The sequence below is a fragment of the Nicotiana tabacum genome, chromosome 6 (genome assembly GCF_000715075.1).
Source record: "Nicotiana tabacum cultivar K326 chromosome 6, ASM71507v2, whole genome shotgun sequence".
NCBI lineage: Eukaryota > Viridiplantae > Streptophyta > Magnoliopsida > Solanales > Solanaceae > Nicotiana > Nicotiana tabacum.
Window position 1 is genome coordinate 126,546,752 of NC_134085.1, and position 72,089 is coordinate 126,618,840.

The window sequence follows — 72,089 nt, forward strand, 5'->3', positions numbered from 1 at the left end:
CCTCGAGAATCGGCAAAAACATTGTTGAATTGTGGGGCAACACATGTTTGGGGTATTAAATGCGAGAAGACGTGCATCCTTTCAAGCTCCAGAGACTATTCAGAAGATTTCCCGCCAAGAAAAAGATCTTCACCAACTTCCCGGTGACACAAAGATATGCCACTAAAAAGCGGGGGGGGGGGTATCTATATAGGGTAAAATTGTTCCATAATAAATGATCAAATGATAGCACGCCATGTGGAACCAAAGACACGTAAAAGGTAATCATGTGACAACCAACACCAGAAACAACATCTGTAGTTAAACCCCAAAAGGAGCCTGGTTAACGGGAGCAGTTCAAATGTTTGCCATCGGATAACATTCAATGAAAAATATTCTCTGACACTAAATGGGCAGCCGTTGCAGAGAATATTTGCATTTATGGTATGCCGTTATATATTCATCAACGGCCCTTTATTATTATTTAAGAGGGGCTTGATTCTAGGATTTTGTTTTTCTAAGTATAGCTATAAATAGTAGGCTCAGTAGCCATTTTAAGGCACGGAATTCTTGGCAAAACTTATGTTGTATTACACTTTCGCTCTCAATTAAAACAATTTTATTTGCTTTCTATATTGTTCTTATTTCTGCCCTCAGAGACGCTGTTCTCAGAGCCAGACTTTCCATATTCAGTCTTACTTTTAGTTTTGTTTATTTACTATTTTTTATCAAATCAGTTCGCTTTTCTATAAACAACATAACAAATTCAACTGTACCATTTTACGGATAAATAAATAGCACGGTGATATTCTTGGGACTTTTCATATTTCGTCATATGGTGGTCATCATGGTGGAGTAAGAAAGGCTACTAATGTCACCACCCAAAAATTCAACTAGTCGTGATGGCACCTAACCCAACTCGCTAGGTAAGCCAATTAACAACTATCCAATTCCAATGATATTAATAAAATAATTAAATAGAAGATTATCTGAATCTTATACATTCCCCAAGGACTGGTAGTATAACTCATGAGCTTCTAAGATTAGAATTTACAAAGCTGGTATGAAATAAATACATCATCTGTTCGAAAAGTGCATAAACAGATTTTTATAAATCTAAGGCTACTATGAAAAAGAGGCAGCTATAACTGAAACGCAGGTACATCTTCAATTCTAGCTCCCGTCGATCGCATCAGTAGCCAACATCTGTACGCAAGGTGCAGAAGTGTAGTATGAGTACAACCGAACCCATGTATTCAATAAGTAACAACCTAACCTTAGGTTGAAAGTAGTGACGAGCTGAAATAAAGGTCCAATCCAACACCAATAGCCAACAACATTTCATAACAATGTAATGCAAGTAATGACAGAAGTAACTCATATATAAAATGCTCAGCTTTCTCATAGTTTCCCAAAATATAGTTCTGCTTTTCAAGTATATTAGTAAAAACCCAAAACCTTTACCAAAATTGTCGAAAATACAAGTAAGTTTGAAAACTGTAATTTTTCCCAAAAATCCTTTCAATAATGAATAAGATGTTTCATTTTTCTTTCCAGATAGCAAGTTTAAAATACCTCTCTATGACCATATGTCAATATGTGTGAGAAGTCATGAATGACGTGATACCGTACAACATGAGGAAAATGCATCTCTATGCATGTATGTCATGTGTGCATGTCAATGCAATGTATCTCAGAGATGAACTCATGTACTCACACTCTCAGAGTACTCAATCTTACTATCACACACTTTTCACTTATCATGCTCAATCACTTAGTACTATATGTGGACAATCCGGCCCAGGAAAGATCCATCCTGGAATATATACATCAACTGACCATCAGTCACTCAGTACTGAGTAGGGCCAAATCCATCCCGTGGGGAAGATCCATCCCCAGGTATATAAATGCTTTGGACAAGATCCATATCCAGGGAAGATCCATCCCTCAATATAATCAACCGCACTCACTGGGGGTGTGTGCAAACTTTGGAGGGGCTACTTCATCCCAAGCGCTATATCAAGCCAATCATGGCACAAATCAATATAACTTGTTGTGGCGTGCAACCCAATTCCATAATATAATCAATATAACATGTTGCGGCGTGCAACTTGATCCCATAATATCACTCACTCTCAGGCCCTCGGTCTCACTCAGTCATCAATCTCTCCAGTTTCTCGGACTCAGAATGCCAAGAAACTAGCCCAAAATGATGATATGATATGTCAATAGATAGCAACAGAGACTGAGATATGATATGAAATTAATAAACATGACTGAGTATGAAATTGCAAATTAAACAAGTAATTCAACAACAAATTGACCTTAGTGGGCCCTAACAGAATAAGCATGAAGCCTAGACATGGGTTCTAATATGGATCACAGCTCTAGTACATAAAGATTTCATTGTTACAGATAAGATAAGGTAGCTACATAGTACCACATGAATAACAGAGTCATAACTTACACGATGCACGCCCACACGCCCGTCACCTAGAATGTGCGTCACCTCAACACCAAACACATAGCACGTAATTCGGGGTTTCATACCCTCAACACCAAGTTTAGAAGTGTTACTTACCTCGAACAAGCCAAATCCAATACCCAGCAAGCCAAACAATGCTCCAAAAATGTCATCCTGTGCGTACCGACCTCTGAAAAACTCGAAATTAGCCAAAAGCAACTCAAATATATCAAATAATGCCAAAAGAAACAAACTCAATCGATAAAGATCGAATCTTTAATCAAAATTCCAAAATCGACCAAAAGGTCAAACTGGGGCCCGCACTTCGGTACCTGACAAAACTCATACAATTTAACAACGCATTCAATTACGAGTCCAACCATACTACTTTCACTCAAATCCGACTATGAATCGATGTTCAAAGCTCAAAAATTCACTATATGAAATTTTAGACAAAACCCCCAAATTTCACTTTGAAGTCATCAATCAAATGTAAAAAACGAAGATGGATTTATGAAATATAATAAAAATTGAATATACAACACTTACCCTAGTCCATATAGTGATATCGCCTCCAACAATTGTCCAAATCTGAGCTCCCCAACTCAAAATATGACCAAATGAACAAACTTTCGATATTAAGTATTTTTGCCCAGCTACTTTGGCTCGTTTCTCATGCAAATGATCTCGAAACTCTCTTTTGATGATCCAATGGATTCCTTGTAAAATTTCAGTCAAGTTAAGCTTTTGAATCACTCCATTTGACCTTATAATGAAGGAGATATGTTGGTTTCAATATTGAAAATAGTACAGATTTTTAAATACCAAATCAATTGCAATTTCGTAATTAATCTGAAAAATCTGGCAACCCAATTCATAGTAAACTGACCATAAACTCCTCATACGATGTCCAAATTCGACGATTCTTTTTGCTATACCTCCATACTTACGATACGGATCTAATGCTTCAATCAAAATAGAAATTGGAGCTCATATACTTAATGTGATACCATTTATACTTGAGGAAACGACGAAACACACCTCAAATCAAACTTAATGAATTTTCGAACTTTCGACTTCCAAAAACTCACTCTGAAACATATCAAATCAACTCTGAATGAACTCAAATTTTGCACACAAGTCCTAATACATCATAAGGAGCTATTCGTGCCCTCAAACTACCGAGTGAAGTGCAAATGCTCAAAACGATCGATCGGGTCGTTACATTCTCCCCCCACTTAAACATACGTTCATCCTCGAACGTGCCAAGAGTTGTTCCTAAGCCATCAAACCGCCGTGTAACCTTACCATGCACATACTCGGGGGTTATCCCACATCACCCTATACCATATAGGCCTGACAACACAACACAACTGAAGATCATTACTTCAACCTTAGTCCTTAAACCACAGAATCCAATTTCCAAAATTCAGAATTTACTACAAGACCCAAACTTTGCATCTACACACTATATAAGTCTGAACAAGCTGTATCAAGCATAACCACAACCCAAGATGTAATCACCTGACATACCGCACAACTCGCATGCTCGTAGCAAAATTTCTGATCACAATAGCTGCTCAAAACAACCCAATACTGGTAATAAACCTCATGTCAAACAAAACCTTGTTCTAAAGCCTTTGTGTACTACAGATGATGAAAGAAACATGTAGAAACTCATAACCATTCATCAGATCAAAAAGTCATGGAGCTGCCTCTCCTTCGACAAGAACTATAACCAATTTCTAAGTCGATCAATGACATTATCCTCTTAAATATACCGCAATCAAATCCGATAGCACCCATTCTAGGTCAGACAACCTCATCTTATCAAATACAAGCTACTCTACTGACATGCCTCACCAATACTACCCAGTGCCATAAATCGTGCAATCCGTGCACCAATAAGCAAAAATTCAAACGTACTGAAACATAGAAAATGACTCCAATGAGAGAACCGTCCCGCAAGCTCAACAAGTACCACCACAACACAATGTTGAGAACCCATCACACACCGTAGAACCAAAACACACGAATCTAATACAAAGGATCATATCCCAACATAACTTCGCTGTAATGCGTGAACCCATCCAAACACTGGTCCACATGAAATACCTCAAGTGACAATGCTTAAAATCAACAACCACACGCAATTTGACGTCTAGAACCAAAAGTGCATGATCATAACCACCGAAGCAAATAACTCAATACCATAGTCCGAATGAACATAATCAATACGCAATCAATCATTCAACACCCTAATACCCATCTTGCTCAAATTCCGCCATAAGGCCCAAATAGAACCACACCACATGTGTATATAACCAACGAATCACAACCCCTCGTAGCATAGAAGGGTGACTCATAGAGAATCTCAGAACACGAATAAGCTCTAACTGAATGGCACATCCCTCAACAACAGCAGTACGGAGTCAACCAGGCGAGTACCGCAATACCAATAAAGCATCCGAACTCAAAACACAATGCACCTTCGGAAATGTACACTTTCCTCAAGCAATACAACATAGTTATAGTGTTCATCTAAACATCGAAAACCATCCATGCTGCTAAGAATTCAAGACCTTCCCTTCAAAATAGAACTGTGACTTGCACATGCAAATGTCAATCCTACATAACACACCGCATCTATCGTGCCATCATATGAAAGTACGAGAATCTCATAATCATCTCTGAGCCACAAGAAGAATACCTACCCGGTTAGTCAAAAAACTTCCATTTGATCTCACCTAGGAGAAAATCATAATACACAACATGCTCCTCTCGCCAATAGGAAATATCCATCTCAAACTGTGGTAGAAGCCATCGAGAACTCTCCGAAACCCATTTGCATATAACCAAACCATTAGAACTAAATCTCCCTAACTCAACCAAGCCACACAGGCCGCCAAAACCCAAGAGTATTGCCACAAAATACCGATAGAAACTCACTACATCATAAGTACCCAAAGAACGATCATATCCATTACAGTGTTGATCCAATCTACTACTAAAATGTCCTATTTCTCCAAGTTCCTTCCGAATTTCCTTCAAATTGATACTTCTCCTTGCTAGAACACCACGATCCTTAACCAAAACTTACCCCACAAACTCTAGCATAGAACCACACCACCCTAAGGCCCATAAGATGTTGAATTCCCTCTTAAGTACCCTAAAAGTACCACATCCGAGATACCACTCTGAAGAGACCTTTTGCAAATCTAAAGTCGTTTACATCACCCCCCGATACTGAAATATAGAATCCATAAGTATATAGAAATACCGCGAGTCTCAACACCATCTAATGTAAATCGTAGTGCCTCGCCATATACAAATCCTAAAAATTCCCAATTGCAACATATAAATCTTAAATCCATTATAACCATTCTCGAGAGTCATCCATTCTACTTAAAATCCAAATTGTACCGCCTAAATGAGCCGAACGACTTGTGCCCCATTAGTACGACAACACCCAAAGAAGTAACCCCACCTTAACATAACCAAGCAAATTCATACTCCATGCACACTACACACTTCACGAATAACCACTCAACCATTCCATAATATCTATATACCCATAGAATATAATACAACCCATATCCAAAAATTCCCTTACTCCAGTCATCCTCGATCTCAACCTCTGCAAGTCATATCTAATTCACAAATATACCTTAAACCGAAACCATTACAACACATAATCGTGTAATATAATGATCGATAGCAGACTCCCCCACATGGCTCAAAGCCATGGAATAAAACATCTAATAACTTACAATAACCATACCCCATTACTGCCATAATACCGCAGTTAGATTCAACTAAATCCTTCATAAGCTCATGTAACACAAACCATCTAATACCTCAAATCATCTACAAATCTTGCATTCATCCTTGTGACGGTTAGGTCAATTATTACAACCGATCCAAACTCAAATTGCACAAATATAACCCATTAGTAGAAAATAAAGCTTCTACATAACATCATAAAAATCACATATCTATAGATTACCTCGTAGGTTATAATCCACCTGCTTAGCCTCAAAATGACATCTCTTTGTACCCTTTCACAGCGACAACTACCACGTAATCACTTAAGCTTCCTGAGTCTGAATTCACCAGCAAGGCATGAGAACCAAATTTGTTCCGCCATTAAACAACATGAAAGATCCTCCAATACACTCACACTCAAGACTATACGCCATATCAAGATAGAAATCAAGCACCGAATAGTCCTTTTTACATCACAACCAAACTCTTCTCGTCACATTCAATCCACCAGTACACATCCCGCAATTACATCATACTCATCATGTAGCCACCCAACCACTCATCGAGCCACGAATTCCACTAATAGAAACACTACCGGACTTATAAGTCCAAAAGCACGTTCTCACACAACCGAAATCCCCGTGCTGAAGCTATAGTCAAAACCCGGCCTCAAGTCCTCCAGATTGGACCATCATCAGCACACTTAAATCACATTTCTCACCTCATCCATGGAATCGTAAAACGTCGATGCATAGCTGATACCGAGCGCTCACATGTGCATACGAATGCATGGAAGGAATTTAAAGAGTTACGCTTCAAGCTGAATTATTGCCACACAATAAGGAAAGAAAGATGGAAAGTTTATCCTAAATGCCTTGTAGCCTCTAGAAGATATGTATGGACGTCATCATACCGATCCGCAAGACTCAACTAGAAACTTGCTCATGACTTGTAGAAACTATGAACCTAGAGCTCTGATACCAATTTGTCACGATCCAAAAATCAATTGGTCGTGATAGGACCTAACCCAACCCGCTAGGTAAGCTATTTGTGCCCTCAAACAACCAGAACGTAGGTACATCTTCAATTCCAGCTCCTGTCTATCACAGCAACATCAGTAGCCAACATCTACATACAAGGTGCATAAGTATAGTATGAGTACAACCAATCCCATATACTCAATAAGTAACAAACTTAACCTTAGGTTGAAAGTAGTGGCGATCTGGAACAAAGGTCGGCTCCAACACCAATAGCCAACAACAGTTCAAATAACAACATAAAGTAAGTAATGAAAGAAGTAACCTAGAGATAAAATGCTCATATTTCTCATAGTTTCCCGGAAAATGGTTCCGCTTTTCAAGTATATCAGTAAAACCCAAATCATTTACCGAAATCGTCGAAAATACAAGTAAGTTTGAAAACTCTAATTTTTTCCAAAATCCTTTCAACAATGAATAAGATATTTCATTTTTCTTTTAGCAAGTGTAAAATACCTCTCTATGCCCATATGTTAATACGTGTGAGAAGTTATGAATGATGTGATACTGTACAACATAAGGAAAATGCATCTCTATGCAGGTATGTCATATGTGCATGTCAATGGAATGTATCTCAGAGATGACCTTATTTACTCACACTCTCAGAGTACTCAATCTCAACGTCTCACACTTTTCTCTCATCATGGCCAATCACTTAGTATTGTATATGGCCAATCCGGCCCAGGGAATATCCATTCCGGAATATATACATCAACTGACCATCAGTTACTCAATACTGAGTAGGGCCAAATCCATCCCGTGGGGAAGATCCATCCCCAGGTATATAAATGCTTTGGACAAGATCCATGTCCAGGGAAGATCCATCCCTCAATATAATCAACCGCGCTCACTGGGGGTGTGTGCAGACTCCAGATGGGCTCCTTCAGCCCAAGCGCTATATCAAGTCAATCATGGCACAAATCAATATAACTCGTTGCGGCATGCAGCCTGATCCCTTAATATAATCAATATAACATATTGCGGCGTGCAACCCGATCCCATAATATCACTCACACTCGGGGCCTCGACCTCACTCAGTCATCAATCTCTCCAGTCTCTCGGAGTCACAATGCCAAGAAACTAGCCCAAAATGATGATATGATGTATCAATAGATAGCAACAGAGACTGAGAGATGATATGAAATGAATAAATATGATTGAGTATGAAATTGCAAATTAAACAAGTAATTCAATAGTAGAATGACCTCAGTAGGCCCCAACTGAATAAGCATGAAGCCTAGACATGGTTTCTAACATGGATCATAGCTCAATAGCTCTAGCACGTAAAGATTTCATGGTTACAGATAAGATAAGGTAACTACACAATACCACTAGAACAACGGAGTCACAACTTATATGGTGCACACCCATACGCCCGTCACCTAGCATGTGCGTCACCTCAACACCAAACACGTAACATGTAATTCGGGGTTTCATACCCTCAGTACCAAGTTTAGAAGTGTTACTTTCCACGAAAAAGCAAAATCCAATACTTAGTAAGCCAAACGATGCTCCAAAAATGTCATCCCGCACATACTGACCTTCGAACTGCTCGAAACTATCCAAAACCAACTCAAATACATCAAATAATGCCAAAATAAATAAACCCAATCAATAATGGTCGAAACTTTAATCAAAATCTCAAAATCGACCAAAAGGTCAAATCGGGGCCCGTGGCTCGGTACCCAACAAAACTCATAAAATCTGACAACCCATTCAATTACGAGTCCAACCATACTAGTTTAACTCAAATCCGACTCTGAATCGATGTTCAAAACTCAAAATTTCACTTTATGAAATTTTAAACAAAACCCCCTAAATTTCACTTTGAAATCATCAATCAAATGCCAAAAATGGAGATGGATTCATGAATTATAACCAAAATCAGGTATAAAACACTTATCCCAGTCCATATAGTGAAAAACTCCTCCAAAAAATATCCAAATCCGAGCTCCCAACTCAAAATATAACCAAATGAACAAACCTTCGATATTAAGTAATTTTGCCCAGCTATTTTGCCTTGTTTCTTATGCCAAGTGATCCCGAAACTCAATTTTGATGCCTCCAATGGATTGCTTGTAAACTTTCAGTCAAGTTAGGCTTTTGAATCACTCCATTTGACCTTATAGTGAAGGAGATATGTTGGTTTCAATATTTGGAAATAGTGTAGATTTTTAAAAACGAAGTCAGGGGCAATTTCGTAATTAATCTAAAAAAATGGCAACCCAATTTTTAGTAAAATGACCATAAACACCTTATCGATGTTCAAATTTGACGATTCATTTTACTATGCCTCCGTAATTATGATACAGATCTAAGACTTCAATCAAAACAGAAATTGGAGCTCATTTGCTTAATGTAGTACTATTTATGCTTGAAAAAAAATGACGAAACACACCTCAAATCAAACTTAATGAACTTTCAAACTCTCGATTTCCAAAAACTCGTGCCGAAACATATCAAATCAACTCGGAATTAACTCAAATTTTGCACATAAGTCTAATAAGGAGCTACTCGTGCTCCCAAACTATCGAGCGAAGTGTAAATGCTCAAAACGACCAGTAGGGTATTTAAAAATCATATTTTTGGAGTATTTATACCATGTAGGAACGGGCCCGGACGAAGCTACCTTTTAACATTCAGACTTGGTCATCTCCCCCCGAACGCGATCTTAGTTTAATCTCTTGGGCTTTTACTCAGACCTCAAAGCTCCCAATAATCCAACTTAGCTTGTAACGACCCGACCAGTCGTTTTGAGCATTTGCACTTTTCTCGCCAGTTCTCGAGCATGACTAGCCTCGTATGATGTATTATGACTTATGTAAATCATCGGTTTTGGTTTTCAAGTTAATCAGAATAGATATGGAAGAATGATTCTCAGCTTAAAGCTTTAAATTTGAAAGGTTTAACCAAGTTTTGACTTTTAGTATTCGATCTCGAATTTGGATTTTTATCATTTGGTTAGCTCTGATAGGTGATTTTGCACTTGGGAGCACATTCGGAATGTGATTTGGAGGTACGTGGTGGAATTAGGCTTGAATTGGCAAAATTAGAAATTTGGCAATTTTCGGTCGGCATTGGAAATTTTGATATCAGGATCGGAATGGAATTTCAGAAGTTAGGGTAGGTTCGTGGTATCATTCATGACGTGTGTGTAAAATTTGAGGTCATTCGGACGAGGTTTGATAGGTTTCGACATCGTTGCAGAATTTGGAAATTTAGAAGTTCTTAGGCTTGAATTCGAGGGTGATTTGGTGTTTTGATGTTGTTTTGAGTGTTCCAAAGATTTGACTAAGTTCGTATGTTAGTATGTGACATGTTGGTATTTTTGTTGAGGTCCCGAGGGACTCAGGATGATTTCGGATGGTCATCGGGGAGTTTGGAATTTGGAAAGTGCAGCTGAAGCTGTTGTTGCTGGAGTTTCTGCACCTACAGATTGGGAACCACAGGTGCGAGCTTCGCAAAAGCGATCTTGAGGCCCAGGTGCGCAGAGGAACCGCAAGTGCTGCTTGGTCCCCGCATTTGAGTGACCGCAGGTGCGGTTAGGCGACCGCAGAAGCGGAGTTTGCTTGGTTAATGAAAATCCACAGAAGCGGAGATTTGTCTGCATGTGCGGACCGCATATGCAAAAATTGGTGCTGCATGTGTGATTATACTGGGCAGAAAGTATAAATAGAGGGCTTTGCGAATTTTGGGTTATTCTTCACCATTTTTATCCAGATTTAGAGCTTTTGGGAGCAATTTGAAGAGGGATTCAAGGGGGTTTTCATGGAGGTAAGTAATTTAAGCCCTAATACTCGCGTTTATGGTAATTTTCCGTGGTTTAATCATGTAATTAGTGGTGATTAAGGGTGAAAATGAGGGGTTAGGGCTTGGGATTTTTGGAGAGATGATTGAGGATTTGAGGGGTCAAATGGAGTCGGATTTTTCATAAATCTTGTATGTATAGATTCCTGAGTGAAAGGGCTTTCTAGTTTTGTAATTTTTGTCGGACTCTGAGACGTGGGTACAGGGGCCGGGTTGGAGAGGATTTCGAAATTTTGCCTAATTTGATAGTTTTTCTTATGGAATTCGTTCCATTAGCGTATATTGATGGTAATGTTCTAGCTATGAATAGATTCGGAGCGATTGGAGGCCGAGTCGAGGGGAAAAAGTATCGCAGAGTAGAGATTTGACCGGTTTGAGGTAGGTGATGATTGTAAATCTAGTCTTGAAGGTATGAAACCCCAGATTTCACATCGCTTTACTACTTTACGGTGACGCACGTGCTAGGTGACGAGCGTATGGGTGTGCACCATTGGGGATTGTGACTTAGTCCGTCCCGCAGCAACTATAAAGTTACATATTTGACTGAAACTATATGATACTTATGTGTTTTAAAAAGAGCTTCTATAAAATGGGCTGAATGCCATATTTGGACCTTGTGCTAGAGCTGTTTGGACCCTTAAGGGCCTTTTTCTTATTATCCTCTCACTCTTTTTATTGAAAATATATACTCAGTCATGCTATGTTTACTTATTTCAAAACTCAGTCTTTATTACCCCGTTTCGATGCATATACAATGTTATTTTGGGCTGAGCACCCCGTTTTTACTGATAGCCCGAGTGGCTTAAGAGGTTTATGACTGAGTGAGGTTGAGGGCCTATTTTGTGAGGATATATGGGATCGGACTGTGCACCGCAACATATTGTACTAATTCATGATTATGTGAGGCCGAGGGCCTGTTTGATTTATGCCACGAGGTGGTTCGTTATAGCGCTTAGGCTGTAATATCCCTTCCGGAGTTTGTACACCCCCAGTGAGCGCTGGTATCCTGAGTGAGTGATATGATATTTTGCCCGAGGGGCTGTTCTTGATTCATGTTGTGCCTCAGGGTCTGTTTACGAGTGATTGTAAGGTATGCCCGATGGGCTGTACACGAGTGACAGTGATGTTTGCCCGAGGGGCTGTTTATGATTCATGTTTGCCCGAGGGGCTGTATACGGGTGATGTTTGCCCGAGGAGCTGTTTATGATTTATGTTCCCCGAGGGGACGTATACGAGTGAGTTTTTCCTTAGGGGCTTATTATGCTTTTATCATTTTTACTCACTGTTTCATCACTTTATTTGAAAAGAATTGAAAGATGTTTTAAATGGTTTTACTGAAACTGGATTTAAATGAGCTGAGTTGATTCAAAACCCTGATTTTAAAAGCTCGATGTATTCTACTGAGATTTCATGATATGAACTATATATGTTTTATTGCTCGTCACTACTACTCAGTCTTTATTTACTTTTATTACTTACTGAGTTGGCGTACTCACATTACTCCCTGCACCTTGTATGTAGATCAAAGGGTTGGTGGACGTGTTTGTGGGTGTTGATTTCATCCGTCATGGACCTATTGGAGTTAGCTAGGTAGCTGCACGGCGATTGTAGCCCTGCTCTTCTCCCTCCTATATATCTTCCTATAAATGTCATTAGTTGGTTTCCATACTGTATTGGTCTTTGTATTATCGGGCAATTCTTAGTAGATGCTTATGTATAGTGACACCCTGATGTCGGGCTTTCTTTCCGCACTGTTGTTTTGATTTAAACACTTTATGAAGGTTTATTGTTAAATAGCTTTGATTTTATCTTAAGAATGAAAATATTGATTGGTTTTGATAATGTGTCCCCTTGCCTAGTACCACGATAGGCTCCATCACGATATGGTAGATTTGGGTCGTGACAACTCTAAAATCGCTCCTTATGTGAAATGACCTCCTATAAAGCATAATACATGTAATAAGTACAAAATACTAGTAATTAGGCTCAAATACAATTAAAGTTTAGTAACAAGAGTGCAAAATATAGCTAAATGCGTGAGTTTCTAGCCTATCATCGATGATTGTTGACTTCACGGTAATCGGTACACTGAATCCCCAAAGATTCACTAGTTAGTTAAATTGGTGGTTGTAAGAAAAATATTTAAGTTCTATGCATTATTCACATAAATAAAATGTACAGTATTATTGTAATAATCCAACCGGTCATTTTGAGAATATTATCCCTAATCTCCTATTTATTGTTCTCTCTATTTTATTTTGTGGTTATGTGACTTGTCGGGAGGCCTGGTGTCGAGTTCGGGAGAGTTTCGGAGTGGAATAGGACACATAGTCCCTAAATTGAAAGTTTGAGTCGTAGGAGTTGACTGTAGTTTGACTTGTGTGAAGATGACTCCAGAATGGAGTTTTGACAGTTCCAATAGCTGCATAAGTTGATTTTAGTAATAGGAGCGTGTCCGGATGTTGATTTGGAGGTCTGTAGGTCATTTCAGCGTAAATTGGCAAAAGTTGGAAAGTTGAAAGATTTTGGAAGATTTGACTAGGAGTGGACATTTTGATATCAGGATCGGATTCCAATTTCGAAAGTTGGAATAGGTCTGTAATATCATTTATGACTTGTGTGAAAAATTTGAGATCAATCGGACTTGATTTGATAGGATTCGGCATCGAATATAGAAGTTAAAAGCCTATAAGTTCATTATTCTTAAATTGGGGTGTGATTCGTGTTTTTGATATTTTTTGATTTGATTTGAGGTCTCGACTATATTTCTATCATATATTATAACTTGTTGGTACATCTGGTTCAGGTCCGAGGGCCTTGGGTGTGATTCGGACCATGTTCGACGCATTTTGAAACTTTGAATAATTTCTGAAGTTGCTAGTTTTTCTCAGTTCTGGTGTCCTTCTACGCGTTCGCGATGATTCTCCCGCATTCGCGTAGAGTAGTTTGAGTTTTACTGGAAGATTACCCTTCTCTTTCGCAGAGGAGGCCATGCGTTCGCGAAGGGGCAGGACCTTGTGTACTACGATCGCAGACTGGAATCCATGTTCGTGAAGAGGAAAGGTAGCCTGGGTGGACTCCTGTGTTTGGTCTATGCGTTCGCATAATGGACTTCGCGATCACGAAGCTGGTAGATTATTTGGGCTGCATTCGTGAGTAGACCCTCACGTTCACGTAAGAGGAAATTTGGCCGGTAGCATTTTGTGCTTTGCGAACGCGAGGCAGTTTCCGCGTTCGCGAAGAAGAAATACATAGGCAGTAGATTTAAGTTTCAAAATCGAGGATTTATGTCATTTTTCATCATTTGTACATGAGAGCTCGGTTTAAGGTGATAATTTGAGGGAACTTTGGAGGGATTGTTCGGGTAAGAGTTCCTAACTCATTTTTTATTAAATTCCATTAATCAATCTTTGATTTCTTCATTTAATTCAGGATTTTGGTTGAAAATTTTGGGGAAAATGTGTAAAGTTCTTAGGCCAAATTGTTGAGTTTTGAAAGGCGAAATGAGTTTGAATTTGGATAATTCTTGTATGGTTGGACTCGATATCGAATGGGTGTTCGGATTTTATAATTTTGGTCGAATTTTGAGACGTGAGCCCCAGTCGACGTTTTGGAGCGATTTTCCAATTCCTTGCAAAAATCGTAATTTTATTATTTAGACTAGTTTTCTATAGTTATATTTATAGTATGTAATTATTTTTGGTTAGATTTGAGCCGCTCAGAGTCGGAAAATCGAGGGAAAGGCCTTCTAATTGATTGATTGAGCGTGGTTTGAGGTAAGTGACTTGTCTAACCTTGTGTGGAGGAAATTACCCTTAGGATTTGGTACTGTGGTGATAATTTGTACTATGTAAAGATCATGCATGCAAGGTGACGAGTGCGTAGGCGGGCTAAATGCTAAAATCCCTATTTTAGCTGCGTAGTTTCCTTTTTATGCCTTTATTGATTTACTTTAGCATGTTATAGTAGTCACCATGTTTAGCCTAATTTCACATGTCTACTTGTCTTATCTCTTATTTGCAACATGTATCACAAGTTTAGTTGAATTACTTGCTTTTCTTGATTTCCGTATTCATTACTTAACTGTGGAATTCTTTACTTGAAATTACTATCCGTGACTTAGTTGTCTCCTGGAAACAACCTCTCTACCTCTCGGGGTAGAGGTAAGGTCTGCGTACATATTACCCTCCCCAGACCCCACTTGTGGGATTACACTGGGTTGTTGTTGTTGTTGTGTCTTGGCTTTCGTGTTATTGTTGAGGTAATTGTTTGGTTGTTTGCATGAGGTTTCTGCCGTATTGTTGTTATTGTTGTACGAGATTTCTGCCGTATGGTTGTTATTGTTGCACCAAGTTTCTCCCGTGCCGTTGTGAGTATTGATGCGCATACGGTAGTATAAGGTGTGGGTGTTGATACGCATGCGGTGAGATAAGGTAGGCTTGATACGCGTGGCTAGTAGGGAAACTGCTAGAAGCCATGCGGTGTGAGAAGGTGGGCTAAAATGCAGGATGATATTTCGGAAAAATAATTTTTAAAATCAAATATAAAGTCTCCCGCGGTGATATAAGGAAAGACTATGAGTTATTTTATGATTTGGGACTATGAGGCGGTACCTCGAGAGTGCCCCTGTTGACTTTCTCTATTTGCTGTATTGTTGTTTGTTGTTTCCTTAACATGTAGGATTCTTGTTTCCTTTCGTGTCGTATTGTTCTCTTGATTTTGTATTGTTATTTTCCGTAATTTCTTTATTGTTTTACTTATCTATTATTCTTATTATATCATTATATCTTCTGCCTTGTTTCTTACTATCTCCAGTACGGCCTTGACCAGACCAGTCACTGCTTTACCGAAATTAGGTTTGGCACTTAATGGGTACCATTGTGGTGCACTCATACTACGCTTCTGCACATGTTTTGTGCAGATCCTGGTACATCCTATTTAGTGGCAATAGGGCAATTGCCGCTAATGAAATATTTAAGCTGAAATATTAGCGGCACATGACCATTAGCCAGTAAAAGATATTCTTTTACCGACAATAAAAAAATATTGCCACTAATTGATTAATTGTTTTTCTTTTTACTATTTTACCTTTCCTCCGTATAAAAAAAATTATTTCTCTCCAATTTTTTTGGACAAGAAATTACATTCCCTCCAATTAGAAAAACATATTTCCTTTAATCAAAAGGAAACCTAAGGACGGTCTCTTGAAAACATATTCCCATTGACTGAAAGGGAAACTGAAACAAAACCAAACAATATCGCTACCACAGTCTCGCTCTGCCACGGTCTTCGGCCATCCCCAAGTAATTTTTCTTCTTAACCTGTAGGTTTCTTCCAATCAATTTACAGTTGATTTTGGGTTGATGCTGTTCAATAATGCTCAATCTTTGCTGTCAATCTTCTCCCTCTTATCCATATCCAATTTCTCTTTTCGTGTAGGTTTCAAGATTGTTGCAGAAATCATTCTTCTCCTTCACTTTCTTGTCTTTAGCGTCAAAAAATTCTGTTTACCAGGTACCAATTTATGATTTTTTTATGTCTAATTATGGCATTTTAGGATTTGTGAAAGTATAGGTTTTTTGGTGTTTGCTAAGTCGTTTGTGATATTTGGCTGCTATTAGATTAATGGTCGATTAATTGAATTGATTCCTCCTCCGTTCCTCTATTGTTGTCAAGGTTTTTAACATGGACACTCCACCATATTTCACTTCTGTCCGCGGAATATGAATATTTTTGTCGTAATCTACGTTAAAAAGGAGAAGGAAGGAATATGAGTATGTATCATGTTATATATATATATATATTTAACTGAAGTCAGAAGAGTAGTATTTATATTTGAATCTGCTAAAAGTTTGATTTCTAATCTTATTCATTATCTTTTCCTCAAGCTGGTGGTTGTTAATTCATTTTGCCAAGTGTAACATTCTATCAGCATCATCACCTATCTCTATTCTTGAGATTTATACATATTTTCTAGCTAGCACTTAATGTTTGACATACTAAATATATATCTTTTTCCTTTGGAGACAAAACCTTAAGTCATTTAACTCGAGGTCTTTATCCTTTGACCCCTTTTTGACTTGAGGTCTCAGCATTTCTTTAACAGAAGCATATTTCTTTGTTGTAGCTAATATTATTGTTTGTCTGTTATTACTGAAATCCACACACTCAAAACTGCTGCTGGCGTATTATGTCTTTGCTCATTTTATGTTTTCTAAGGCTACTGTAATTTTTCTGATTTTCAAAAAAAATTTAAGTGTCGTTAATGCATATTGATGTTTTAATTGAATATATATACAATTTTTTCCATAATTCATGTTGTCCACTAAGAACAAAACTTCGCTGCTCAATATTTTGCCATATCTCTCTTGGTGAGTACCATCTGGTTATTCACTTATTTTTAGGTGTGATTTAAAGTTGCTAAAGATTGTTGTAAGCTCTTTTATACAATTTTGCACACATTGGCTATCTTTGAGGACTTAATATTCTGAACATATGGTGTGTTCTTCTGATTCTAATTTCAGTTTGCTCTCACTATAGCTCCTCTCCATTGGGCCGTCCTTTGCATTTCTGAAAATCTGGCCATTTTATTAGAAATTGCATATTGCTTATGTGGAAACCATGAAATTCAATTGTTCCAAAACGCTAGCCATTTTTGTTTGAAATTGTATATCGTTCCCTTAGATGGGAAAACCATGAAATAGGAAAAGTTACTCACTAATGCAGCTTAAACGTGCAAAATCTTTATAATATATAGCTATTTGCCTTTTGTTTAGTTTTTATCTCCTTTAAGCCTATAGTTCCATGGGCTTATCTTAGCTGCCACATTACGGTGATTTGGAAGTTCCTTCGTGGGCTTGATTTTATCATTTACATCTTTTAGTTGGTCTACTTATTATGAACATTATGCCAGAAAGCTGAGTAGCTGCTTTCAGGCTTGAAATTTGATAACTAGTCCAAATTATAGTGTCTTTAAAGGTCATATATACATTCACTATTTAATCGAAGATAACCACTTACCTGTTGGCATATATTTAGTGTTGAAACATATATTGTTTTTGCTTTCTGTTGTTTTATCATGATACTATTATTTAATAGATTTGTATGCTTAACCATATAAGTTTTTGCTTTCTCTGGTGTTTAACCATATAAGTCTTTGCTATTTGATGACTTTCGATTCTTCCATTCTAGGTAATTCGGAGCCAAGAAAGGTTCATGGGCTTACTTTACTGAAAGATATTTGGAAGCCTCCTCCGGAAAATATAGTTAATGTGCCGTTTAATAATCGTAACCACGCTATTGGGGAAAAAGGTCTGAAACCTATCTAGCTTTCTAGGAAGTATTGCGAGAACTCGAGAACTAACACCTCTACATGTAAATGATTGGAGAAATTTTGACAAGGAGGAAAATAAAAAATTGGTGGATTTTGTGAGGGTATGTAGTAGTTCTTCTTCTTATTATTATTATTGTTATTGTTATTATTATTATATGAACCAGCTCAATCTTTTATACATGATATTTTCTTCTAAATGTTGACTTTATTTTTTCAGATGAAGTTTCCTATCCCAAAACGGAGAGAAGCTTATGTCTCAAAGTCACTAGAAAATAAATGAAAATATTACAAGTGCGATTTAAAAGTAGAGTATATGCGAAAATATAAGACTAGAATAATAGACCAAGTCGCATACCAAGAGATCAATGGAGTGATCTTGTCTCTTATTAGCTTTCGGATAAAGCTAAGGTATCAACAAATCTTTAAAACAACCCTAATTGATTATTTTCACTGTTTTGATTTTAGTTATGCTTAATTTTTATTTATAATTTGTAAGATATTGTAACGACCCGGCCTATCGTTTTGAGAGTTATAGCCTCATTTCCTCCATCTATGTTTCTTTATGTATTGTTCAGTTGTGTTGAGTTGTATCAAGTTGGTAGGTTTGGGTTCGGAGTAGTTTTGGAGTGAAATGAACAATTAGTCTCTTAGTTAGAAAGTTAAGTTAGAAAAGTCCGATCGAAAATTGACTTATGAGTAAACGAATTCGGATTTGGAATTTTATGATTCTATTAGCTTCGTTGGGTGATTTTAGACTTAGGAGTGTGTCCGAAATATAATTTGGAGGTTCGTGGTAGAATTATGCTTGAATTGGCGAAAGTTGAAAGTTTAGAAATTCATAGGCTTGAATTCGAGGTTGATTTGGTGTTTTGGTGTTGTTTTGGGTGTTCTGGAGGTTCAACTAAGTTTGAGTAGTGATATATAACTTGTTAAAATTATTGGTTGAGGTCCCGAGGACCTCGGGTGAGTTTTAGATAGGTTTGGGTTGTGTTGCGCTCATTTTTCTTATGTTTCGACGCCGTTTTTTCAAGCATAAATGATATCATATTGAATAAATGAGCTCCGATTTCTTTTTTGATTGAAGCATTAGATCCGTATCGTAATTACGGATCCGTAACAAAAATAATCGTCCAATTTGGATAGCGTATGGGAATTTTATGGCTATTTTACTAAAAATTAGGTTGCCACATTTTTCAAAGTAATTACGAAATTGCCATTATAAGCGTATATAAAAATCTGCACTATTTGCAAATATTAAAACCTACATATCTCATTCATTATAAGGTCAAATTGAGTGATTCAAAAGCCTAACTTGACCAGAAATTTACAAGGAGTCCATTGGAGGCATAAAATGCGAGTTTCGGGATCATTTGGCATGAGAAACAAGGAAGAATAACTGGCAAAAAAATATATAAAATAAGGGTTTGTTCATTCGATCATATTTTGAGTTGGGGAGCTCGGATTTGGGTGATTTTGGAGGCGATTTTCACTATATGGATTGGGGTAAGTTTTCTCTACTCAGCTTTGGTTATATTTCATGAATCCATCATCGCTTTTGAGATTTGATTGATGATTTCAAAGTGAAATTGAGGGAGTTAGGGTTTGGGTTTTGGAGAGTTTTAAGTGAGGATGTGAGGGACCAAACTGTCACGACCCAATTTGCCCTCCGTGAACCATCGTGACGGCCCCTAATCTCTACGACTAGGTAAGCCTAAATTGCGGAAGAAAACAAAAAAATTGCGGAAGTAAAACAATTTAAAACAGGAATAAAGTAATAATAGTGTTTAAATGTGCCACTCGGCATACACCATGTTTAAATCTCAATACCAATACGTAAATCCAAGACCCGGAAACCCACAAATCACAAGCTAAGATCAATACTACATAGCTCTAACTCCGGAATGTCTAATAAGAACAGAAAAATACAAAAGGGCTAAATACTAAAAGCAGGAATAGAAAGGGACTTCTCGGTCTATGGACACGGTAGATGTACCTCGAAGTCTCTAGAGCAGTCTCCTCCTCAAGGATGATAGGCTTGAGTAGCGGTACTTGGATCTGCACATGAAAAACATGGGCAGAAGGGGCATGAGTACACCACAACGGTACTCAGTAAATGCCAAGCCTAACCTCGGTTGGGTAGTGATGAGGAAAGGTTAGGGCCCTACTGAGGTTAAATAAATATAAAGATGATATGATAAGGTAAGCAGTACAATTAAAAATCTACAGTAAGGATCTATACAGGTTAATAAGAGTACAATAACGGAAACAAAAATAAAGGCAAACACCAGGAAATACCACTCATAACCCGGATGATAGCTAGGGATCTCTTGGTATCCCGAGGATCTCTTGGTATTCTCAGTTATATGCTAGGGATCTCTTAGTGTCCCGAGGATCTCTTGGTATCCTCAATATAAGTTAGGGATCTCTTGGTATCCCGAAGATCTCTTGGTATCCTCAATATACGTGTCGAAGATCTCTTGGTACCCCGAGGATCTCTTGGTATCCTCAATTATATGCTAGGGATCTCTTAGTATCCCGAGGATCTCTTGGTATCCTCAATAAACGTGTCACTGATCTCTTGGTATCCCACACCTCAGTTCAGATCATAAATACGTACAGGAGATATCCCGGGATGTCGTCCCGTAATTCCAAGTAAAAACACACATTAGCAACACAAGAATACCCAATTAAGCTAAATTTCGTACCAAGTAAACAATTAATTCTAGCCTAACATGCTTCACATAATGCAATTAAGGCAGTTTAGGGAAATAAGCAATTAAGTCAACTAAACATGTTTTCCTAAACTAGCAACAGGCTAAATACGCAAGTAGAATAAAACAGGAAAAAGAACTCAATTGAAATACTTAAGGAAAAAACGGATTTTCAACAATTAGCTCAAGTACTCACTCGTCACCTCACGTACAAGGCGTTTCAATTATCAAATATATCATATCCTAAGGGGAAGGTCCCCTACACAAGGTTAGACAAGTCACTTACCTCGAACCAACTCAAAATCAACCCGACACCACGTCTTTGCCATGAGTACTCGACTCCGAATGACCCAAATCTATTCAATTCAATTGCATAATGTAAATAACGCTTCAAGTAACTGATTCTATAATTAAAGTCTAAGATAATACTCGAAATTATGTAAAATGACCAAAATGCCCCTTGGGCCCACATCTCGGAATCAGGTAAAATTTATAGTTTCGGAATTCTCACACTCTCACGAGTATAACCATTACAAAATTATTCAAATCCGATGTCAAATCCCCAATTAAAACTCAATTTCTTGGTCTAAGAACTTATCCCCAATTTTCATACAAATTCCGAAATTAAAGGTTGAATTCATGTTTAGATTAATGGGTTACAAACAAAAAGAAGTCTAGAATTGTTACCCAATCGATATCTCTGAAAATCCCTCAAAATCTCGCTCAAATCCGAGCTCCCAAGCTTAAGTTTTGATAAAAATGACTAAACCCTCGATTTTGAAATCTTATATCTGCCCAGGCGCGTTCTCCTTCGCGAACGCAAGGCTACTATCGCGAACGCGATGCACAAAAGTCCTGCTGGCCAAATTTCTCTTTCGCAAACGCGAGGTCCATTCGCGGACGCGTAGCTTACACAGGCAGAACCCATCCGAACGCGAGGACCATGTCACGAACGCGAAGACCAACGGGTCTTTACTTTCACAAACACAAAGCACATTTCAGCTGCTTCACCTAGATGCTCTACGCGAACGCGATGAATGTTTTCTCTGCAACACAACAACAGAAAATCTGTTGTCTTTCCAAGTCCAAAAGTGGTACGTTGAGCATCCGAAACACCCCCGAGGCCCCCAGGACCTCAACCAAACCTGCCAACCTATCCTAAAACATCATTCAAACTTGTTCCAACCTTCGAAATGCTCAAAACAACATCAAAACACCTATTTTCATCGGATTCAAGCCTAAAAATTCCAAATACTCTAAAAATACGCTTTCGATCAAAAATTCTATCAAACCTTGTCCAAATGACCTAAAATTTTGCACGCACGTCACATTAAACACTACGGAACTACTCCAACTTCCGGAATTCCATTCCGACCCTCGGATCAAAATCTCACTAGCGAACCGGAAACTTCAAAAATTCAACTTTCGGCATTTCAAGCCTATATTAGCTACGGACCTCCAAAACACAATCCGAACATACTCCTAACCCCGAAATCACCCAACAGAGCTAACAGAACCATCAAATTTCCATTCCGAGGCCGTCTTCACACTATTCCGACTATGGCCAACTTTCCAACACTTAAGCTCTCAGTTAGGGACTAAATGTCCCATAACTCTCCGAAACTCAAAACCGAACATCCCGACAAATCAAAATAGCAAAAATAAACTTGGGGAAAGCAGTTAATAGGGGATCGAGGCGTTAATTATTAAGACTACCGGCCGGGTCGCCATATCCTCCTACACTTAAACATTCATTCGTCCTTGAACGAGCATAGAGACATACCTGAAGTAGTGAAACGATGAGGGTAATGGATGCACATTTCCTGCTCGATCTCCCAGGTCGCCTACTCGACCAGATGGCCCCGCCACTGAACCTTTACTGAATCAATGTTCTTTGACCTCAACTTTCTAACCTACCTGTCCAATATTGCCACTGGCTCCTCAACATAAGATAGATCCTTGTTCAACTGGACTGAACTGAAATCCAACACGTGCGATGGATCACCGTGATACCTCCGGACCATCGAAACATAGAATACTCGATGAACTCCGGCCAAGCTGGGAGGTAAGGCAAGCTCATAAGCAACCTCCACAACATGCCTCAATATCTCAAAAGGGCCAATAAATCTCGGACTTAACTTTTCTTTTTTCCCGAATCTCATAACGCCTTTCATAGGCGAAACCCGAAGCAGAACCCGCTCTCCAACCATATAGGAAACATCACGAACCTTCCGGTCCGCGTAACTCTTCTGTCTGGACAGGGCTGTACGGAGTCTATCCTGAATCACCTTAACCTTCTCCAAAGCATCCTAAACCAGGTCTGTGCCAAACAATCTAGCCTCATTCAGCTCAATCCAACCCACCGGGGATCTACACCGTCTCCCATACAAAGCCTCATACGATTCCAGCTGAATGTTGGACTGATAGCTGTTGTTGTAAGCAAACTCCGCCAATTGCAGGAACTGATCCCAAGACCCTCCAAACTCAATCACACACGCACGGAGCATATCCTCAAGAATCTGAATAGTGCGCTCGGACTATCCGTCCGTCTGAGGGTGAAATGTTGTACTCAACTCCACCCGAGTACCCAACTCATGCTAAACGACCCTCCAGAACCGTGACGTGAACTGAGTACCTCTATCTGAAATGATGGACACTGGAATACCATGTAGACGAATAATCTCCCGGATATAAATCTCCGCCAACCGCTCCAAGGAATAAGTAGTACACACAAGAATGAAATGAGCAGACTTGATCAGCCGATCCATAATCACCCAAATAGCATCAAACTTCCTCAAAGTCTGTGGGAGCCCAACTACAAAGTCCATGGTGATCTGCTCCCACTTCCATTCCAGGATCTCCATCTGCTGAAGCAACCCACCTGGTATCTAGTGCTCATACTTTACTTGCTGATAGTTGAGACACCGATCTACGAATCTAACTATATCTTTCTTCATCCACCTCCATCAGTAGTACTGTCTCAAATCCTGATACATCTTCGCGGCACCCCGATGGATGGAATACCGCGGACTATGGGCCTCCTATAGAATCAACTCTCGAAACCCATCAACATTGGGTACAAAAATCCGACCCTTCATCCTTAATACCCTATTATCACCAATAGTCACATCTCTAGCATCACAGTGCTGAACTTTGTCCTTGAGGACAAGAAAATGAGAGTCATCATACTGCCTCTCCCTAATACGATCAAATAAGGAAGACCGAGAAATCATGCAAGCTAGAACCCGACTGGGTTCTGAAAGATCCAATCTCACAAACTGGCTGGTTAAGGCTTGAACATCCATCGCCATAGGCCTCTCCGATGCTGGTAAATATGCCAAACTCCCCAAACTCTCTGCCCGGCAACTCAAGGCATCAGCCACTACATTGGCCTTGCCCAGGTGATACAAAATGGTGATATCATAGTCCTTCAACAACTCTAACCACCTCCTCTGGCGCAAATTTAGATCCTTTTTCTTAAAAAGGTGCTGCAAGCTCCGATTGTCAATATAATCTCACAAGGCACACAATATAAATAATGGTGCAAAATCTTCAGGGCCTGAACAATGGAAGCTAACTCAAGGTCATGAACAGGGTAGTTCTTCTCATGTACCTTCAATTGTCTGGATGCGTAGGCAATCACCCTATCGTCCTACATCAACACCGCTCCAAGGCCAACCCTCGAGGCATCACAATAGACTATATAAGACCCCGAACCTATAGGCAGTTTCAAAATTTGGGTTGTGATCAAAGCTGTCTTGAGCTTCTGAAAGCTCGCCTCACACTCCTCTGTCCATTGGAACGGAGCACCCTTCTGGGTCAACCTGGTCATAAGGGCTGCAATCGATGAAAACCCCCTACAAAACGATAGTAGTATCCCGCCAAACCAAAGAAACTATGGATATCGGTAGCTGAGGATGGTCTGGGCCAACTCTGCATGGCCTCTATCTTCTTCGGATCCACCTGAATACCCTCACTCGATACCACGTGGCCTAGAAATGCCACTGAATCTAACCAAAACTCACATTTCGAGAACTTAGCATATAACTTCTTCTTTCTCAAAGTCTGAAGCACAGCCCTCAGGTGTTGCTCATGAACTTCCCGACTCCGAGAATACACTAGAATATCATCAATACAGACAATGACGAGCGAGTCAAAATACGGCCAGAACACACTGTGCATCAAATGCATAAAGGTTGTTGGGGCATTAGTCAACCCAAATGACATAACAAGGAACTCGTAATGACCATACCGAGTCCTGAAAGCAGTCTTGGGATATTTGGCTCTCGAATCTTCAACTGATGATAACCTGAGCGCAAATCAATCTTAGAAAACACCCGTGCACCCTAAAGCTGGTCAAACAGATCATCAATACGAGGCAAAGGATAATGGTTCTCCACTGTAACCTTGTTCAACTTGCGATAATCAATGCACATACGCATGGAACCATCATTCTTCTTCATAAACAAGACAGGAGCATCCCAAGGTGATACGCTGGGCCGAATAAAACCCTTATCAAGAAATTCCTATAACTGATCCTTCAACTCCTTCAACTCAAGAGGAGCCACACGATACGGGGGAATAGAAATGGGCTGAGTGCCCCGCAGCAGATCAATGCCAAAATCAATATCTCTATTAGGCGGCATGCCTGGAAGATCAGCTGGAAACACATCGAAAAAATCTCGTACTACTAGGACTGAATCAACTGAAGGGGTATCAACACTGACATCTCTCACATAATCTAAGTACGCATCACACCCCTTCTCAACCATATGCTGAGCTTTAAGAAAAGAAATAACTCTACTGGGAGTGTGATATAAAGTACCCCTCCACTCAACATGCGGTACACCTGGCATAGCCAGCATCACGGTTTTGGCATGACAATCAAGAATAGCATAATGGGGAGACAACCAGTCCATGCCCAAGATAATGTCAAAATCTACCATGTTGAGTAACAATAAATTGGCTCTGGTCTCAAAACCACTAAGAGCAACCAAACACGACCAATAAACGTGGTCCACAACAAGAGAATCTCCCACATGAGTAGAAACATAAACAGGTGAACTCAAAGAATCCCGAGATACACCCAAATGCGTAGCAAAATAAGAAGATACATAAGAGTAAGTAGAGCCTGGATCGAATAGAACCGATGCATCTCTGTGGCAAACCAATATAATACCTATGATGACAGAATCGGAGGCTACAGCCTCGGTACGGGCAGGAAGGGCATAGTATCTGGCCTGGCCTCCCCCTCTAGGGCGACCTCTACCTCCCCAACCTCCACCTCTGGCTGGCTGAGCAGGTGGGGTAGCAACTGGAGCTATAATCATAGCCTGAGAACTCTATGGAGCACATTGTGACTAAGAAGTCTCTGGAGGTGCACTCTTCCCAGGTCTAGGGCAATCCCTCACCATGTGGCATGTGTCTCCACACTCAAAACAAGCTCTAGGAGGACGTGGCAGCTGTGACTGGCTTAGACCAGGTCTGCTGGACTGACCTCTGAAAGCACCCCGCGCAGGAGGCTCGCTAGAAACCGGAGGTGCATAATAAGGCTCCTGATGCCTAAGAGGAGCTGGAGCACTACTGGCTGCTGGAAGAGCTGAATGAATAGGACGACTCATATAACCCCTACCATGACGACCTGCATCTGGGGTACGGGCACCAGAATAATGGCCCGACTCTCGAGACCTCTTGGCCTCCCTCTCCTCTCTTTCCCTAGCATGCATACCCTCAATCCTCCTAGAAATGCTCACCACCTGCTGATAAGAAATATCCATCTCCAACTCACGAGCCATGCTAGACTTGATGCTGAGAATAAGGCCCTCAATAAACCGGCGAACTCTCTCGCGAATAGTAGAAACCAAGGCTGGTGCATGCCTAGCCAAACTGGTGTAATGGACAGCATACTCTGAGATAGTCATAGTACCTTGGCGCAAATGCTCAAACTCTATGTGTCATGCGTCCTTAAGGCTCTAAGGAACATACTCTCTCAGGAACAGATTTGAAAACCGAGTCCAAGTCAATGAAGCAGCCTCATCCGGACTGTCTAACTCATAGGTGCGCCACCACTCATAGGCGGCTCCTCGAAGCTGGAAATTAGTGAAAGAAACCCCGCTCGATCCTGATATACCCATGGTACGGAGAATGTGGTAGCTCTCATCTAGAAATTCCAGAGCATCCTCCGATGCTAGACCGCTGAATATAGGAGGCTTGTACTTTTTGAACCTCTCAAGCCTCAGCTGGTCCTCCTCGGAAACTGCTGCCCTGTCCTCGGGCTGAATTGGCACTGCAGGCGGTCCAGGAATAATCTCAAGGACCTGCTCAACATGCACTCGCTACTCAGGAGTGCGGGTGGCGAGAGTCTATGCTCCTCCCCAGGCCTGAGATGTGGCTGCAGCAAGGGGAAGCAACCCTACCTGAGCCAAGGTGGTGAACATGCTCATGAACTCCGCCAAATCTCCTGAAGGGCTAGAGTAGTAGTAGCAGTAGGCGTATCAGGTGCCTAGACTCCAACTGGAACTGCGAATGGTACCTCTGCGGCAGCTCGCGCAGGTGCTCTGGCTGCACCACGTGCGCGTCCTCAGCCTCTATCCAGCTCCGGCCTCTGACAGTTGCAGTAGGGGGCACGGGTGCCTGATCATCTTGGGTAGCACGTGTCCTCACCATCTGCAAGAGAATAGAAGACAGAAGTTTAGAATTGTGATGTCAAAATATCGCAAGACAAGGAATCAAATAAAGTGGAAATTTTCCTAACAGTTACATAGCCTCTCATATGGATTGGGGTAAGTGTTCTCTACTCAGCTTTGGTTATATTTCATGAATCCATCATTGTTTTTGGGATTTGATTGATGATTTCAAAGTGAAATTGAGGGAGTTAGGGTTTGTGTTTTGGAGAGTTTTAAGTGAGTATTTGAGGGACCAAACTATCACGACCCCGGTTCACCCTCCATGAACCATCATGACGGCACCTAGTCTCTATGACTAGTTAAGCCTAAATTGTAGAAGAAAAACCAAAATTAGCGGAAGTAAAACAATTTAAAACAGGAATAAAGTAATAATAGTGTTTAAATGTGCTCCTCGGCATACATCGTGTTTAACTCTCAATACCAATACGTAAATCCAAGACCCGGAAACCTATGAATCACAAGCTAAGATCAATACTACATAGCTCTAACTCCGGAATGTCTAATAAGAACAGAAAAATAAAGAAGAGCAAAATACTAAAAGCAGGAATAGAAAGGGACTTCTCGGTCTGCGGACGCGGCAGATGTACCTCGAAGTTTCTAGAGCAGTCGCCTCCTCAAGGATGATAGGCTTGAGTAGCGGTACCTAGATCTGCACATGAAAAACATGCGCAGAAGGGGCATGAGTACACCACAACGGTACTCAGTAAGTGCCAAGCGTAACCTTGGTTGGGTAGTGACGAGGAAAGGTCAGGGCCCTACTGAGATTAAATAAATATAAAGATGACAGGATAAGGTAAGCAGTACAATTGAAAATCTACAGTAAGGATCTATAAAGGTTAATAAGAGTACAATAACAGAAACAAAAATAAAGGCAAACACTAGGAAATACAACTCATAACCAGGATGATAGCCGGAGATCTCTTGGTATCCCGAGGATCTCTTGGTATCCTCAATATATGTTAGGGATCTCTTGGTATCCCAAGGATCTCTTGGTATCCTCAATATACGTGTCAGGGATCTCTTGGTATCCCGAGGATCTCTTGGTATCCTCAATTATATGCTAGGGATCTCTTAGTATCCCAAGGATCTCTTGGTATCTTCAATATATGTGCCAGGGATCTCTTGGTATCCCGCACCTCAATTCAGATCATAAATACGTACAGGGGATCTCCCGGGATGCCGACCCATAGTTCCAAAGTAAAAACACACAGTAGCCTAACATTCTTCAAGCTAAATAGGTAATTAAGCTAAATTCCGTACTAAATTAAGCTAAATTTCGTACCACGTAAACAATTAATTCGAGCCTAACATTCTTCAAGTAATGCAATTAAGGCATTTTAGGCAAATAGGTAATTAAGTCAACTAAACATGCTTTCCTAAACTAGCAACATGCTAAATACGCAAGTAGAATAAAACAGAAAAAAGAACTCAATTGAAATACTTAAGGAAAAACGGATTTTCAACAATTAGCTCAAGTACAAGGCGTTTCAATTATCAAATATATCATATCCTAAGGAGAAGGTCCTCTACACAAAGTTAGACAAACCACTTACCTCAAACCAGCTCAAAATCAACCCGACACCACGTCTTTGCCACGAGTACTCGATTCTGAATGACCCAAATCTATTCAATTCAATTACATAATGTAAATAACGCTTCAAGTAACTGATTCTACAATTAAAGTCTAAGCTAATACGCGAAATTATGTAAAACGGCCAAAATGCCCCTCACGCCCACATCTCGGAATCGGGTAAAATTTATAGTTTCAGAATTCTAACACTCTCACGAGTCTAAGCATACCAAAATTATCAAATTCCGATGTCAAATCCCCAATCAAAACTCAATTTCTTGGTCTAAGAACTTTTCCAAATTTTCATACAAATTCCGAAATTAAAGGATGAATTTATATTTAGATTAATGGGTTCCAAGCAAAAAGGAGTCTAGAATCGTTACCCAATCATATCTCTGAAAATCCCTCAAAATATCACTAAATCCGAGCTCTCAAGCTTAAGTTTTGATAAAAATGGCTAAACCTTCGATTTTGAAATCTTATATCTGCCCAGGCGCGTTTTCCTTCGCGAATGCGAGGCTGTTATCGCGAACGCAATGCACAAAAGTCCTGCTGGCCAACTTCCTCTTTCGCGAATGCGAGGTCCACTCGCAAACGCGCAGCTTACACCGGTAGACCCTATGCAAACGCGAGGACCATGTCGCGAACGTGAAGACCAACGGGTCCTTACCTCCGCGAACGCGGGAAAGCATCGCGAACGCGAAGCACATTTCAGTTGCTTCACCCAAATTCTCTACGCGAATGCGAGACCCTCTCGCGAACGCGATGAATGTTTTCTCTACAACACAATAGCAGAAAATTTGTTGTCTTTCCAAGTCCAAAAGTGGTCCGTTGAGCATCCGAAACACCCCCGAGGCCCCCGGGACCTCAACCAAACCTATCAGCCAATCCTAAAACATCATTCAAACTTATTCCAACCTTCGGAATACTCAAAACAACATCAAAACACCTATTTTTCATCGGATTCAAGCCTTTGAATTCCAAAAACTCTAAAAATATGCTTTCGATCAAAAAGTCTATCAAACCTCGTCCGAATGACCTGAAATTTTGCACGCACATCACATTAAACACTACGGAGCTACTCCAACTTCCGGAATTCCATTCCGACCCTCGGATCAAAATCTCACTATCGAACCGGAAACTTTAAAAATTCAACTTTCGGCATTTCAGGCCTAAATTAGCTACGGACCTCCAAAATACAATCCGAACACGCTCCTAACCCCGAAATCACCCAACAAAGCTAACAGAACCATCGGATTTCTATTCCGAGGCCGTCTTCACACTGTTCTGACTATGGCCAACTTTCCAACACTTAAGCTCTTATTTAGGGACTAAGTGTCTCATAACTCTCCAAAACTCAAAACCGAACATCCCAGCAAATCAAAATAGCAGAAACAAACTTGGGAAAAATAGTTAATAGGGGATCGGGGCGTTAATTCTTAAGACGATCGGCCGGGTCGTCACACAAACGGAGTCCGATTTTGATAAATTTTATATGGTTAGACTCGGGAGAGAACAAGGTTTATGATTTTGCCATTTTTTACTAATTCCGAGACGTGGGCCCGGGGCAGAATTTTGGCCGATTTTGAATTTTTGGCATATTTTGTAGTTTTTATTGTGGAATTCAATTCTTTAGCACATGGTGATGCTATTAATCTGGTCATGGTTAGATTCGGAGCTTTGGAAGACCAAGTCCAGAGATGAGGGCATCCCGGAGTAGGATTTTATGCGATTGAGGTAAGTAACAGTTTTAACTCTGGCTTTGAGGGTATAAACTCGGAGAAATTGATATCATGTGATTGTTTGTGGGTGATACCCACGCTAGGTGACATGTGTGTGGGTGTGCACCGCGAGGGATTGAGACTTAGTCCATCCCGTGAGGCTATAAAGCCTAATGGTTGTTATCTGTGGTTATGTGTTTACTTGTTGTTGAACTTGTTTGCCTTCATATTAGGGATCATGCTTAGGCTTTATTCATGCTCACATTATTTGTACTTTGTCATAGAAATTATTGTACATGTTTACCTCAGTCTCTATATTTGTTAATATGGTATGATACTTGATGTGGGTTGTATCCCCTTATTTGTTGATGATTGAGTGAGGTCGAGGGCCTGATTGTGAGGATATTGATACCATAGAGCGTGAGTTGTCCGCGTAGCACGTGAGTTGACCGTGCGGGTCCAGGTATTGATACCATAGCGCGTGAGTTATCCGCATAGCACGTGAGTTGATCGTGCGGATCCAGATATTGATATGGTAGTACATGAGTTTTCCGTGCTTAGCACTTGTGCTTTGGGAGCCCCTCCAGAGTCTGTACACACCCCCAATGAGCGCAGAGTGTTGAGTGTATTGAGTGTTGAGTGTTGAGTGCTGAGTATGAGTGCTGAGTGATGGAGTGACATTGATGTGAAGTTGCATTTACTTTTGTTGTTGTTGCATTTATCTGCTAAATTTCTTTGTGGTATTTACTGAGTTATGGAATTTACCTATTTATTCATGTTTATTTTTTTAAAATTGTAAAAATAAATAATTGGACAGTTTTACTTAGCTCGTCACTACTGCACAGTTCCTTAGTTATTTCTGTTACTACTGAGGTGGTTGTACTCATACTACACCCTGCACTTTATGTGCAGATCCAGGTAAGTTAGAGTGCGACAATCATTCAGTTAAGGTCGGCTATATTTGGAGACTGCAAGGTAGCTGCTAGCGTTCACAGGACCTTGTTACTCATTTTGCCATTTCTTCTTTTGAACAGTTAAACAGTTTACATATCTTAGTTTATAGTTTTGGAAGCTCATGACTTAGTGACACCCTGATATTTGGGACTTGTTTCCGTATTTTTCTATATTATATTTAGAGTTGATTTAGTTTATGAAAAATTTAAATGTTGAAATATTTTATTAATATCATATAATTGAATTAGTAGTAGTGTTTTGGGAAATAGGCTTGCTTTGTAACACGATAGGCGCCATCACGACATGGTTAGATTTTGGGTCGTGACAAGTTGGTATCAGAGCCTAGGTTACATAGGTCTCACGAGTCATGAGCGGGTTTAGTATAGTCTTGCATATCGATACGGAGACGTCTGTACTTATCTTCGAGAGGCTGTAGAACCCTTAGGAAAAATTCACCTTCTTGAATTCTTATCGTGCTATATTGATTCAGCTTGAAGTGTAACTCTTTGAATTCCTTCCACGCATTCATATGTGCACATGAGTGCTCGGTATCAGTTTTGCATTGACGAATTGTGATTCCCTAGATGAGGTGCGAGATGTGATTTTTGTGTATTGATGTTGGGCCAATCTGGAGGATTTGAGGCCAGGTTTTGACTGTAGATTGAGCACTAAGGTGTTGATTGTGTGAGCGCGTGCTTGTGGACATATATGTTCGGTAGTGTCCCTATTAGTGAAAATAGTGGCTGGATGGATACGTGATGAGTATGATGTGACCGTGAGATGAGTTTATATGATTTGAATGTGATGATAAGGTATTGCTAAAGGTTTCATCTATTTGAGACTCCAGGTATGTTTTTAGACTAGTTCGAGGACAAACATTTGTTTAAGAGAGGGAGGATGTAACGACCCAGCCAATCGTTTTGAGAGTTATAGCCCCATTTCCCCCATCTATGCTTCTTTATGTATTGTTAAACTGTGTTGAGTTGTATTGAGTTGGTAGGTTTGGGTTCGAAGTAGTTTTGTAGTGAAATGAACAATTAGTCTCTTAGTTAGAAAGTAAAGTTAGAAAAGTCAATCGGAAGTTGACTTATGAGTAAACGAATTCGGATTTGGATTTTTATGATTCGATTAGCTTAGTTGGGTGATTTTACACTTAAGAGTGTGTCCGGAATATAATTTGGAGGTCCTTGGTAGAATTAGGCTTGAATTGGCGAAAATTGGAAGTTTAGAAATTCTTAGGCTTGAATTCGAGGTTGATTTAGTGTTTTGGTGTTGTTTTGGGTGTTCTGGAGGTTCGACTAAGTTCGGTATAACTTGCTAAAATTATTGGTTGAGGTCCCGAGGACCTCGGGTGAGTTTTTAATAAGTTTGGGTTTTGTTGCGCTCGTTTTTCTTATGTTTCGACGCTGTTTCTTCAAGCATAAATGATATCATATTGAATAAATGAGTTTCGATTTCTTTTTTTATTGATGAATTAGATCCGTGTCATAATTACGAACCCGTAGCAAAAAGAATCATCGAATTTGGACATTGTATGAAGATTTTATGGTCATTTTACTAAGAATTAGGTTGTCAGATTTTTCAGAGTAATTACGAAATTACCTCTATTAGCGTATTTAAAAATCTACACTATTTGTAAATATTAAAACCTACATATCTCATTCATTATAAGGTCAAATATAGTGATTCAAAAGCCTAACTTGACTAGAATTTCACAAGGAATCCATTGAAGCCATAAAAAGCGAGTTTCAGGATCATTTGGCATAAGAAACGAGGCGGAATAGCTGACAGAAAAATATATATATAATAAGGGTTTGTTCATTCGATCATATTTTGAGTTGGGGAGTTCAGATTTGGGCAATTTTGGAGGCGATTTTCACCATATGGATTAGGATAAGTGTTCTCTACTCGGTTTTGGTTATATTTTATGAATCCATCATCATTTTTGGGATTTGATTGATGATTTCAAAGTGAAATTGAGGGAGTTAGGGTTTGAGTTTTGGAGAGTTTTAAGTGAGGATTTGAGGGACCAAACAAAGTCCGATTTTGATAAATTTTATATGGTTAGATTCGGGAGAGAACGAGGTTTTCTACCATTTTTTACTGATTACAAGACATGGGTCCGGGGCCAGATTTTGGCCAATTTCGAATTTTTTGCATATTTTGTAGTTTTTATTGTGGAATTCAATTCTTTAGTACATGGTGATGGTATTAATCTGATCATGGTTAGATTCGAAGCTTTTGAAGACCGAGTCCAGAGACGAGGGTATCCCGGAGTAGGATTTTATGCGGTTGAGGTAAGTAACAGTTTTAACTCTGTCTTTGAGGGTATAAACCCGGAGAAATTGATATCATGTGATTGTTTGGTGGTGATACCCACGCTAGGTGACAGGCGTGTGGGTGTGCACCGCGAGGGATTGAGACTTAGTCAGTTCCGTGAGGCTGTGAGGCCTAATGGCTGTTATATGTGTTTATGTGTTTACTTGTTGTTGAACTTGTTTGCCTTCATGTTAGGGATCATGCTTAGGCTTTATTCATGCTCACATTATTTGTACTCAATCATAGAAATTATTGTACATGTTTACCTCAGTCTCTATTATTTGCTAATATGTTGTGATACTTGATGTGGGTTGTGTCCCCTTATTTGTTGATGATGGTGAGGATAGTAAGGTACATGATTGAGTGAGGTCAGGGGCCTAGTTGTGAGGATATTGATACCATAGCGCGTGAGTTGTCCGTGTAGCACGCGAGTTGACCGTGCGGGTCTAGGTAATGATACCATAGCGCGTGAGTTGATCGTGCGGATCCAGGTATTGATATGGTAGTACGTGAATTTTCCGTGCTTAGCGCTTGGGCTTTAGGAGCCCCTCCAGAGTCTGTACACACCCCCAGTGAGCGCAGAGTGTTGAGTGTATTGAGTGTTGAGTGTTGAATGTTGAGTGCGAGTGCTAAGTGATGGAGTGACATTGCTGCGAAGTTGCATTTACTTTTGTTGCTGCATTTATCTGTTAAATTTCTTTGTTGTATTTACTGAGTTATGGAATTTACCTGTTTATTCATGTTTATTTTTTTAAAATTGTGAAAATAAATAATTGGACTGTTTTACTTAGCTCGTCACTACTTCTCAGTTCCTTAGTTATTTCTGTTACTACTTAGGTGGTTGTACTCATACTACACCCTGCACCTTATGTGCAGATCCAGGTGAGTTAGAGCGCGATGATCGTTGAGTTTAAGCTGGCTATATCTGGAGACTGCAAGGTAGCTGCTAGCGTTCGCAGGACCTTGTTACTCCTTTTGTCATTTCTTCTTTTGGATAGTTAGACAGTTTATATATATATCTTAGTTTATAGTTTTAGACGCTCATGACTTAGTGACACCCTGATGTTTGGGATTTGTTTCCGTATTTTTTCTATATTATAGTTAGTGTTGATTTAGTTTATGAAAAATTTAAATGTTGAAATATTTTATTAATATCTTATAATTGATTTAGTAGTAGTATTTTGGGAAATAGGCTTGCCTTGTAATACGATAGGCACCATCACGACATGGTTAGATTTTGGGTCGTGACAGATATCATTGTAATATTTTAATGACAGAGGCGTACCCAAGCAAATAGAAATAATAGGGACAATCAAAACATGCCTCGCATAGGAGGATCAAAAAGTATTGGTACCTTGATGGATGAGCAGGTAAACCTATTAAAATTACTAACTATAATAATTTAAAATTCTTTTTTCACACATATCTAACGTCAATTTGATTGTGTTAGGCTGTAAATGAGATAGAGTCTACACGAGCACAAATTATCATATTAACTCATAAAGAACATGAAGATGGTAGAACATTGGACGATGATTCTTTCAAGGTAATCGTAAGATTTATTTATTCTTTTAATTTCTTAATTGTGAAATAGTTAGGGAAAAAAAAGTTAAAAGCGAATAAATGAATTTTAAATTGGATTTATTGTGTGTTCTATGGCCAGAAAAAAATAAATGAAAGGATGAGCAATAGTGAGAGCTCTACTGACCAACCTCATCGCAATGTTGCTTGAGAAGGCTATGTGTATTCCTAGGTATTCGGAAATGACAAAAGTGGGTATGTTCGTGGTTTAGGACTTGGTCCAACTCCTTTTGTTCTATGCGTTGTAGATCTTTCTTGAAAAATATTATTGCGGAGGATTCGTCTAATGAGGATGTACAAAGGTTAGAATAAGAGATTACCGAATTAAAGGATAAACACAATGAAGAAATGAATCTGATGAAATAAAATCAAAAGAAGATGCAATCAGAATTACTCCAAATGAGATAATTCATGTGCAAATATGCTTCTAATTAATCAATGCCTCAAAATATCAATGGCACCTCAAGTGAACAAGTAACTCGATTTTTCATAAGTTTTAGACATTCTTTATAAAAATTTAATTCTTTAAAAGTATTGTTATCTAAGGTGCTAATATTAATCAGGACCCTGACGCCAACAACGGGCATGAACGAGTATCACAAACATCAAAGATATCTAGTATTGCAAAACATACTTCACTTTATCACGGTAGTACTCATCTTTATCTTTCAAAGCGTTACTGTTTGAGTTGTTTATTGTTTGAATTTTCCTCTAATTTATTTTATCATTAGAGTCTTTTTTATTTTTTTATTTATTCAACAACCACCTTTATAGAAATTCCAAAACACAAAGTACATTTGCGACAGGGTCATTGTGTAGATCTCTTCATTCTACTTGAGAGTTAGGAAACCTCAACTTTATATTTTTTGTATATCTAAAACTAGAAAACAAATAAAAGAAACATGGTATTCCATCAATACTATAGATCCTTTTTTGAAAGAGTGTGTAGCTATTATTAATGGAGGCTAAACTATTATCATTATAGCTTGCAACTTTTAGCGCCAATTTAATAGGATATATCGGTTATAAAAATAGATGATAAAAGGCAAATTATGATGTGTCCATAAGAGATATTGTAGCTATTATAATTATCGTTAAAGATGAGTTTTAGTGGCAATTTAATTGAATTTACCAGCCATTAAAATCGATGCTAAAAGGTCATACTAATATATTTTTAGAAAGAATATTATAGCCATTCTAGATTGGATTTAGAGCATCAGTAGCCGGTTTAGATTGGATTTAGCAGCCAAAATAATTGCCGCAAACAATTATCGTTAAAGCAAATGATATTTAGCGGCAATCAGCCATGCCTTATACCAGCTTTTGTCAGAAATGCCGCTACAGGCTTTGCCGACCCTGTCTTCAGCGGCTAAACATCAATGGCCGGTAAATTATATAGCGGCTATTGTTATTGCCGCTAATGCCCCTTTTGTTGTTGGCTTCGGAGACTTCAAGGTACATCTGCCCGTGTTCGCAGGCCTCGAAGTCCCCTTCTATCCCGTCTTTTCCTTGTTTTCTTATGTTTCTTGATAGAGAGTGATTTGTAGGATTGTGCAACATTGTATCTAGAGCTTGTGACTTATATCTTGCCGGGTTTTGGGAGTTGTATACATGTTGAATTGCTGCTTTTACTTTATACAGTTGTTGACGTTTTGAGCTTTTAAATTATTATTTCAGTTATTCCGCATGTATGTTAGGTTTATCTAGTCTTAGAGACTAGGTGCTGTCACGACATCCTACAGAGGGATATTGGGGTCGTGACAATTATATCACTTATTGAATAATTACATGTAATATATTTAAAATGGTAACTTATAACATCCTAAAACATACCAAAATTCACTAATAATACTAAAAATTTATATTATAAGTACATATGACTTAAATCCAATCATTTTAAATAAACAATTACTCCCCTGTCTCAATTTATATTATACTTTTTTATTTTTAGTTAATCCTGAAAAGAATATCACTTTGTTATTAAGAAATAATTTAGTTTTAAATTCCTTGCTAACTCTTAATAAATAAATTTACAATCACATAAATATTTATGGTTTATTTTTATCAAAAGTTTTAAAAATCTATTTCTTTCTTAAACTTTGTGTCGAGTCAAATATCATCCAAAAATTAAAATGGAGGGAATAGTTCCTTATTTTGATCATTTTCAAAAGTTAAAGATTGGTCAGTTCAGCCCAAGTAATCCCAGTACTCTAGATAAGGTATTTTCCAAAAAAGAAAAAAAAAAAGAAGGAAGGAAGGAAGAGAGGCAGAAAGTAGAAAGATTTACAAGTTGTCACATCAGCAAAACCCACACGAGTTGTACACACGTAAGACTTGGAATCTACTTTTCTGAAACCATCCACTTGTCCCATAAAACAGCTGGGCTCAGAATATTTCTAAAAATATTCCAGCATGTCTCCTTACAGCCCTTCAATTAACTCGCGACTCGCGTGTTCTTTCGCCCGCGTCATCAAACTTTTTAGCTTAATTGCTTCCCTTATGATAGCTTACTTCCCCTATATATAGACGCCTACCTTTCATATTGACCAAAAAGAAAAAAAACCTCTAACTGAAACAACACAACACTACTACTAGGCTACTACTTACTCTCAAAATATATAATTATATATATCAGTGATCAAGAATGGATATCTTTCGAAGTTATTATTCGGACCCTCTTACTGAATCTTCATCACTTTCTGATAACAGCAGCTCCCCATGTAATCGAGCTAATCACTCTGATGAGGAAGTGTTGTTAGCTTTGAATAACCCCAAGAAGCGAGCAGGGAGGAAGAAGTTTTGCGAAACTCGACACCCAGTATACAGGGGAGTGAGGAAGAGGAATTCAGACAAATGGGTTTCTGAAGTCAGAGAACCAAATAAGAAATCAAGAATATGGCTTGGAACTTACCCCACTGCAGAAATGGGGGCTAGAGCTCATGACGTGGCGGCTATTGCATTAAGGGGTCGTTCTGCTTGCTTGAACTTTGCTAACTCTCACTACTAGAAATCCGGGAAAAAATGACCGCAAAAAGCGACCAGAGTTGGTCGCTATTGGGCTAAAAAGCGACCAAAAAGGCCTGGTAGCTATATTGATGGTCCCTTTTATTTAGGGACCAAAGTTGGTCTCTAAGCTAAATGGACCAATTTTTCCGGATATTGACTATAGAGACCAACTTTGGTCGTTTTATTAATTTAATAATATAAATTTGGCAACCAAAGTTGGTCTCTAAATATAAAATACATTATTTATTTATTTATTATTAATCATTAAAAAGCGACCAACTTTGGTCTCTAATCCAAATATTATATTTTAAAATCTGGAAATTAGAGACCAATGTTGGTCGCTTTTTTATTCAATTATTTATTTATTTTATTAAACTAGCGACCAACTTTGGTCCCTAAATACATGAATTTAATTTATTTTTTAAATATTAGCGACCAACTTTGGTCGCTATATCACCAGAAATTTTATTTTTTTAATGAAATAGCGACCAAGTTTGGTCGCTTTTTGTAGAAATCTGGGTAAATAGCGACCAACGTTGGTCGCTATTCTCCAGAAAATTATTTTTTTTAACATGAAAAGCAACCAAATAGAGACCAACTTTGGTCGCTTTTCTGTGTATTATTTTAGCAGAAACTGCCTGTTTTGACAGCTACACCACCTGCCAGTCATACCAAAACCCTAACAAGCAACAACAACAACAATTCAAACAATAATTCCAATAAAAATACCAAAAAACAACCCAACAACAACAACAACAACAACAACACAAAAACAACATTAAAAGCTACATTAAAACCAAGAAAGTGTTAATTTCAATAGAACTACCAAACTAAGTTAACTCTTATTACAACCCAATGGAAAACAAATTGTATTTGTCTAGTTCAAATTGTCTAAAATTCATTCATTGTTTGGAACATCATTATCATCACTGTCTGATGAAGTTTCATCATCATCACGGTATTGAGAAGGGTCTACTTGTCGATGACGGGAAGAATGATCTCGGGGAGGACAGGAGGAACGTCCACTTGGAGGACGGGACGAACGAGCACGGGGACGGGCAGCCTCTGGCGATGATGGCCGAGACCGGGGAATCGAAAAAGATCCAGCTAGGAGATTTTTGATCTGCTCTTGCATGCTTTGGCACTGAGCGACCACACCAATATACTGAGCATCTCTAAGCTTTTCTTTTTCCTTGGACGCTTCTAGCTCGGATGTGAGCTTTGTCACAGTCTCCCGCATAGCGGAGAGGCTCTCCCCATCAAGTTGCTCGGCTTGCGATGAAGTCCATATTCCTTGCATTCCACACCTATAGCGATGGAATGTCTTAGTAGGAAGGCCGTATACCTTCCCCCGTTTTGGACCGCCTGCAGCCCGCGTCCATAGTCTTTCAACATCCTCGGCCGAAAGTTGGAATGGCGCGCCCGACTCATTAGGTGGCTGGCTGCGTATGAATTCCTCAGCTTCAACTCTGAAGCGATCCTATAAGAAAAAGTAAATTGAATTAGTATTTCAAAATTTATATAAAAGTAAATGAAAATACTTAATGAAAAGTGAAAACTTACATGTACAGTCGAGGCACGTCCCTCGATCCACCTTTCTTAATCCGTCTCTTTCTTCTTCTTCACAATATGAGTCTCCCTGAATAGCTCATCTCGGTTCATCGGACGACCCAACTTCTTTTCCTGAAAACTCATAAATTTTAATTAATAAATAGAATAGATATACTTTGAAAATTAAAATAAATTAAGCAATTACGTACCATTCTTCTTTTTACTGTCCCCTGGATGACCACACCTCCAGCGTGTAATGATCCTCCCTTCTGAGATGCGCGAGCTTTCTTTCCCTTTTCGCTCTTCTGTAAGAACTCTACAGTAAGTCATTGCCTTTGCAAATCATACCAAAACTCCTGAAACAACCAGTCAGGCTTCTGGTTCAGCTGTCTAGCTATGGAGAAAGAATGCGACAACCGCTTGCGAGCTTTGAGATTAAAATTTGCAGCCACGTCCGCGCTATACTGGTGTTCCCATACACACTTGCTCTGTATTTCAAAAGTTAAATATTATATGGAAATATCATAAATATAAATAATTATACTGCTTAAAAGAACATTTATACCTTAAATTCATTGAAATTGCCTCCTTCAGTGAGAATGGGAATTCACGCCAAGATGCATAAGGGGCATCATAAAGCTTTCTGGTTGCTTTGGTGATTATCCTCGTAGTAATATTACTCGGGAGGAACCTGCAATTTAATAAATAAAACAAATTAATATCTTAGTAAAAACTGTACAAAAAAAATAAACATAAAAATAACAAATAACTCTTACCCATCACCCTCAGGGACTATGATGATCCTACCATACTGATCATAATGCACCTCCTCGTTAGAAGCAGTAGCAGTAGCAGCATCATCGTCCGAAACATGTGTATCAGAGGCATGTGTGGAATGAGTAGGGGGTCAGAGCTACTATCCCGCAAGCGAAGGCCTCCAATAGGTGGAGTCGCTGATGACGATAGATGTGATCCCTGTGACTGCGACATAGCTGCACGGATCGCAAGTGGCTGTGATACTGACTGCTGTGACCCGAGTGGCTGTGACCTGACTGGCTGTGATCCATGTGGCTGTGACATGGATCGATGCGATCCATGTGATGCTGCTGGGTGGGATCCACGTGGTAGTGAGGCAGGTGGACTGTATGTCGGACGCACAGTCCGATGGCCCTGTAAAGAAACACCCAGGGTCTGCACGAAGGTGTAGGGCTGGTGATGTTGTGGCAACTCAGTATAGCCATGGGGTAGAGGCTGTGGCATAGTGATAGGCAAATCAGAAGATGGTGGAAAAGATTGATGAGTAGTATCTTCTACCCTCCTCTTTTGCTTCCTAGCCTTTTCTCGACCCCGAGAACCACTACCTTCATTGTTACCTCGACCCTTGCCTGTCATCTGCATAATATAATACATATTTAGATTGAAACATATAAGGAAACTATCTATAAACAAGAGTTATCAAAGAAACCAACTTTTTAAAGCTCATCGACGTATTCTTCCTCGTCAGAGAATTCTTCTTCCTCACTAGTTTGAGCTTCATCAGTTGATTCTTCTTCCTCATTTTCTATAATTCTTACTTCATTTATATCAACTTCTTCCAATATGTGTTCAGGATGTTCCAAATCATTTTCTAAAAGTCCGTCCACTATTTGGTGAACACTGGAGATATCGTTTTGATATGCAACATCCAACACATTCTCGACTTCGACCCTACCTACAAGCTTAGTTTTGATTACAACCCACCAATCGGACTTATTCTGCCGAAATGGATAAGGAGCATAATACACTTGCCTAACATTATGTGCAATTATGAAAGGATCATAGCGATCATACTCCCTCGTATGATTAACCTCAATTATGTTGTATTGATTGTGTACTCTCGTACCTCTTGTTGGATTTGAGTCAAACCACTTGCATCTAAAGAGAATAATTTTCTTAAATGGCCTACCTGAATATTCTAGTTCTATTATTTCTTTGAGCATACCATAATAATCAATATCTCCAACTTGGTTGCCATCACCACCTTGAACCCACACCCCACTGTTGTTGCTTTTTTTATTTTTAGAGCAACCCTCTGTATGAAACTTATAACCATTCACAACGTACTTGGAATATGTTGTGACCTCAACCCCAGGTCCCCAAGATATATCTTTCAAAAATTGATTTACACCATTATTTGGATCATTTACCTACATATTGTTAACAAAATTCATAAGTTAGCATAACTTCCAAACATTGTTTACCTACATAGTGTTAGAATATTTTAAGGATATACTTACAAATTGTTTGAACCACCTATGAAATGCCGTATATACAGCATCTTGGCCAAATTGACCCACGAAGTGACTGTGACACATCAAATATTTTTAGTAGTTGCATTGAGATGTAATCACAGTAAATTTTATATTTTGATAACTATTAAATCAATACTTACTTGAGAAATGGTACTACTTCGAGACAATTTCGCAACACATGAAATGTAGCTGACTTGAACTCCATAAAATGAAATTTAACCCCATATATAAATTAGTCTACCTAAATAATTAATTTATTTGAACCCTAAAAGTATTAATAAGAACCCTAAAAATTGCAAATAATATATAACATGGAGAAATTGAACCCTAACATGGAGAAATTAAACCCTAACATGGAATTAACTTTGAACTAAACATAGTTGAACAAATAATATATAACTTTGAACCCTAATATATTGGAATTGAACCCCTAAAATCACTGTTTTTCGGAAAAATAAAAGAAAGGAGAGAGAAACTAACCTTGGGAGTGGAGGTCGCCGGAATTTGCTGCTGCCGTCAGGGGTCGCCGGTGGCGGGGGCGTCGCTGCTGCTGAAAGTCGGAGGGGGGAAGGGGTTTTGAGTGTTAGAGGAGAAAGATTTTAATTTGGGGAATAATTTTGAAAGAATGGACCTGAAACTCGTTTTGGCTCCTGTGAAAAAAAATAGCGACCAAACTTGGTCTCTATTTTGGTAGCCAAATTATTTTTGACTGTTTGACCAAAATAGCGACCAACGTTGGTCGCCATTTTTGACCGTTTGACCAAAATGGCGACCAACTTTGGTCGCTATATTTGAAAATAAATAAATAAAATAATTATTTTCCTCTTTTATATATATATATATATTTATATCCTACAAAAGCGACCAACTTTGGTCGCCTTTTGGTCAAACGGTCAAAAATGGCGACCAACGTTGGTCGCTATTTTGGTCAAACAGTCTATACTTAGTGCATAGTATAGCGTAAGTATATATATATATATATATATATATATATATATATATATATATATCATAAGTATATATATTATATATATATATAAGCTATATTCGATACGGTATTACCTAATACACTTATACTTAGTGCATAGTATAGCGTAAGTACATATATTATATATATATAAGCTGTATTCGATACAGTATTACCTAATACACTTATACTTAGTGCATAGTATAGCGTAAATACATATATTATATATATAAGCTGTATTCGATATAGTATTACCTAATACACTTATACTTAGTGCATAGTATAGCGTAAGTACATATATTATATATATAAGCTGTATTCGATACAGTATTACCTAATACACTTATACTTAGTGCATAGTATAGCGTAAGTACATATATTATATATATAAGCTGTATTCGATACAGTATTACCTAATACACTTATACTTAGTGCATAGTATAGCGTAAGTACATATATTATATATATAAGCTGTATTCGATACAGTATTACCTAATACACTTATACTTAGTGCATAGTATAGCGTAAGTACATATATTATATATATAAGCTGTATTCGATACAGTATTACCTAATACACTTATACTTAGTGCATAGTATAGCGTAAGTACATATATTATATATATAAGCTGTATTCGATACAATATTACCTAATACACTTATACTTAGTGCATAGTATATAGCGTAAGTATATATATATATTATATATATAGACACACACGCCCGCTTCGTAGTACTATTCATCCCTTGTATTACAAAAGTGTTAACGACTTACATTTATATTATTTACATAGTAAATACAAAAGTGATTTTTAATTTTGACCATATAGAGACCAACTTTGGTCGCTAACTGTAAATGAATTTAATTTAGCGACCAAAGTTGGTCACTAACAGTACATGAATTTAATTTAGCGACCAAATTTGGTCACTAAATTTTAATCAGATTTATTTATATTTTATATAATATTTAAATTAATAATAAAAATTGTTAAACGTTAGAACTGGGTCCCACATTGGCGACCAACGTTGGTCTCTATTTCATTAAGCGACCAACTTTGGTCGCTAGCTTTTGAATTATATTTATTTATATTTTAATTTTTTTAAATAAATATATATTTATTAAAATATTATAACTGGGTCCCATGTTAGCGACCAATGTTGGTCGCTATCAACTTATCCTTCAATTAGCGACCAACGTTGGTCGCAAGTTTAAATTATATATATTTATATTTTATAAGTTTTATAAAATAATAATAAAATTATTAACAAATTTAATGTGGGTCCCACCTTAGCGACCAATATTGGGGGCTAATCTCAGTATATATTTGACCAAGTAAGTCTGACCAGTCCAGTCAACAATTTGACTAAATTTGCGGCCAAATAGCGACCAACTTTGGTCGCTAAAGTATTTCAAATATTTTTTTAATTATTTTCGGCAGTTTGGCGACCAACTTTGGTCGCTTTTCTTGACAGACCAAATTTGGTCGCTAATTTTTGGTCGCTTTTTACGGGAATTCTAGTAGTGTGATCTGTTTGGAAGTTGTCTATCCCTGCTTCTACCGACGCTAAGGATATTCAGAGAGCGGCAGCGGAGGCCGCCGAGGCTTTCCGACCATCTGAGTCAGAAGCAGTTTCAGGAGAATCTGCTGGCACAACTCCTCATGAAACACCAGAAAGTAATAATTTTTTTATGGATGGGAAGCTCTGTTTTGCATGCCGGGACTGCTAGCAAATATGGCGGAAGGACTAATGATACCACCACCTCACTACGTAGAAGTTGGAGATTATGGGGAAGCTGCTGCTCACATCTCTCTATGGAGTTATACTATTTAAATACTTCTGGTTATTGCCTCTTTCGTACAATCTATATATATCTATATCATCTTCCCTATAAGTGTATATATATATATATATATATATACAGTCAATATGCAATCAGAATGCTCGAGGTTCCTTAAATTAGGATTTAGGAGATATATACTGGTAGTTTCGTACTCAAATATTTGGAAGTTATGAATTTACAATAGCGTTGTAAATATTTGGTTAGGCAAGTGAGAAACAAAAAGCTTTGTTATTTTCATGCCATTGTATTTGATGAAGGAAATAAGTGGCCAATAATTAATCTGGGACCTATTTCATCTGTTTTGGAGTATTCAATATTTTTTGCCTACCAATATTATTGTTAATAAACTTTCACTAATATTTTAAAAATTGATTTTTCCACTTTTGATATTTATAAAAAGTTACTTCTAAGTACTTTTCTTTGTAGCTTTTAGTATCTAAATTTCATTTTTTTTACCCGATCTTAAGCGAAAATTATGCGAGCTGCTGAGTTTAAACTAACTTACAGCGCAGAGTGAATTATACTGGAAACCATTCTCCTCCTTGTAATTAACTACAAGAAGTTCACTAAAGTACAAAGAGTCTCTTAATGTCATCTGTTAGGAGACCTTCATGGGACCTTCATAGTACATACGAGACTAAAATATACATGGACGACAACCAAAGAGCCCTACTAAATCCAAATAGCATGGCATGGAATGACACCTCACATACGAGGATTTGAAATCGTTTGATAATGTTGTACAGCAACTAATAGCATATGCACATTAATATATTTGGAAATTTACTATCAAATGATAAAATTTCACGAAAAAAAAGCAGCCTATTACGGCAGTTTTGATATTTTATTACGGCGGTTCCCGAGGAACCGCCGTAATATACTTGTGGCGGACCGGATTGGGGCACTTTTTCAAACGGCCGTAACTGTGTATTCTGGCGGTTTCAAACTGCCGTTTTACTCAAAAATAACCGCCACAAATCCATGTTTTTTTGTTTTGTATTTTGGCGCAACTTTTATGTAAATTACTCACACTGTTATGCGACTGTCTGCATTTACAAGCTTAACTTATTTTCCGGTTAATTTACGTTCATGCATGTGCTTGTCTTTAGAAATTCTTACATTTGTATAGGATTGCATGATAATAGTTGCACAGATTTCATAAACGTATCCTAACATACTCGATTGTTTTCAGGTTCAAAAGACAGAGAATTGTGTATGAGTCGAATTTGATTGACCACGGCCTATAGCGAGTATTATAAGTGGCCGAAAACCCACGAGTCGACACAAGGGTACGACCCAGAGGCAAAAAGAAAGACGCGGTCGCATTAGCATTAGGTCCGGTAGGACAAATATATCTTAATTTGTCGTCCACATAATGAAGGGAAACCTCTTAGTATATAAGAGGGGTTTCAGCCTTGTAATAAGAGAGGTTCGGAAGATACAAGATTAATATCATCTCTCTCTCTACTTCTATTATCTCTCTATCAATCTCTCCCTCTCTCCATTATTGTTATCTCTCTACTACAATCATCCTAGAGTTTATTATCTTCGACTACGATTTACCTCTTCATCTTTGATTGATTTGCTTAAAAAGAGTTAAAAGTCTTTTGAGTCAAACAATTTGGTGCCGTCTGTAGGGATTTTGTTAGCCGAAATCGTAGTTCTCATCTAGGATATCGAAAGTAACGATTACTGTTCTTCATACCCAATAAAAACCAACAATGGCGGAGAAAGAAGCAAGGCTGAAGATGCTAGCAGAGGTCTCAAACAACCTCTTAAGCTCCTTCAACGAAGCCAGTAGAGAAGGCACTGAGAATACAACACCAGAAGATACACCGGAGGAGGAGATCTCACCCTCTCAACATGAGGACCTGACGGTCTTGCGCGAAAGGGAAGTTTCCACGTCCACGACGAGAGAAACACCACCAGCAATCAAAAAGCTGCTGAAGGAGTGGTTGACAAGTGTTTTAAGCAACATGCTCGAAAAACCCCAAGGAAATGTCGAAGACTTACCAACGACATAAATCGCAGCTACCATCGGCGAGCCAAGCACCACGAGAACGAGCAACACCCACACTGTCATCGACGCAAACGACGATGCACTCATGAACACCCGAAAGAAAATGGAAGAAATGAAAAACGAGAACAAAGCACTTCGTGACCAAATGAGAGAGCACCAGGAAAGGGTTGACAAAATAACTGGCGCCCCTAAACTACTACCAAAACGCGATGTGGGCCGATTCGTCAAACAGCCATACAGAAGGAGCTGCTCCTCACCTCATCCCGAAAACCTTCAAAATGCCGCCATACTTGAGAATATACGACGGGACCACGGATCCAGAGGATCATCTAATCCATTACGTCATTGCGGTAATGGGCAATGACCTGTCTAAAGAACAAGTGCCATCTGTGCTACTAAAAAAGTTCAACGAGACTTTGACAGGAGGAGCATTAACATGGTACTCCCAGCTACCGGCATGATCGATATCAACATTTGAGGAGATGGAGGATAAATTCGCCACCGCTCATGCAGGAGCAAAGAAGGCTGAAGATAGGGTCAACGACATCTTCGCCATCAGGCAAATGGCAAGCGAGGGACTTCGAGACTTCCTGGCCCGATTCAATAGAGTAAATATGGGACTGCCAAATATGTCAGAAGGAATGGCGGTCACAACCTTCCAAAATAGGTTAAACAGGAACGGATCAAAGGCAACCAAAAAAGTGCTCAACAGACTCATGAAGTAGCCCCCCACCACATAAGAAAAGATTCACAACGCCTACTGCACCGAGGTGAGGGCAGATGAAGACGATCTAAACGTCCCAACCCAGCGAAAGGAATCAGCCTTATGTTAGAACAACTAACCCCGCCTCCTCCAAGGGATGCAGATGTCGTGCTACGACACACCGCACACCTTCGAAATGATAGAGGTATGACTCCACTATTATCTGCTCATAACTTTTGTATCTCCCCTTCAGAGATAGTATACGCACTAGAGAAACTAGGCACGAAGGTACAATGGCCACAAAAAATGAGATCGGACCCAAGCGCGAGAAGATCAAATGTCCTCTACGAGTTCCATCAGGAAAGAGGACACAAGACCGAATATTGCATAGGTCTATGGCAAGAGGTGGTCAGGATGTTGAACCAGCGCTACCTGAAAGAACTACTCAGCGATAAAGGAAGGGCGAACTTCGCTAGAGGACGTGACCCATCTCAAGGACCCTCAAAGCCACCATCACCGGCATGTACCATACAGATGATCATTGGCGGTGGCGTCGATTCAGTAATCAACCATGTGAAGCTCACCACCACGCATAAACTCAAACGGACGGTCTCCCACGAACGCTATGACGACTTCAAAGACAGTATCATCTTCGAAAAGTCAGATGCCGACGATTTGTCTTTCCCTCATTATGATGCTTTGGTTATAACATTACACATCGCTGATACAGACGTGAAAAGAATCATGGTAGAAGACGGAAGCGGCCTATGTATTATCCACCGGAGAGTTCTCATGCAAATGAGGCTCGAGGATAGAATAATACCGTGTTGCATAACACTAACGGGTTTTAACAATGTAGTAGAGCGGACATCCGGGGAAATAGCACTGCCAGTCTTAGCAGGGAGAGCCACGCTGGAAATAACATTCCATGTCATGAACCAGGAAACAACCTATAATGCCATCATAGGGCGACCATGGATACACACCATGCGAGCCATCCCCCCAAGCTTCTATCAAGTGATCAAATTTCCCACACCGTGGGGAATATTCAGCATCCAAGGCGAATCGCGCACTGCCCAGGAATGCTATCGAATCGCCCAAGATTGCACATACACCAAACAGCTGAAAGGAGCAAGTGCGGAGGCATAAAAATTAGCCATGTCAGGAACTAAACCCGACCCACCAACAGAGGCCATTAGAGACCCAGACATCATAGAATCCTGCAAGTCAACTATAGAGAACCTCAACCCAGTCCAGTTGGACGACACCGACAACACAAAAAAGGCTTACATCGGGCACAACCTCTCAAAGCCAGGAAAGTATCGTGAATTTTTAACTAACAACGCCGATTTATTTACCTTTTCCCACTCAGATATGCCAGGGATCCCAAAGGACATCGCCATTCATAGATTGAATGTCAGCCCACTCTATCCGCCGGTACGGTAGATGAGGAGAAAATTCAATGTCGTGATCAACGAAGCGGTCAACAAAGAAGTGGACAAATTGCTCGCCAATGGTTCCATCAGAGAATCGAAATACCCCCAGTGGGTCACCAATGTGGTCATGGTCAAAGAGAAGAACGGGAAATGGAGAATGTGTGTAGACTTCACCGATCTAAACAAGGTGTCACGCCCCAACTTCGGGAGGCGCGACCGACGCTCAATCGAGTGAACCCAACTGAGCAAGCCTTATCAACCGCTATCTACCCAACTCTATAGGAATAAGGAAGCCATGCTTACCTTTATTTAAACTAGGAAAGATAGAACATTCAACATCTTAGTTCATTTTATATCACAATATTTAAAACGTGGTTAAACTTCCAAGGTTCCATACAAGTTATAGTGTAGAAGAAAGCAAGAGTACAAGGTTACAACATGGTCCATTTACCTATTCAATACCCATACATAACCCACACAAACGTCTACGGAGCCTCTAAGGATACAAAAGACGTGATAACAATGCTGGCAACAAAGCCCCGACTATACCTCAAAAGTGAAAGTCCAAAATAAGAAGATGTACAATATAACCCCTTGAAGGAGAAAGTGGCTCACCAAGACTTTGAGAAGAAGGTACTCCGCTAGGCGCGATCGGTACTATCCGCAATGGAGCCACCTACATTCATAAAAAAAATGTAGAGCCCCGACAAAGGGGACGTTAGTGCCATCGAATAGCACTAGTATGTATAACTAAACACCATCTTACTAGAAAGAATTATCAAGCAAGTACAAGTAAATCACATGAGTAAATCAAATATGCAATTCATTCAGTCCTTCATATAATTTCCAAAACTTAGTTTGGGGAATTTCTTTCATATCTTCATCATTGTTCTCAATACCACCGCTATCTTGAGAGGAGTCCGATTACGACCCGACCGGCTAGGTTGCCTCATTGGAGGCATATTTCTCAATCACTATTTCATTTCCGTTATCCGGAATTCAATATCAACACATTACCACCATGTGTGCGGCATGGTGTCCGATCACGACCCGATCGGCTAGGCCGCCTTATCTAGGCGTTGTTCCTTTCTCATTAGTCATCACATCTGAATCTTTATTTCATATATATCATATCAATTCCTTGGCACTCAGGGCCACCATTATCACATCGTTTTCCATTTTCAGTATTCATCTTGCAGGTTGTGATCATAGGCATATACAAAAGTAATTCAAGTTGCAGTACAGGTAAGTGGGCATATAGCTAGCATGAATAATTCTCAGTTTCTATCTTGGCTTATAGCCTAAGCATTTCAACACATAATTGTATTCTTCATACTTCTCTAATTATCAAGAATGGTACATTACTCACATTGAAGCACATTCTTCATGTATATGTGTAGTTAATTGCAAATCAATTAATGCGCAATAACAATCAATACATTAACCAATTCAAATCTTACCACACTTTCGTAAACGCCAACGGAGCTCAATTTCTAATAAAAGGGGGTTTTAGCCATACATACCTGAAATTTTCCCCTTAATGATACTACAATGATCCAATACACTTAAGTAACTTCAATCTACAATACAACATTCAATAGGGCCAATATTAATAATAAATTCTATAACGTAAGCCATTTAGGCATATTATCAAATACCTTGTAGGTATAGATATTTACACCTCATAACTATAGTATTGGTTCATCCAACTATCACCATTAACCAACAATTCATCCCACCATTATTCTTTAACAATTTATACTCCTAACACCACATGTGTGATCAACCATTCACACCCAACCAACAAAATTCCATCAAGTAATCACCTTTAAATCCCTACCATGGTCATGTATTTAAATTGGGAATTTATGGCTTCCAATCACCATACCATAAGTTGTAATACTTGATTCATACTCATAATTCCATAATAACTCCATATATGTAAGTCTAAGGGTAAAAGTTTACCTCTTGTAGACCAAATCTTGAAAGACAACTTTGGGGTGTTCTTGAGATTTTGAAGAAATCCTATGAAATCCAATCAAAGTCATGTTGTAACTAGTGATTGAGAAGTGAAATCACCATGAAAACACACTTAAAAACTCACCTTAGGTGTGCAATTGGAAGCCTTGGTCGGATTGGGGATGGAGAGGATGCCCTAGTCTTGAAAAATGACTTAAATCCTCTAATTTTCCGTCCTTAGGTGTATTTAGAGGTCTTCCACTAGCGCGCCCGTGCTAACGAGGCAGAATACTTCGCAATATGTGCGGCCGCGCTAATGACACATGCCCAGTAAAATGGTCGTAACTTTCTGTGTACACCTCCCAATGACAAACGGTTTGATGAGTTGGAAACTAGACTCAAAGGGCTTTAATTTGATAGGTTTTGCATTACACAACTACTTATATAACTGTAGATATGATTGTCCAAAGTGAGGTCTTGTGCGCACTCATTTACAACTTTAGTCTATTATGAAATTTTCCAACTTGGCTTAGACTTAGGCCTCTCCTTAGACCCCAATTCACTTATAATATGACTTATACATTTATTAACATATCCAATTGATATCCATTATATCATGAATCCTCATTTTCATACAAAATAAAATAATTAGCCTGCCTTGGCACCACAAAATCTTAAATTACTTGGCAAAATTTTCCAAGGCTTTACATTCTCCCCCGCTTAGGATCATTCATCCTCGAATGATAATTGGAGTCAATCTGCAAATACTTAGTATAACTTATCTCCTTTCTCACACATCTTTAACTCCCAAATTTTTCAGAAATTTCGGCAGAGTTTCCATTGTAACTAGGACTATCCACCTGTCAGAGGGTCCCAGATACATATCCTAACAACATATACATGTTCCATAGGCATAACATAACTTATACAACACCAACCATGGCCGCATAGGCAACATATATTTACCAAAATGGAATAGTTTAACATAAATCAAATCAAAAGATAAGAGTTCATAGGAACCAAATGCATAAAAGCTATTACATAACTATTCAAACAAATTTGGGTACTTCTTTCTCATTTGTTCCTCGGCTTCCCAAGTGGCTTCCTCAACCTGCTGGTTCCGCCATAACACTTTTACAGAGGCAATTTTCTTATTTCTCAATTTTCGGACTTGCCTATCAAGAATGGCAACTGGAATTTCTTCATAATATAGTTCTTCATTAACCTCAATAGCTGCAATTGGCACAATAACGGACGGATCTCTTGCTACCCTTTTCAACATAGACACATGGAAAACCGGATGTACCAACGACATCTCGGGTGGCAGCTCGAGCTTGTATGCCACCTGACCGATCCTCTGAATGATTCTGTACGGTCTAACATACCTCGGACTTAATTTCCCTTTCTTCCCGAATCGCATGATGCCCTTCATGGGGGAAACCTTCAAAAATAGCCAATCATCTTCTTTGAACTCTAAATCTCTGCGACGAATGTCCGAATAAAACTTTTGGCGACTCTGAGCAATTTTCAACCTCTCCTTAATAATCTTGACTTTCTCCATGGCCTGATACACGAGGTCCGGCCCTATCAATTCTGCTTCTCCAACCTCGAACCACCCAATGGGAGACCTGTATCTCCTACCATACAATGCCTTGAATGGTGCCATCTGGATACTAGCATGGAAGCTGCTGTTGTAAGCAAATTCTATGAGTGACAAATAGTCATCCCAACTACCCTTGAAATCAATAGTACAAGCACGCAACATGTCTTCAAGCGTCTGAATAGTCCGCTTTGCTTGCCCATCGGTTTGTGGATGAAAAGTTATGCTAAGGTTTACCTGCGTACCCAAACCTTGCTGAAATTTCTTCAAAAGGTTGGCCGTGAACTGAGCCCCTCAATCTGAAATGATTGAGACTGGATTGCCATGCAACTTAACTATTTCTTTGATATACAACTGAGCATACTGTTCCGCTATGTTGGTAGATTTAACTGGCAAGAAGTGCGTTGATTTTGTGAGTCAATCAACGATCACCCAAATTGAGTTGAACCTGCAGGGAGTGCGCAGAAGCCCTACTATAAAATCCATATTGATCATCTCCATTTACACATTAGAATTTCTATGCTTTGAGTCAATCCACCGGGCCTTTGATGTTCGGCCTTCACTTGTTGACAATTTGGACATTTTGCTACAAAATCCGCCACATCCCTCTTTATGTTGTTCCACCAATAAATTTCCTTGAGATCATGATACATTTTTGTAGAACTGGGGTGCACGGAATACCTGAATGTGTGAGCTTCTGCCATGATCCTTTCCCGAAGACCGTCGATATCAGGAACACATAGGCGGTCTTGGTACCATAGAGTACCATCATTCATGCCAAAGGAAAAAGTTGTGGTATTGTGTTTGTGAATCCCCTCTTTCAATTGTGCTTACAATGGATCATTGTATTGCTTTTCCATCACCTCCTCTACAAGCGATGATTCAGCCCTATTCTGTATAATTACCCCTCCTTCACTAGAGTCCGTAACGCGAACTCCCAAACTGGACAACTGGTAAACCTCCCTGGCTAACGGCCTTTGATATGCCCCCAAATGAGCCAAACTCCCCATAGATTTTCGACTAAGTGCATCTGCCACGATATTAGCCTTTCTCGGGTGATAGAGAATGTCGATGTCATAGTCCTTGAGTAACTCTAGCCATCTTCTTTGCCTCAGATTCAACTCTTTCTGCTTGAAAATATATTAAAGGCTCTTATGATCTATAAATGCATCCACATGGACCCCATACAAATAATTTTGCCAAATTTTTAGCGCAAACACCACTGCTGCCAGCTCTAGGTCATGGGTTGGATAGTTCTTTTCATAATTCTTGGTTTGCCTAGAGGCATAAGCGATCACCTGGCCATGTTGCATCAATAGCGAACCATCTATATCACATTTCTATTACATATGACTTCCTAGAAATTGAGTTCTTCAATAATTTCCTTGATATGGTTACCATCTTCTGTGAAAACGTGCAACTTGCTCTTCCAAACTCTCAACAAAAGACATTACTGAATGAGTTTTCTTATAGGACCTTTTTATTTCAAAGGAATAACATCTTCTAGCCTGCGCACATACCTTAATATCCTCAACCTGCATGACATTGCATCAAATGTAAGGTAATATTATGCTCCGCCTTTTCTTAGCCAATCTCTTCTCCCCATATGTGCCTTATAGAATTTAAGAAACCACACTACTTCCCCTGTGATATTATCACGATAGCTCTTTATGGTTAAACACCGCCCAAAACACATATCAACACCCTTTATATGTGTACAATTTAGGAAGAGTCACTGGCCCGAGAAGGGCATTCTATGAAACTTGAGATCCTCCTCAATTCTTCAACAACGACCTTTGATTTTACTCTTAAGTGTAAAACTTAGTCCACCTGATTCTATCCTCGATGAGTAACTCACCTCATTCCCCGTATTGTAGCTACCAATAGAGTTCCCTGATATTGTGGTTTAAGAGTTACCATGTTAAACATGTCTGGTCCGTAACAAGTGTTCATCCTCTTTCAATCTATTTTGAAGCTTTCATTTGCCCCTTGGGTAGATTGTGTTGTCTTTCCCCTTTTTTTTATCGCCCTTTGGCCTGGACAATATGCTGGTACCATCATTTCTTTCTAACTGGAACATTTATTCCCATTCTATTTTGCTCATAGTGCATAATTGATAGCCTTATTGTGCCACACACTTGTCTACCTCCCGTGAACTTGTAACATCATTGTGCCTGGTTGAGTGGGTTTATCATACCACAACTTCACCTCCAGTAGTCTCTCTTTCCATTGTATGTAGACATGAACTATCTCTAGATCCTTTAATTGATATTTGGTATCACCCAAGTTGGTTGCATTACAGTTAGTCCTTTATAACTTTTATTAACACTTATGCTCTAAGCGAGTCCACCATTCTGATACAAGATATTTTATGATAACCATGACCATCTCAATTTATAAGTTTTTTCCCCATTTCTTCTCACCTCATTCTTCATAGCTAGTGAATAGCCATGCACTTTTCAATATGTTAGGTGGTCTTTTCCCTTAGTTATTTCATCATGCTCACCTCTTAACTCTTGTGAGGATATCCGTGGGAAAGTATGTTCATCCGCATATCACTTAACACTTATTTGCTTGTAAGATTTCCATCAAGCCCAAATACCCTCTTGGGTTATTATAGCATCACGTTTATTTTTCCCACTCGTTATGCCTTTCTTAATGTCTTGGAACTTTAGTTGAATAGCAATTCCATGATTAACCCATTGTAAAAACTCGCAAAATTTTCACCTTTGATCTATAGTACTTCTTTAGGTTGCATTGTCCCTGGCCCTCTAACAAGTATAGAACCCATTTACAAACCTACTCTGAGTTTCTAGGATCGTTGACCCTATCATTCACATTGCCTTGAATGAAGAATTTACATTCCTTAACCTTCCACCCTTTTTGGGGGACTAGCAGCCTATAATTAGCATATCCATTAGATAATCACGTCATCCATTATCACTTTTCTAGACTACGCATGTCTTCAACAAAATATACAAACATCATATCTACATGGTCTTACTCTTGTTTCATTGTCTTTAAGTTGCCTCACTATGGCCCTTCCTCCCCCACTTGGGGCGAATGCCCCGTATTTCGACACAAGTCCTGAATTTAGCAACTTCATGGACATATGTATCTTTTCTCTATCCCTCTCATATATGTTCAACTATTAGGGAGATTGAAGTCACAATGGTATTAACCTCATAAGTTCTCTGCTCTTCTTTAGCCACACGGGCTTGGGATTCCATTTCCTCATATCAATATCCTTTAGGAGTATAATATCAGTTCGTACACTTCGGGATTTTTATAAAGTTCGTTGTACAGGGGTCTTCTCATCGTGGGTTCAATTGACTCTCCTTTCATAACTTCTTGTCTCCTGGGAGAGACTTGCAATCTCATCATTAATCTCCTGGTCATGTCTCCTATATATCACGTGCTTATATAACCAGTTTTCTTTCACACCTTAGGATCATTTACATACTTCTCACACTACCCACATGTGCTATTCAAGCTTATATAACATTTATCAATTCAATGTTTCTTTGGAGGTCACAATCATTTTTAACACTTTCTTGAATAAAGTATGCTTCTGATACTATGTACGTACCTCATATATTCGTACCATTCGTTCAACATGATACATATGCCATCTCCTTAATATTCAGGCCTTTGCCCATTGGTCATTCCATATGACAACATTACTTGAATTAGACGAAAGAGCGTTTAAACTTATCTTGAATCTCAACACACGAGTTAGAAGACAATCTTATAGTCAAGCTTTATCGCACGATCTAGAGTGTTGAAGAAGGGTAACATTCCTAAATGTCCATGTAGCCTCCAACTTATAGATGTGGTCGACAACACACCGATAAAAAGGACTCAACTAGACACGGCTCCGAGACATCCTAGGACACTTTAAAACCTTAGGCTCTGATACCACGTTTGTCACGCCCCAACTTCGGGAGGCGCGACCGGCGCTCAATCGAGTGAACCCAACTGAGCAAGCCTTATCAGCCGCTATCTACCCAACTCGATAGGAATAAGGAAGCCATGCTTACCTTTATTTAAACTAGGAAAGATAGTACATTCAACATCTTAGTTCATATTATATCACAACATTTAAAACGTGGTTAAACTTCCAAGGTTCCATACAAGTTATAGTGTAGAAGAAAGCAAGAGTACAAGGTTACAACATGGTCCATTGACCTATCTAATACCCATACATAACTCACACAAACGTCTACAGAGCCTCTAAGGATACAAAAGACGTGATAACAATGCTGGCAACAAGGCCCCGACTATACCTCAAAAGTGAGAGGATGTACAATATAACCCCTTGAAGGAGAAAAGGGCTCACCAAGACTTTGAGAAGAAGGTACTCCGCTATGCGCGATCGGCACTATCTGCAATGGAGCCACCTACATTCATAAAAAAAATGTAGCGCCCCCGGCAAAAAGGACGTTAGTGCCTTCGAATAGCACTAGTATGTATAACTAAACACCATCTTACTTGAAAGAACTATCAAGCAAGTACAAGTAAATCACATGAGTAAATCAAATATGCAATTCATTCAATCCTTCATATAATTTCCAAAACTTAATTTGGGGCATTTCTTTCATATCTTCATCACTGTTCTCAATACCACCGCTATCTTGATCGGAGTCCGATCATGACCCTACCAGCGAGGTTGCCTCATTGGAGGCATATATCTTAATCACTATTACATTTCCCTTATCCGAAATTCAATATCAGCACATTACCACCATGTGTGCGGCATGGTATCCGATCACGACCCGATCGGCTAGGCCGCCTTATCTAGGCATTGTTCCATTCTCATTAGTCATCACATCTGAATCTTTATTTCATATATATCATATCAATTCCTTAGCACTCAGGGCCACCATTATCACATCGTTTTCCATTTTCAGTATTCATCTTGCAGGTTGTGATCATAGGCATATACAAAAGTAATTCAAGTTGCAGTACAGGTAAGTGGGCACATAGCTAGCATGAATAATTCTCAGTTTCTATCTTGGCTTATAGCCTAAGCATTTCAACACATAATTGTATTCTTCATACTTCTCTAATTATCAAGAATGGTACATTACTCACATTGAGGCACATCCTTCACGTATATGTGTAGTTAATTGCAAATCAATTAATGCGCAATAACAATCAATACATTAACCAATTCAAATCTTACCACACTTTCGTAAATGCCAACGGAGCTCAATTTCTAATAAAAGGGGGTTTTAACCATACGTACCTCAAAGAACTTTTCCTTAAGTTACTACAACATTCCGAAATTCTAGCAATTCCCATCTACTTCGAGACATAACAAAATTGAACACAAATTAGTAATAAATTCTATAACTTAAGCCATTTAGGCATATTATCAAACACCTTGTAGGTATAAATATTTGCACCTCATAACTATAGTATTGGTTCATCCAACTATCACCATTAACCAACAATTCATCCCACCATTATTCTTTAACAATTTATACTCCTAACACCACATGTGTAATCAACCATTCACACCCAACCAACAAAATTCCATCAAGTAATCACCTTTAAATCCCTACCATGGTCATGTATTTAAATTTGGAATTTATGGCTTCCAATCACCATACCATAAGTTGTAATAGTTGATTCATACTCATAATTCCATAATAACTCCATATATGTAAGTCTAAGGGTAAAAGTTTACCTCTTGTAGACCAAATCTTGAAAGACAACTTTGGGGTGTTCTTGAGATTTTGAGTAAATCCTATGAAATCCAATCAAAATGATGTTGTAACTAGTGATTGGGAAGTGAAATCACCATGAAAACACACTTAAAAACTCACCTTAGGTGTGCAATTAGATGCCTTGGTCGGATTGGGGATGGAGAGGGTGCCCTAGTCTTGAAAAATGACTTAAATCCTCTAATTTCCCGTCCTTAGGTGTTTTTAGAGGTTTGCCACTAGCGCACCCGCGCTAAGGCCGCGCTAACGAGGCAGAATACTTCGCAATATGTGCGGCCGTGCTAATGACACATGCCCAGTAAAATGATCGTAACTTTTTGTATACACCTCCAAATGACAAACGGTAAGATGCGTTGGAAACTAGACCCAAAGGGCTTTAATTCGATAGGTTTTGCATCACACAATTCTTTATATAACTGGAGATATGATTGTCCAAAGTGAGGTCTTGTGCGCACTCATTTACAACTTTAGTCTATTATGAAATTTTCCAACTTGGCTTAGACTTAGGCCTCTCCTTAGACCCCAATTCACTTATAATATGACTTATACGCTTATTAACATATCCAATTGATATCCATTATATCATGAATCCTCATTTGCACACAAAATAAAATAATTAGCCTACCTTGGCACCACAAAATCTTAAATTACTTGGCAAAATATTTCGGGGCTTTACACAAGGCATGCCCAAAAGACTCCTTCCCGTTACCCCATATCGACCAACTGATCGATGCGACAAAGGGGCACGAATTGTTGAGTTTTTTGAATGCCTACTTCGGTTACAACCAAATTCTAATGGCCGAAGAGGATCAGGAAAAGGCGACTTTCATCACTCACCTAGGGACTTACTGCTATAAAGTGATGCCGTTCGGACTCAAGAACGTAGGGGCCACTTACCAGAGATTGGTCACCAAAATGTTCAAGGAACAGCTCGGCAAGATAGATGAGCTCTATATTGATGATATGCTGGTAAAGTCGGCAAAGAAGGAGGACCACATCAATCATATGAAAGAAGCATTCAAAATATTGAGGCAGTACGGGATGAAGTTGAATCCAGAAAAGTGCGCCTTCGGCGTGACATCAGGAAAATTCTTAGGTTTCCTCGTATCACAACGAGGGATCGAAGTCAACCCGGATCATATCAAAGCTATTGACACAATACCTGAGGTACTGACCAGCAAAAAGCAAGTACAGAAGCTAACATGGCGAATAGCCTCCTTGTCGAGGTTCATTTCACAGTCCTTGGACTGATGTCACAAATTCTTCAATGTACTAAGAAAAGATCACGGGCTGCAATGGAATGAGGAATGCATCGACACCCTGAGGAAACTAAAAGCGTACCTATCCTCACCACCACTACTTGTCAAAGCGGACCCAGGTGAATGTCTGCTCGTATATTTGGCAGTATCCGAAGTCGCTGCCAGTGCAGTCTTGGTTCGCGAAAACAAAGGTACGCAATCTCCTATTTACTATATCAGCAAAACCTTAAAGATGCCGAGGCAAGGTACCCTCACCTTGAAAAACTTGCTCTGGCGCTAGTCGTATCTATACGAAAGCTTAGACCATATTTTTAATGTCACCCCATAAAAGTAATAACAACCTTCCCCTTAAGAGGTATCCTGCATAAACCCGAGCTTTCAGGCAGACTCGCCAAATGGGCAATAGAACTCAGCGAGCATGACATAACTTACCAACCGTGAACTGCCATTAAGTCGTAGGTGCTCGCCGATTTCATCACCGACTTCAGCGCAGAATATTTCCAGAGGTGGAATAAGAAGCACTTCGCGCTTCCGCATGTACTGACCTGTGGACCCTCTACATCGATGGTGCTTCGAATGCCTCAGGATTGGGATTGGGACTCGTCCTCGAAGCCCTTACGGGCGAAGTAATTCGCTAGTCCATACGATGCCCCAAGATGACTAACAACAAGGCCGAGTATGAGGCTGTGATTGCAGGTCTGAAGTTAGCCCTCAAATACGGCGCCCGACGACTCATCCTCCAATGCGACTCTCAACTCGTTGTAAATCAAGTCACCGGGACATTCCAACTCAAAGAGCGGAGACTACAGAGGTATCAGTCGGAAATCCATAAACTACTGCCGGAGTTCGACAAATGCCGCCTCGACCAGATTCCTAGGGCACAGAACATCAAAGCGGATGGCCTCGCCAAATTAGCTGTGGCCATCAAGAATATTAACAAAGAAAACGTGGTCACCCTCCTTCACTCAGCCATAGACCACGCCGAGGTACTTTCTCTAAACCTAACTTGGGACTGGTGTAACTGCCTTGTGTCCTATTTATAGGAGGGAACACTCCCGCAAGACAAAAAAGAAGCCAAGAAACTCTGGGTACAAGCAACTGGATGCAGCCTGGTAAATCACGACCTCTACAAGAGAACATTTGGCAGCCCCATAGCCAAATGCCTCGGACCGCACCAAACAAGACAGGTACTAGAGGAAGTACACGAGGGTCATTGCGGCGCCCATATAGGGAATCGTTCCCTCGTTCGATACCTCATCCGTGCCGGCTATTTTTGGCCTACTATGAAAAAGGAAGCCGCAGACTATGTCCGAAGATGCGAGCAATGCCAAAACTACGCCCCTATGATACATCAAGCAGGAGAATTCCTATATTCTGTCCCCTCGCCATGGACCTTCATAAAGTGGGGAATGGACATAGTTGGCCCTCTTCCTGCAGGACGAGGAATGGTACGTTTTTTTTTTGGTTTTAACTGACTATTTCTCTAAAGAGTGGAAGCAGGTGCATACGCTCAGGTACGCGAACAAGAGGTCATCGCCTTTATATGGAAAAATATTATATGCCATCTCGGCATCCCCAAAGAAATAAGCTGTGATAATGGACCCCAGTTCATCGGAAAGAGAACGACCAACTTCTTCGAAAAATGGCACATCAAGCGAATACTCTCCACGCCATATCATCCTGCCGCCAACGGCCAAGCCGACTCCTCCGACAAAGTGATACTAAACATATTGTAAAAGAAGCTCGAGAAAGCTAAAGGGCTATGGCCCGAACTACTACCTGAAGTGTTATGGGCATACCGAACTATGCCAAAGTCCAGCACAGGTGAAACGCCCTACTCACTAGTCTGCAGGACTGACGCAGTCATACCTGTCAAGGTCGGGGAACCCAGCCTGAGATACTCCCATATTAGCGGGGAAAATAACGATGAAAGTAGGTTACAAAACCTAGATGAAGTTGAAGAACGGAGAGACATGGCCCACGTAAGAATGGTAGCCCAGAAGCAGCAAGTAGAGAGATACTACAACAAAAAAGCCAAGGTAAGATCACTCAAAGTTGGTGACTACGTCCTCAAAGCCAAAACACTGGCATCAAAAGAACCGAATGAGGGAAAGTTAGGAACAAACTGGGATGGACCGTATAAAATCATAGAAGCAACAAACAAAGGAGCATTCCAATGGGAAACAATGGAGCGAAAACTACTCCAAAACAACTGGAACGTCGCCCATCTCAAGTACTTCCACTTCTGAAAGGCGTCACCTAAGTCATCCTCTTTATCCCTCACCCGAGTTTTGTTCCAATCGGGTTTTCTCGGGGAGGTTTTTAACGAGCAGCAAAGGGGATACCTTATGGATCGGAACGTTGTTCATCACTTTGGTCCATCGATACGATCTTTGGGTCTAAGTAATGAAGAGACTACACAATTCAATCTCCATTGTATGAACATAATTCAATCTCCATTGTATGAACGGAATTCAATCTCCATTGTAGAACGGAATTCAATCTCCATTGTATGAACGAAATTCAATCTCCATTGTATGAAATGCAAATCTCCTAATGGCCAAGGCCATCGACATTAGTTCGACCTCGTTCGAACCACGACGGGATACACTTCGACGATAGTCGAAGCAACATCCTAATGCCAAGGCCATCGACATTAGTTCGACCTCGTTCGAACCACGACGGGATACTACTTCAACGACAGGCGAAACAACATCCTAATGGACAAGGCCATCAACATTAGTTTGACCTCGTTCAAACCACAACGAGATACTACTTCGACGACAGTCGAAGCAAAATCTTAATGGCCAAGGCCATCGACATTAGTTCGACCTCGTTCAAACCACGATGGTATACTACTTCAACGACAGGCGAAACAACATCCTAATGGACAAGGCCATCAACATTAGTTTGACCTCGTTCGAACCACAACGAGATACTACTTCGACGACAGTCGAAGCAAAATCTTAATGGCCAAGGCCATCGACATTAGTTCGACCTCGTTCAAACCACGATGGTATACTACTTCGATGATAGTCGAAGCAACATCCTAATGGCCAAGGCCATCGACATTAGTTCGACCTCGTTCGAACCATAACGAGATACTATTTCGATGATAGTCGAAGCAACACCGTAATGGCCAAGGCCATTGACATTAGTTCGACCTCGTTCGAACCAAGATGCGATACTACTTCGACGACAGTCGAAGCAACATCCTAATGGCCAAGGCCATCGACATTAGTTCAACCTCGTTCGAACCACGACGGGATACTACTTCGATGACAGTCAAAGCAACGTCCTAATGGGCAAGGGCATCGGCATTAGTTCGACCTCGTTCGACCCACGATGGGATACTACTTCGATGACAGTCGAAGCAACATCCTAATGGCCAAGGCCAACGAAATTAGTTCGACCTCGTTCGAGCCATGACGGGATACTACTTCGACAATAGTCGAAGCAACATCCTAATGGCCAAGGCCATCGACATTAGTTCGACTTCGTTCGAACCACGACAGGATACTACTTCAAAGAGAGTCGAAACAATATCCTAATGGCCAAGGCCATCAATATTAGTTCGACCTCGTTCTATCCACGACGGGATACTACTTCGACGACAGTTGAAGCAATGTCCTAATGGCCAAGGGCATCGTCATTAGTTCGACCTCGTTCGACCCACGATGGGATACTACTTCGACGATAGTCGAAGCAACATCCTAACGGCCAAGGCCATCGAAATTAGTTCGACCTCGTTCGAGCCACGACTGGATACTACTTCGACGATAGTCGAAGCAACATCCTAATGGCCAAGGCCATCAACATTAGTTCGACCTCGTTCGAACCACGACGGGATACTACTTCAACAACAGTCAAAACAATATCCTAATGGCCAAGGCCATCGACATTAGTTCAACCTCGTTCGAACCACGACGGGATACTACTTCGATGACAGTCGAAGCAACGTCCTAATGGCTAAGGGAATCGACATTAGTTCGACCTTGTTCGATCCACGATGGGATACTACTTCGACGACAGTCGAAGCAACATCCTAATGGCCAAGGCCATCGAAATTATTTCGACCTCGTTCGAGCCACGATGGGATACTACTTCGACGATAGTCGAAGCAACATCCTAATGGCCAAGGCCATCGACATTAGTTCGACCTCGTTCGAACCACAACGGGATGCTACTTCAACGACAGTCGAAACAATATCCTAATGGCCAAGACCATCAACATTAGTTCGACCTCATTCGATCCACGACGGGATACTACTTCGACGACAGTTGAAGCAACATCCTAATGGACAAGGCCATCGATATTAGTTCGACCTTATTCGAACCACGACGGGATACTACTTTGACGATAGTTGAAGCAACATCCTAATGGCCAAGTCCATTGATATTAGTTCAACCTCGTTCGAGCCACGACGGGATACTACTTCGACGACAGTCGAAGCAACATCGTAATGGCCAAGGACATCGACACTAGTTCGACCTCGTTCAAACCACAACGAGATTTGTTTTTAATTGTAATCGAAACAATATCCCAACAAAGACTATCATGCAATAAACTAAAAAGGAAAAAGCGACAAATAAACAAATTGGCAAAAAAGTTTATATTACAACAAAAATATTATGTACATTCGTCCCTACAAACAGGCCCTGGTATGACCTACAACCAAAAATTCCCAAACAAAAAATAAACGTACAAACTAGAACTACACGTCATCTATAGTAAGGTAGGCAACTTCATACCACGAATCCGAGTCAAGACGGTTCACTTCATCAGAAGTGACACCCTCCCATTGGGAGTATTAGGGTCGTACCCACATGACTGGCGGGCTGCACATGCTTCAGCATGCGCTTCCTGAACCTCCACCTCCGTCGCCCGGCCCTCAGCATGAAAAGCTCTATGTACATCAAGTCGAGCCTCTGCATAAATCCACAACTCATACAAGCGACGAGGCAAGCTCTGGCTGGCCAAAGGACGAGATGTGGAGGGCCGAGAATGACTATTTGCTGCCTCTGCCGTCAGCAGGCCATTTGCCCTTGCAATGCGGACAACTCCGCCTCTAGCTCCCCAATATGCCTTTCAAACTCTGCAATTCGATGATCGGAGGCTTCCTTTCCCCGGCGAGTTCCGACCTGGATATGCGGAGGGCATCTTCCAAAATGACCGTCTCGGAAATGGCAGTGGCCAATTTGTCGGCATCGGCATTCAACTCGCCCTTAAGTCCGTCGACCTCCACTATCTTAGCACGCAGCTTGGCGTTCAAGCCGGGTACCTTCTACTGTAAGTCAGCATTTTCTGCCGTTACCCCCTGACTCACCTCAAGCTCATCCTCATTCGCTTTAAGAAGGGCCTCTAATTCGCTGTTGCGGGCGATGGCCCTCATAAGCTCCTCGTCCCTCTCCTTCATCTCCTCAACCCTACGCTCCAATTGGGCATCCTACTGCTTAAGTCCTCGCAGAACATCTGGAACTTGGGATCCTGATGGTAGATGTCAGACATCGCCCGGTGCTTAGCATGGTACTGATGGTATTTTGACGACATCTTCTTGTAGAGGCCCGTCCTCTTTCATTCATGACGATCTCTCTCCACCTCCAGGACGAGGGTCTGATAAAAGAAAAGAAAAGTTAGAAAAATACGCCATTTCTACACCACTCCCCCGACAAAAAGAAGAGAAAAAGGAACCTACCTGTAAAGCCATACCGGCAACCATTCGAGACGCTTCACTTCCATCAGCTTCAGTGGCCACACCCTTTCCCAACTCCAACCTTCTCCTTTTTCTCTCTAACAGCTCGTCACCATTAGAAGATTCATCGATAGGATGTGGGGCCGGTGCCAACGAGGCCGATTATCTCATGGCTGCATTTATAGACGTGTCCCCCTGTTGAAGAAGTAGAGGACGACCCTCCCGGACAGACTCGCACAAAATGTATCGAGTGTCCATGGTAGCAGCGGGCCGCCTAAAAGCAGGGACTGGAGCCCTCCGCCTAGAAGCTCCCCAACCTGTCGTCACAGAGAATCATACAGTTAAGCAGGGTCGAACGATCAACGAGGTAGTAAATTAGAGGTTTACCTGAGGAAACTTTAGGGCCATAACGTTGTACGAAGGTAGACCAAGTTCGAGTCTCTTCCACATGGGGCAACAGGCCAGCGACCCAGTTCCTAAGACCAATAACGGGCTGGGGAGGACGAGTCATAGCTACAATACAAGTGACCAGAAGTTACAATAATTGCGGAAGATGGGAAATCTAATGGACTAAGATACTTACGAGTTTTATTCCACCTCTCTAGAAACCTGGCAGAGATAAAAACAACGTGCTCAGTCTTGATGAAGAAGTACTTATGCCAAAATTTACGGCTCGCCCGGTCGTCCGTCCCGACCACAAACCCCTTTGTTCCACGAAGTCTTAGGTGCACCATGGTTACCCTAAGGAAACCGGGCGAAAATAAGTGCAAAAGATGATGAACGGAGACATCGCACTCTGACAATTCCGCGTACTTAGCCAGTAGCAGAAGCACCTTAAGTGTGTACGGCGTAAGCTGAGCCGCCAAACATGATAGAATCTATAGAACTCGTCCGCTAAAGGAAAGAGAGGTAGGGTGTAGCCGATCACAAATAGGTATTCGTAGAAGGTACAATACCCAGGCCTATGAACGTCAACGTAATCTCCCTTCGCCAACTCCATCTCTACGTGGGCAGGAATACCATATTTTATACGGAGGACATCGAGATGAGTCTGATTCGTCTCGGAGAGCACTGGGTTCAGAGTAGGGGGGCGGGTCCCTGAGAAAATTATTTCGAAACAGGGTATGCCTCGATAGTAAAGCCTTTACTGTAAGAGGACTGTCACCCACTTCCATCTCCACCTCTCCGCTGACAGAAAGAGGTGCTGCGTTCGACGGAGCGGCCTCAGGAACCTCTTCGTTAGTTCGACGAGACCTCGACATGATTTTGTTTGAAAGAACTGAACCAAACAAATGGAGTGAAAGAGGAGAACTTCCGGTCAGGAATGAAAACAAAGAAATACGAGATCAGAAGAAGAAGACCAGAGAATTCTCAAGAATGGCCAAAGTTTTTCAAAGGAATCGAACCCCTCACCTATTTATAGGGTTGGGTGGTTCCAGAATCGAGGTGGCAGGTTTCAAATCAGCGCAGGAGACCAAGCGCCAAAACCATTAGTCCTCTACCTAAAAAATCCTCATAATGATGATGCATGCGAAGGCTGACGTCACCCAGGGTGGCATGTACTCTCAGACATCCCCCCAAACATGACTACCACCTTTCACTGGTCATGTCATAATGCCTCAGCGAGTTAAATTCCTCCTAAGGAAGACATCAAGTACACTCACCAAGGACGTATCCCGCTACGACCTCGACGAGCGTAGGGACTAACTGTATGGGTCCAAATTTGATTGACCACGGCCTATAGCGAGTATTATAAGTGGCCGAAAACCCATGTGTCGACACAAGGGTACGACCTATAGGCAAAAGGAAAGACGCTGTCGCATTAGCATTAGGTCCTGTAGGGCAGATATATCTTAATTTGTCGTCCTCATAATGAAGGAAAACCTCTCAGTATATAAGAGGGGTTTCAGCCTTGTAATAAGAGAGGTTCGGAAGACACAAGATTAATATCATCTCTCTCTCTCTACTTCTATTATCTATCTATCAATCTCTCTCTCTCTCCATTATTATTATCTCTCTACTACAATCATGCTAGAGTTTATTATCTTTGACTACGATTTACCCCTTCATCTTTGATTGATTTGCTTAAAAAGAGTTAAAAATCTTTTGAGTCAAATAAATTGCATCCTATTATTTGCGCGCTAGGACTGAGAGATTCTTAACGTTATAGGTTTCATTTAGAAAGGCCTTATTTCAGATGTATGGATGTTGCTCAACTGTAATTAACATGCATCTCGCATTTGTTAAGATCTATAATATCTCTATTTATCAAATTATATTTTTTACAGATATCTATCTCTAACATACTGTCACGTCCCAAACTACACCATCCGCCAGGGGAAACATACTTTATACCTTAGCCATTAATTTGTAGCATTTGATTAATTAAATGGGTATCCAAATAATCTGAAAATTAATTACGAACAATTAATATCTCGAAATATTAAATTGAAACTCTAGCCCAAATGCCACACTAGACCACAGAGAATCTAAGAGAATTGCAGAAGACATCATATGAATAAATAATAAAGATTGTTTTAGAAGCCTCCACGAACAATGCGGTGGCTCACCTCTCTAACTGAATCAACTGTAGCGAACTCGTCAGCTATTAGCTACGTCTTCACCAATAGTATCTGCATAGACAAGCAGGTAAGGAGTGAGTTATACGTAAATATAATCCAGTAAGATCCTCGACCTGCCACTCTGAATACCTCTGGAACAAGTGGAAAAAAAACAACGAGCACAAAAATAATATACACATAAATTCTTTTACCATATAATTACTCTATAAGGTCCAAACAATTATTCAACAACAATACTATATATTTCAGCACAATCTACACTTAGGACTTGTCATAAATGGCATCGAAATAAATTAACCAAATACCCCAATGAGCCGACGACAGCATACACAATGGCCCAAATCTACCACGGCGGCATACACAATGCCCCAAATATATTATGTCAGCGAAGAAATCACTTCTAACGCTCCAATGCCATAGCACTGTTACACCCCACGTTTTCGTACGTGAAAGTACGCCATAAGTAAATTGATGGAAGCTCGGAAATGAGATATTACATTTCACATTTTCGTATGTTAAAGCTTCATCGTAAGTTAATTGATGTAAGTTCGGGAATGAGATTATATTGAGATTATAAGTATTATGCTATTTCAAACAAGCGACAAGTAAATTCGTGAAAGTGAACGGGTAAACGAATCGAAGAAAGTGAATTTCATCGAAGTTTGACATTTTTAGATAAATACGGTCCAAGCTACAATACCCAGTATTTATGGACTAGTGCCATACAAGGTACCACATGACCATGATAGTAAGGTGTATAAGCTATGTTAAAAAATGAGTAGTATTTTAAGTAATTTGAGATAATTCTTAATTATATTGGTAATTGATTAATTATTGGTAACGGGAGATTACCTAGGTAATTAAGGAATTATTGGGTGATTAATTAACCACTTTTGGATAAGCATTAAACTCCAAGGTGGCAGCAAATTAAGCCCAATTTGATGACTCATTTGTCATTAGGATATGTAGCACATTAAGGTGTCTTTGGGCAAGACAAATCCCCAAAAGTGGGGCCCACCTAAAAATTAAAATGTAACTTTCCTAGTTAAAAAGTCATTTTCCTAATCTCTACAAAGACATTCTGCCAAGGAATTCGCAACATTATTGACAAACAAATTTCAGCAAACTTATTCCTAAAAGACTTCATGTTAGCAACGTGATTTTTCTATAAATAAATCATACAAGACTATGTAATGTTATAGCAAGTGGATTTTGCGATTCTAAGGGAGTACGGTAAAATCTTTCTCAAAGAATATTATATGGATTTTTTCCTACTTTGATAAGCCTTCACATGTTTTGTCGCAATCAACGTATGTTGGAGGAATTTTCAATAAAATCGGATAAGGTATGTTAAGGCTATCCCTTCTTTCTTTTTGGCATGATCTAAACGATAACGAAATGAGCAAATGCACCACTTCCATAAATAACTCTATTCATAGAAATGCTAGAGATACTTATGTTCTTGATTCCCCATATGTCTTATTATTCTATCGTGTGATCATGGGTCTCAGAAAATACGTAAATTAATAATGTTTATTTCATGATATTAATCAGAGGCATAATGGTCTTATGACGTACCAAGAGATTTTATTAACATTTTTCATATGCAGTTCATGCATTTATACATGTACATTGACCCATGACCCGATGACATTATATACACGTATGTATATGTATATATATGTATATGGGATATGAGAAAGGTTATGGCGTTATATACGCACTACCACCTGATCAGTTGGTATCGTTGATGATTATGCCAACAGTGACCGAGATGATATGATGGGATGCCCTCAGAGGCTTGATGTTATTATGAACACATGTACTTATGCACGACATGATATTTATACGCATATGCATGACACTATAAGTATTTCATGATTTACAGAGTTATCCAGACTTACAGGTTGAGTCATTTACTCTATATTTCTTCCATGTCTTTTATGTACTTATTTATTTGCCGTACATACTCGGTACATTATTCGTACTGACGTCCCTTTTGCTTGGGGACACTGCGTTTCATGCTTGTAGGTCCCGATAGACAGGTCGAGAGTCCTCCAAGTAGGCTATCAGCTTAGTGGAAGTTGTTGGTGTGCTCCATTTGCTCCGGAGTTGCTTATTTGGTCAGTATGATTTAGATGCGTATTGTTTGATATGGAGGGGCCCTGTCGCGACCTTGATGTTAAGTGCGTACTCTTAAAGGCTTGTAGACAGATGTCATGTATACGAATGCTTGTATGGCCATGTCGGCCTATGTTTTGAGTTTACAAATGACCATGTTGGCCTTATAGGCCCGCATATCACATGTATAAGTTTTTTTTATCAAGTTGGGTCGTCCTATATTGAGTATTCCTCTATGTTTATTCTGTTTAACCTATGACGACCCGTTTGGCCCATTTTCCAATGAAAGTCCAATAAGAAAGATATGTTATGTTGGTACTCAGTTAAGTAAGGTACCGGGTGCTATTTGCAGCCTATAGGTTTGGGTCATAACAAAAGTGGTATCAGAGCAGTTCTGTCCTAGATAGTCTACAAGCCGTGTCTAGTAGAGTCTTGTTTATGGGTGTGTCGTGCACCATACTTATAAGCAGGAGGCTAAAGGGCATTTAGGACTGTCACTCTTTCTTCTTACTCTAGATCGTGTGATAGATCTCAGTTATAAGAACTCAAACTCTATCCTAATCATAATACGACGATGCCTACATCCAGAAAGGCAGTTTGAAAGAGATTGAATGTGGCTATGGAATGGTTGAGTCAAGGGAATTCGATGTTTCATGATGCTTATGATGAGTAAATGTAAGGTCTTTAATAGATCATGTGTGTACTAAGACGTGTAAGCCTTTTTATAAAGAGCTTTAAGGCAAGAATATCTATCCACCCCTATGGTGAAAGGCAATGAGAGATTCAGAAGGTAGATACGAGTTTAAACAAGTAAAAGAAGCAAGATGTAGAAGGGTACGAGGCACCCAGTTAATGAAGATTATCAGTATTTATAATTCAGGCAGAGGAATATAAGCCTTTTGAGCTACCTTCAACAATAACAGAGGTATGTACAGTTGGCCACACCCATCTCATTTACGCCTTATGAGGGCTAACGGAAGTAGTATAAGAGAAGGACGAATATCAGGATCCGGCTAGGGTTAGAGTAACCCAGAATGGTGAATGGATTGTTTTATGTTAATTGACATTTTCGGAAGATATTGGAAATATGCTAATAGATCTCCTTGTGAGATACCCAGATGGTGCACTCTAAAATAGCACAGGTAGATATGAGTACTACAAAGATAGGTACTAGAAGCCTTGAAGAGATAAATATTACCTTAGTATGGCTCCCGTCCCTAGTAGGGAGAGAATGTTAGGCAATTCGAAGAGCCATTGGATGGAGCAAGGGGAGCTAAAAGAAAAAGAACGTCTTGTTGAAGTTTTCAGAATAAAGTGATAGACCAAAATGTTAGCAGGAAAAAAGAGAGTTAATGAAGCATTATGATTAAGATATGACACATGGATGACAACGGAAGACTAA

General features: G+C 39.8%; 2 protein-coding genes, 1 long non-coding RNA gene and 1 pseudogene across 3 annotated transcripts; all 4 read left to right on the forward strand.

The window, feature by feature from the left end:
- The first annotated feature begins 16,231 nt into the window (after positions 1–16,231).
- Positions 16,232–18,544, forward strand: LOC142181495 (uncharacterized). Its single transcript, XR_012710157.1, has 3 exons — positions 16,232–16,355; positions 16,492–16,566; positions 18,244–18,544. It is a non-coding gene; the product is annotated as an uncharacterized LOC142181495 (long non-coding RNA).
- A 19,815-nt stretch (positions 18,545–38,359) lies between these two features.
- Positions 38,360–45,575, forward strand: LOC107812617 (dehydration-responsive element-binding protein 1B-like; annotated as a pseudogene).
- Positions 45,576–48,614: 3,039 nt separating this feature from the next.
- On the forward strand, positions 48,615–49,457 carry LOC107812618 (uncharacterized). Its single transcript, XM_016637762.2, has one exon. It carries the CDS (start codon positions 48,615–48,617, stop codon positions 49,455–49,457), a length of 843 nt encoding a protein of 280 aa, XP_016493248.2.
- A 12,639-nt stretch (positions 49,458–62,096) lies between these two features.
- On the forward strand, positions 62,097–62,540 carry LOC142182034 (uncharacterized). Its single transcript, XM_075255890.1, has one exon. It carries the CDS (start codon positions 62,097–62,099, stop codon positions 62,538–62,540), a length of 444 nt encoding a protein of 147 aa, XP_075111991.1.
- Positions 62,541–72,089: the final 9,549 nt, after the last annotated feature.

Coding starts and splice junctions, on each gene's coding strand:
- LOC142182034 (XM_075255890.1), top strand. CDS start 62,097: ATGCCAAAGTCCAGCACAGGTGAAACGCCCTACTCACTAGTCTGCAGG.
- LOC107812618 (XM_016637762.2), top strand. CDS start 48,615: ATGAGATCGGACCCAAGCGCGAGAAGATCAAATGTCCTCTACGAGTTC.